We start from the raw sequence: 72,089 nt of genomic DNA on the forward strand, positions 1-72,089 counted from the left end.
TCCCACCACCCCCACCCCCCAGCCACCATGGGCAGCCCCCACCAGGCCCCCACTCATGTCTCCCACCCACCCCCACCCCCCAGCAGTGCAGGGGCAGCCCCCACCAGGCTCCCACCCATGTCTACCACCCCCCCACCCCCCAGCCACCAGGGCAGCCCCCGCCAGGCCCCACTCATGTCTCCCACCACCCCCACCCCCCCAGCAGTGTGGGGCACCCTCCACCAGGACCCCACCCATGTCTCCCACCCACCCCCACCCCCCTGCAGTGCAGCGGCACCCTCCACCAGGCTCCCACCCGTGTCTACCACAGCCCCACCCCCAGCCACCATGGGCAGCCCCAACCAGGCCCCCACTCATGTCCCCCACCACCCCCACCCCCCCAGCAGTGTGGGGCACCCTCCACCAGGCCCCCACCCATGTCTCCCACCACCGCCACCCCCCACCCACCATGGGCAGCCTCCGTCAGGCCCCCACTCATGTCTCCCACCACCCCCACCCCCCCAGCAGTGTGGGGCACCCTCCACCAGGCCCCCACCCATGTCTCCCACCACCCCCACCCCCCAGCCACCATGGGCAGCCTCCACCAGGCCCCCACTCATGTCTCCCACCCACCCCCACCCCCCAGCAGTGTGGGGGCACCTTCCACCAGGCCCCACTCATGTCTCCCACCCCCCCCACCCCCCCAGCATCAAGGGGCACCCTCCAACAGGCCCCCACTCATGTCCCCCTGCACCCCCACCCCCCAGCAGTGCAGGGGCACCCTCCACCAGGCCCCGACCCATGTCTCCCACCACCCCCACCCCCCACCCACCATGGGCAGCCTCCACCAGGCCCCCACTCATGTCTCCCACCACCCCCACCCCCCCAGCAGTGTGGGGCACCCTCCACCAGGCCCCCACCCATGTCTCCCACCACCCCCACCCCCCAGCCACCATGGGCAGCCTCCGCCAGGCCCCCACTCATGTCTCCCACCCACCCCCACCCCCCCAGCAGTGTGGGGCACCCTCCACCAGGCCCCCACTCATGTCTCCCACCTCCCCCACCCCCAGCATCCAGGGGCACCCTCCACCAGGCTCCCACTCATGTCTCCCACCACCCCCACCCCCCAGCATCCAGGGGCACCCTCCACCAGGCCCCCACTCATGTCCCCCTGCACCCCCACCCCCCAGCAGTGCAGGGGCCCCCTCCACCAGGCCCCCACCCATGTCTCCCACCACCCCCACCCACCATGGGCAGCCTCCACCAGGCCCCCACTCATGTCTCTCACCACCCCCACCCCCCCAGCAGTGTGGGGCACCCTCCACCAGGCCCCCACCCATGTCTCCCACCAACCCCACCCCCCAGCCACCATGGGCAGCCTCTGCCAGGCCCCCACTCATGTCTCCCACCACCCCCTCCCCCCAGCATCCAGGGGCACCCTCCACCAGGCCCCCACTCATGTCTACCACCACCCCCACCCCCCAGCCACCATGGGCAGCCCCCACCAGGCCCCACTCATGTCTCCCACCCACCCCCACCCCCCAGCAGTGCAGGGGCAGCCTCCACCAGGCCCCCACTCATGTCTCCCACCACCCCCACCCCCCAGCATCCAGGGGCACCCTCCACCAGGCCCCCACTCATGTCTCCCACCACCCCCACACCCCCCAGCAGTGTGGGGCACCCTCCACCAGGCCCCCACTCATGTCTCCCACCACCCCCACCCCCCAGCATCCAGGGGCACCCTCCACCAGGCCCCCACTCATGTCTCCCACCACCCCCACCCCCCAGCATCCAGGGGCACCCTCCACCACGCCCCCTCTCATGTCTCCCACCACCCCCACCCCCCAGCAGTGCAGGGGCAGCCTCAACCAAGCCCCCACTCATGTCTCCCACCACCCCCACCCCCCAGCATCCAGGGGCACCCTCCACCAGGCCCCCACTCATGTCTCCCACCACCCCCACCCCCCAGCCACCATGGGCAGCCCCCACCAGGCCCCCACTCATGTCTCCCACCCACCCCCACCCCCCAGCAGTGCACGGGCACCCTCCACCAGGCTCCCACCTGTGTCTACCACCCCCCACCCCCCATCCACCATGGGCAGCCCCCACCAGGCCCCCACTCATGTCTCCCACCACCCCCACCCCCCCAGCAGTGTGTGGCACCCTCCACCAGGCCCCCGCCCATGTCTCCCACCACCCCCACCCCCCACCCACCATGGGCAGCCTCCGCCAGGCCCCCGCTCATGTCCCCCTGCCCACAGGCCCTGACAATCCTCAAGCATGTGCCTCATGGCCAGCCACCACAGCCCAAAGACACAACCAAGTATTACATGTGCCCATGATACTACTCCAATGGAAACAATGTAAATCAACACATGTGTCTCACACACACACAATGGTTGCAAGTGAACCTGAAAACCCATATCATGACATGCATGAAAACAATGAGATGAAACCACACATCGAAGAATGAAAAAATCCAAATAATGTATTAAAAACAACAGCAATAGCAATCATAATTAACCAAAATACACAAGTAAAATAATAACAAAATTAAGCTGGCTGTCCCTTTTCAAATTAAAATCAATAAATGATAATCCAAAAAAATATCTTCCAAAGTTCAAGTCCATGAAAAGGAAATGAAGGGAAAAAAGAAATAGAAAACCATTGCTCCATGGGAAAAAATATTCATAGTAAAAAAAATATCCAAATGCAAAGTCCAACTATGTACAAAGTATTCAGGGTCCATCATCCCAAGAGAAGAAATGAAACCTACCAAAAAACCTATCTAAAATGGAACTATATACAAAAGGTGGAGCAGTGTCCGTCGACTCCAAATAAAAATAAACTATAAAGGAAACCTATCACTAAATAACTATATACAATGGCGGCGGGCCAGTCCAGCGGCTCACTTAGTGGTGTTCCGGGCCAGGGCATCATCGAACTCCTCGTCTATGTCCCAGAGGCGGTCCTGTTCCATGGCCCCGAGGGTCCGCAGGGACGCCGACATGTTCACCTCCAACTCCCTGCGGATTGCCTCGAGGCACTCGGCCCGCCTCAGGGCCCTCCGCATGGAGTTCTCCGCCCTGACCATCGTGAGCCACGCCTCCTCCGCCCGCCGCCGCTCCGCATCTATGGCGTGGCCCAACCGCTGCCACACGGAAGACACTTCCCGTCCAGGGTCCTCCTGCCCTCTGGCCGATGCCTGCCCCTCCGATGTTGAAGGCCCCGAGCTATCGTGGCTCCCACCTACAGCCTCCTGCTGCTGCAGCTGCTGCTGTCCATGTGCCCTGTCCGATGGTGCCTGCACATCCTCCTCCAGCTGGGGTGCAGTCGTTGACGTGGCCACCCCTGCTGGACGTCCGACTCCCGACTGTGGCAGGGATCTGTTGTCCACCAGCCTGGCCGCACGGTCGGAGGCAGCTCCACAGGGCACCCAGGTGACACATGAGTGGGAAGATGGCATGGAGGACGACTGGGGCATAGGGGGTTCTGTGGAGAAGGGGGTCGGAACAAGGTCCAGGAAACGGAGGAATCCAGCCCTGGTGAGCTGTCCCAGTGGGTCAACGCGGTCAACGAGCCATGCGAGAAGATGTGCAGACTCATCATGAAAAGACTGCAGGTCAGCTCGCATGGCCCGTTGACGCAACGCCACCCCACCCTGGACAGGCTCAACCTGGTGCAGGATAGCCACATCCGCAGGGAGAGGAAGGCCAGGTGTTGTACGCCAATCCTCTCCCTGAGAACGGGTCTGGAGGTAGGCATCCCCGCTGGTGCAAGATGATGCAGTGACAGGAGCAGGGACAGGATTGCACACAGGCACCTCCGCGGCGGCCTGTGCTGCCTCCTGTCCCTGATCCTGCACTGCACCGCTAGCACCAGTGGAATCCCCACCTCCAGACCCCGCCACTGTCTCTTGCACGGCCTCCTCCACCAAACCCCCCACCAACCTGGATGACTCCGTGCCATCTTCCCCCGTTGGGCCCTGTGGGGTCCCAGCTGCCCCTTCTGCTGCCAAGGAGTCCAACTCCAACCTCCGCCTCTTGGACCTCCCCTCGGCAGCTGCGGCCTGGGACGCGGCACCGGACTCCTCACTCCCCGACGAGATCACAACCTGGGAGATGATCCGGGCCTTGCGTCTCCGGCTGGTGGTGCGACCCCTGCCGCTGTGCTCCACAGCACCTTCTCCGCCCTCTTCATCAGTTGACGCTGCAGACAGGGAGAAAGAAAACACAGGCATCAGGGCACTGTAAAATGGACTCATACACACATGACAGTTATACATGAGTGGCATTGGTAAACCTCAGACATGGCATCACAATCCCCAACACACATGTCATTTCAACTTGCACACATGAGCCATACCACAGCCATAATGCAACAGCCAGCACCATCCATTCACATAAAACAGCATGAGCAGCCAAAGGTCATCCTCTCCCTGGCTGATCAACCAGTATCTGGCACTCCTTGCCCACCGCATCGCCACTCTCTGCCCCAACTTTCAGTGCTATGCGGATGATACCCAGCTCATTTTCAGGCTACCCTCGGCCTCCTCCTCTCCTTCCCTCATCTCCGACTGTCTGTCTGCTATCCAGGAATGGTGTGCCGCCAATGACCTCTGCCTTAATGCCAGTAAGACTGAGATTCTACTCATCGGCACACCCACTTCCTCCTTCCCTGCAGCGCTCTGGCCAGCCTCTCTTGGCCCGCTTCCTGCTCCTACTTGCAAGGCAAAAAACCTTGGGGTCATCTTCGACTCCACACTCTCCTTCTCTCATCATATTACTGACGTCTCTAAGAAGTCTCACTACCAGCTGCACCTCCTCAGAAGTATTCTTCCCTTCCTCTCCTTCCCCCAGAAGCTCACGGTCTCCAGAGCCCTGGTTCTCTCGAAGCTGGACTACTGTAACAGCCTCTATCTTAATCTGCCTGCCTCTACTCTCCGCCCTCTGCAACTCATCCAGAACAGGACTGCGAGACTTGTCCTTGGCCTCAAGCCCAGGGACCGTATCTCTCCAGGACTGAAATCTCTACACTGGCTCCCTGTGGCTGCGAGGATTAAGTTCAAAACCCTCTGCATTGTCCACAAGGCCTTCTGGGGCCTGGGGCCTAAATACCTTCAACTCTCTCTTCCTAAATATCTTCCTTCCCGAGCCCTTCGCTCATCTGTCTCCAACTCCCTCAGGGTCAGCCGCTTCTCGAAGCAACGAGCTGGGGGTAGATCTCTCGCTGCGGCAGGGGCCTCCCTCTGGAACAGCCTTCCTGCCTCCCTGAAACTTGAGGAGAACCATCTTCGGTTCCGGAAGCACCTCAAAACCTTCCTCTTTGCTTCTGCTTTCTCTCTCCCTCTCCCCTGCTAATTCTTCACTGAAACTGCACTGAACCTGCACCTGGGCCACTCTCACCGACCTCGGTCCTTGGCCCAGCCACTCTCCACTTGCACTGCCTCCCTGGCAACCCCAGCACTGTGGGACTGTCTCTGCATCCCTTACAGCCCCCCCACCAGCACTTGTCTGCACTTACCTTGCACTTGCCACCAGCTGGCCCTATTTATTATTTATTTTTTATTCTACTTACCCTGTTCAGCACTTCCCCCTCTCCCCTTCCCCTTGCACTTTTTTCCCTTCCCCCTACTCCTGCACTTGCGCGATCTGAATGACACCTGGCCTAGTAGGATTTTTGTCTGTCTTTCCCCCCTGTTCCCCCCTCCCTGCCTCGTCGCGCCTTGAAACACTTGTGTATAGGCGCGTTACAAATGCCATATCATATCATATCATATCCACACATCACATGCAACATAGGGAGTACACTACACATGCACACACAACACCAAACTTGCATGCATGTGTACACCTCCGCCAACTGTCGCAGTGTTTTGATCGACATCCATGTCACACTTGACAATCATTCCTCCACATCCTGTGCCATGCAAGCCCACACACACAAGCACCATCCATGTGTCACACATGAGACCCCTCGCATGTGTCACCCTCACGGCCCTGTACATCCCCCCTACTTGGCCACATAAAAATACATGTTCAACCTGCACACTCCTGGCACACCATCACACGCACAGCTTACAATCAGTATGCATGTACACTTACCGCTCGACTCCAGACGGGTCTGCTTCTCAAGGACCTGGATGTGGAGCACTGGGGATATGCGTTCCAGGACCCTCATCTGATCTTCCGACAAGTGGCCCCGGCGCCCCTTAGCATCCGCTGCCTTCAGGAGGCGCCGGGCCTTGTTGAGGGTCCTGGACCTGAAGTCCTCCCAGCGCTTCCTGACACGTTTGTAGTCGCGGACTGCCACCTCCTCCGTGTTGATGGCAGTCACGATGTCCATCCAGATCCGAGTCCGTCCTTCCTTGTCGGCGCGCAACCTTCCGTAGAGGGCATCATACTGCCCCAGGACATGCTCCACCAGGACACCAACTTCGGTGGCAGTGAAGCTGGTGCCCCTCTGCCTCCTTGGCCGGGGGTTGCCACTGGTGCCAGATGTTGCAGTGCCCGACATGGCAACCCCAGAGGCAGGAGTGGGTGGGCAACTGGGTCCTGGGGCTGGGCTGTGGGGCGATGGAAAAGCAGTCGGGAGTCTTCGGTTCCAGCAGGGGTGGTCACAGCAACAGCACCCCTGGTTGATGTGCAGGCAGCAAATGGCAGGGCACGTGGGCAGCAGGCAGTCAGGCAGCAGCAGATGGCAGGTGGGAGCGTGCGCAGGGCTCTGGGGGGCAGTAATTTGGCCTTCTGGGCAGGAGTGTGGTCTTCCGTGTGTGAACGCGTGGCCAGCTTGATATGGAGTGATTTGGCACGTGAAAATCCAACACGTCTGCGTGTAATTCGAGGAAAGGCCCTTAACGCGTAAACGCGTCACCAGCATATGCGCGTCTATGAAGTCACATACACGTTGAATTGGGCACACGTAGGAAAATGTTGCGTGTGAAAAAAATAAAAGACACGTCCGAGTGTCAAAGCGTGTAATTGGTGAAAATGGCCCTACATGCAGAAGTGATAAAGCTTGTAATTGGTGGAAATGGCCCTACACGCAGAAGTGACTGTTAGGCAGAAACCTGTGCAGTTCCCTTAGGGAACACTGCAAAAGATTTAAGACTACAGGTATAGCAGTAAACCCCTTTGGTAGCAGTCTGCACCACCCAGATTTACCTGGTAGCTGTGGCTGAGCAGTCAGACTTCTCTCAAGAAGAGTTAGGCAGTATGCAAAGTATACACAATAGGTACCAAAACACAATAGCACAAGCAAACACTGACCAGAGCTTGGTTTCAAAAGTATATAGTTATTTATTTAAAATACACATAAGTTAAAAACACTCTAGCAAAGAATATGGTAAAACACTTCAAACATAGTTATAATGAAAGTAGATTCAATCCTTTCTCCTATCTAGACAACTCTAGGTTAACACCACTTAATTAAAACAGAGGTGAGTGCTTAACGTTAGATGACACTCTAGTAGTTTCCAAGAAAGGGAGAGAAAAAGCAGAAATAGGTTAAACACACCACTCTAAGGTCCAGAACACTTGCAATAGGCTTAAAGAAGAACAAAGTCACAGGTGAGCAAAAGTCACTAGGCAGGGCCCACTCTTAGAGCAGCCGGAGCGAAAATGTGCCCAAGATCACACTGTTAGTTAGGGATTCAAAGTCTTGCAAAGAGTCAAAAAGAGTTTAGAGTGGCTCAGAAAGTTTAGCCAAAGTGTCCCAGGCACTCCCAGGTTCGAAAGCCGGGGACTAAATCTACCCCGTACAGTCGGTGGCAAGGGAAGCCAGGCGGAACACGGTACCTTAAGCGGAAAGGATCCTCCGGCGGTGGCAGTTGTTCCAGGCAGTGACAGCAAGGCTCGACGTCGGTAAGGGGAGAAGAATATCTCGCTGAAGAGCAGAAGAGAAAGGTCGTAGCACTGCCCGGGAAGAAACCAGCCGCGGAGTCCTCCGGTTAAAGGGTTGTACCGACTTTCACGGTTTGGGGGTAAAGTGTGGTATTCCGGTTGCCGGGGTGCTTGGCACAGGCAAGGCGGCCACGAGATACCTCGAAGAACGGAAAGAAGGCGAAAACTGGTTGTCCCCACCAGTCAAGGGAAGGAGCCACTCCGTTAAGAGTTCTCCTCGGTCGTTGGGAAAAGTGGTGAGACGGTTCAGCAGGGCTCCACCGGTTGGTGTCGTCGAAGCAGGTCGGCTCAGCTCTTCCCTCGTCGGATTCTTGGTCCTGTGGCGACTTCTAAAGTTCCAGTCCCCAAAGCCCTGCTTTTATGCAGCAAACCCCCATTCACCCAGCCTAGCTGTCACTCAAACATGCTAAGTGGTGAGCCGGGCGGCTCACCACTTGGGCCAATCAGGACGGAGTGCGACTTGAGTTACCACGGTAACTCAGTCCAGGGTGCCTAAATTCCCCTCCACCCCTCCTAAGTACCCCAGACAGAGTGGCACCACTTTGGAGGGCTTCTGTGGAGAAGCCCGCCAAAAGTGGAACAAAGGGCTCCACTTTGGGTCAGAATTACAGAGGTGAATACCAACGCCATTTTAGGATCAAGTTTTGGCAAAATAACCCGACCGGAGTTATAATAATAAATATATAAACCGGCGGTATGTTTAAGGCTACCGTAAATAAATAATTAAATGTGTTAGCCTAAAACAATGGGAAATCCCATAGGGAAATATTCGCGGTCGAATATAAAAAGTAGTTTCCACTGCCACCAGCCAAAACTCGATCAGGGGGGACGGAGACGTGCCCCCTCGACTAACAGACCCTGGGGCAATCGAATTGCCCCAGCCAGTACGTCCACAATATGATGGTTTGTACTGGTTCTGTTCAGGATTCAAGACTAATAAAGTCTTTGGTGACTTTACCTGCCCTGGGAGACAGTAGTCAGTCCCAGGGTATGGAGTCTATGTTGGGGAGTCCCTAGGACACCCCTGGGTTACTGCACAGAGGGTGCTGTGTAACCCACATCACAAAAATACATGAGGCCCTATGGAGTAAAAGACCCCATAGCCCATTCAACACAAGGTTTGTCCAAGATAACACAGTTCAACATGTCCAAGAGTGAGGGTAAAAGAGTCTCACTCTTGGCAGGAGAAAAAAATAAACCCCAGAAATCCAGCAAAGCTGCTGGGGGACTCACTAGGTAGGGAAATTCAGCCTAAACAGAGAATTCTCCCTAACAGTGACAAAGCGTGTAATTGGTGGGAATGGGCCTAGCGTGTACACGCGGCAGTGACAAAGCGTGTAATTGGTGAAAATGGACCTACACGCAGAAGTGACAAAGCGTGTAATTGGTGAAAATGGCCCTACACGCAGAAGTGACAAAGCGTGTAATTGGTGGAAATGGCCCTACACGCAGAAGTGACAAAGCGTGTAATTGGTGGAAATGGCCATAGCGCATACACGCCGCGTAAGTGACGCTGGACGTGTGGGCCTGCATAAAAGGTACGTGTAGAACACCATTTCCTTGTACGTGCTTTTTGTGGAGAGCGAGTGGGTGAATTCTGTACTTCTTGTCATTTCACACGCGATTTACTTCACGGCGTTTCAAGTTCGTACTCCCTGTTACCTCTGACAGCTTTTTCTCTTTTTTCTCTTTTACTGGTTTACCTGGGCCTGTTCCCTCAAACAGTGTTCCCTTCTACTGTTGTCCTGTATCCTCAGACAGCGTACAAATCTTCTTTTGGCAGGGGTGTTGCCAACCAAACGCGCTCCTTTTTCACGCTCTTTTACCTGGCAGACGGTGAGTCACGCACGTATCTAACATCTGTGCTTGCCCCGTGTGTAGCCTGCCCCTTCAGAGGTCATTCTAGGCTGCATGTGACACGCATACGTTCATTCTTGTGTTACTGGGTGCCACAGCGTAGTGCAGGTTTTTCTTTCTGCACACGTGGTCTAGGAGGGGTTGCGTGCACGTCATCTCCCTTTTTTGGGCCTCCTGTGCGTTGCGTGACCCATCATCTTTCCCCAGGGGTTACATTCAGCCTTGCTAGAGCACTAGGGTACAATTACCATCTGGTACCCAACCCCTTTGACCCCCAATTGCCCAGGACAATAGTTTACAGCCACTCCCATACGCACATTAACATCAGTGCCATGGCTGGGAGGCGAGGATTCCGTAAGGGTGGCAAAGGTGGAAGAGCCACAAGTGGTGGCCGTGGTGGATCCGGTAGGGGACGTGGTCGTTACTTGCAGGGTGAGCCTGTCCCCCCATGTGTGGAGGACCAGTCAAGGGCACCCATAACCCCCCCCCTGTTGAGGCTGATGTGGCTGACACCATCCATGCTCAGCCCTTGTTGGACCAGCCCATTGTGGCACCAGACCTGGCTGACTCCATGGCTCACTTCCAGGTCAGCAGGCCTATGACACGTGCGCTGGTGCACGTTGATGTCATCATGCCACGTGGATCTGGGGCAGCAAGGTCATCTGCTGCCCCAAGTAGGCAGGGCGGAGAGGCTGCAGGGGCAGCTGCGGCTCCATCCAACCCAGCTCTCACACACCCAGCCAGGACAGTGTCGGTCCTAGTCCATCCTGCTGACATTCCCCCTGACACCATTACACTTGAGCCAATGCCTGCACCAACTCCCATGCTGAGTGTGCAATCCCACACTCCTGATACAGAGTCCACCAGGGCTCCTGCCCCTAGTGTCCAGAGCGGCGCAGGCCACTCAGGATCACCACCACCTTCCAAGCGGAAGAGGAAGAGTGCTCGTCCGGCACAGGCTGATGCCCCAGACACGGCTACACAGTCCGGCCCGTCGAGGAAGCCCAGCTTCACGGATGACGAACTGAATGCACTTGTCGAGTATGTGTCCGGACATGATAATGAGATGGTCATTGTTGCAGGATCCAAGACCACACCTGCACAACGCCAGGCACACTGGCAGACCGTTGCGGACATCGTAAGTGCCCTTGGAATCGTGAGGCGCACAGCCAATGATTGCTATAAGCACTGGAATGACCTAAAGCGCAGGGCAAAGAATAAGCTGGCCTCAAGTCATGCCGCAACTCTAGTGACTGGAGGTGGGTCTCCAGTAGTAGACATGGAACTCACTCCACATGAGTCAGTCGCTGGGACCTACGTCACGGAGGAACAGATCCAAGGCGTGGGAGATCTGCCTGATTACGAGGTATTGTCCGGTGAGTGCACATGCATGTGTGTGTCATCCATGTGCATGGTGTGTGTGTGAGGGCTTCTGTTTCTGTGCCAGGTGAGAGTGTGTGCGCCTGAGTCGTATGGGTCAGCCATGTGCTTCATGCAATACATCCTGCGCAGCTGCATTTGGCCATAGCAGTATCCCTTCTGCCAACAGTAGACATCTAGCCCAACAGCACGCCAGTTGCCCTTGAAGTGTCACCTTGCCACAACATTGTTGCTTATTTTTCTCTGTTCATTCAGGCAGACTGTTTGCATTCCACCACTTTTACTAGGCATTTCTCAGTCCTCTAGTCACATGTCTGACATGGTTATGGTAAAGTGGAGTGACTTTGTTACCTGGATATCATTTGTTCACACATGTCCCTGTGCAATTGGACCATTTTGGACTGGCAGCTCCAGGTGAAAAATCTGACCTGTTTGAATTAGAAAAGCTATTACATGCGGGAACTGGACTGAATGAATAAGTGCTGCCCTCCTCTCCATCTTCACTCAATAGCAATGGTACATGCCATCTGTGTGATGGCATGTGTGTTTCACCTGGCAATCACAGGCCAATGTGTGATGCCACTGCCAGGCAGCATGCAGAAAATGTGTTCATCTTCCATCTTGGTGTCATCAGTGTGTGCCATTTGCCTGCCCTTCATACGCAGTGAGGGTGCATGCATGGGAGGGTTTTAGTCATGTGGGACATGTGTCAATCAAGTACTGGTTCTCTTGCTTCTCAGCCCTCATTGTGTGCCATGGTGCTAATGCCTGTTTCCATTTCTTTGTTCTTATGTCTTTGCAGGGGAAGACGCACCTGATACTGCTGGGGTTGTGGAGATGGTGCAGACCCAGGAGGGGTCCGAGGGCCGACCAACCACCAGTGAGGGACGTGGTGTGGTGGTGGGTGAGAACCCACAAGTGCTGCAGGTCGTGCTCTCAAGGGGTGTCTCTGGCTGCACCTCCCCCGAGCTGTACTCAGGTGTTGATTCGGATGATGAGACCTACGTGCCGTCGCAGGTGAGTGTTCCAGGGAGGGATTCTGTTCTGTCCCACCCACCTGCACCAGGGTCAGAACCCTCAATGGGGATGTCAGTGTTGGCAGCTACGCCTTTGGTGGTTACGGATGCAGGGTCACACTCCGCGACATCTGATCCTGTTCCTGGGCCAGCAGATCAGAGGGGGAATGCAGTCCTGCAGCCTCAGGCAGTGCCGGCACAGCAAGGCGCAGTTCGCCTTGCCCCAGACAGGTGTGGTGCCCACCGACGTGGTGGCCGTACGCCACCTGGCAATACCGCATGGGAGCAATCCATTTACGGTATGGCAACCCAACAGGCAGCATCATCCGAGATGATGGCCCAGGCCATGGATAGGGTGGCCACTTCCATTGTCCCCCCTGAAAGGCTGATGGAGCGACAACAGCAGGCAACTGACTCCATCTGCCAGTCACACAGGGAGGACATGTTGGCGTCCAACAGGGACAGGCGGGCGGCACTGGCGACTCTGCAGGAGGCCATCTCCATAGAGTCCCAGGGCCACAGGGAAGCCCTGAGGCAGGAGCTCCTTCACCTCAGGACGACTCTTGTTGAGCTTGAGGCTTCAACACACCAAAGGACAGAACAGCAGCTGGAGCGTCTCACCCGTACGCTCTCAGCTGAGATGCAGGCAACGAGGGCGGAGGTCCGGGCATCCTGTGAGTTGTTGCATGGGGACCTCCGCACACTCATCCTCCAGAACGAGACCTACCACACCCGCATGCTTGCAGCCATGGAGGAGCAGACTAGGGCCTTGCGTGGGCTGCCTCCCATAGTGCAACCACCTCCGGATGCAGCTGCACAGGGTGATAATAGCGACAGCAGTGATACTCCCACAATAGGGTAGCCATGTGGGCCATGAGCCCATGGAGGTGTTTTTTTTTTTCCCAGGATCCACACAGGTGGGTTTTGGTGTGCACCCTGTCCTCGGACCTCCTGGGTGGCCTCCCCACCCCCCCCGGGCCCATCAATGGCCATTTTTATTTTTTTTTATTTTTTTTTTTTATTTTTATTTTTCCCAATTTTTTTGGGACAATTTGTTGCCTTCCGTGGTTCCTGTGGGCATACGCTGCATTGTGGCTGGGCACATGCAGGCTTGTCATGTATTTGGTTCAGATGCTTGGGTTTGAGTCACACACACCCCTCCTGCTTCCCGTTTCCATGGGCTTGCAAAGGGTGTGCCCAAGTGACATTGACGTACATGGTGACATTGGACTCCCACTACATGTGTGGGTAGTCTAGTCAATACTGTGTATACATTCCTAGTGCATATTGCTGTTGTGTTGTACACTGCATGTTGCATTGATGTGTAATTCATCATCTGTGTCTACCTCCCAATTTGCAGGTCCCTTCCTCGTGTCTACACAAGGCCCTCTAGTTTGGAGATGGGGTCCATGTTGGCAGCAGTGCACCTACAACTCTACATGGCGCCAACACTGTACAGTTGGAAGTGGTGGGAGTGCAGGCATTTACAGGTGGTGAGACTACTAATTTATTACATTTGTGATGTCATGTTAATGGTAGTACCTGCTCAAGTTTGTTGTTGGTCCTGCATTACTGTGAGCATTTCAGGTGTTGCAAGTTTCAATTAGGGACACTGTACATTGTGACACTTGTGTCATGTTGTGGGGATTACTTTGTTTACCTGCAAATAGCATGACATGGCACGGTGTGTCGTGTGGCGGTGCTGGGGATGGGTTGGGTGACATGGCACTGTCCTCTTGTTGCATTTTGTGGGTATTCATTTTAGCTGCTTGAATGTGTTTCTTCACAAAACTGCATTGGTGGTGTCTGTGTGGGTAGGGATGCACACATTGTGACACTTCCAGGTGAACAATCTCAGGCTGATATGGTTTTCACGGTTGATTCTCCAGACATTCAGGATCAGTGTCAGGTTGAGTCATCATTGATTGTCAGATGGAATGTGCCAGGGCAGTGTGCACTCCACAGGGGTGTGATTTCTATGTGAAGTAATTAGCCACTAGCTGTGTACGGGCTGCCTCCCCCTGTGCCCTTCCCCTCTCATGCGCAGCGGCTGTGCATGTGGTTGGGGATGTGGGGCCACCACCATGTCCACGGCCAGGCCCCGGCGTGTTGCAACGTTGTGCAGGACACATGCTGCCACTATGATCCTGCACACTACTGGGGGAGCGTATAACAGCTGCCCGCCAGAACGGTCAGGTGGCGTGGTGGGGTTCCGAATTGGCGTCATCATGTGGGGGCTGAGAGGGTAGGCACTGTCCCCTGTGGAGGTGGTGATTGGTATCATTGGTGGGGTTGTGACCTTGCTCAGTATCTGACATGCATGCATGTGCAGTGGCATTCATACTCACCAAGCAGCCATGTATCGCCATGCCGCCCAGCTTCTAGGTCCCGACTTAGGGTGGACATTCGGTAAATGAAGCTGTCGTGGGTGGACCCGGGATAGTTGGCATATACTGAGGTGATGATTCCCTTGGCATTACATACTACCTGCACGTTGATGGAATGCCAGTGCATGCGGTTCCTATAGATGTGCTCTGATGCCCTGGGGGGACGTAGAGCCGCATGGGTGCAGTCGATGGCACCTAGCACTTTGGGGAATCGTGCCACACCGTAAAAATCCAGGGTGGCAGCATGCCTTTCTGCAGGTGTTCTGGGCAGGTATATGTGCCTGCGGACTGATGGGCGTGCAGTGATGATGTTCAAGACCTGGTGTAGGCAGCGTGACTGGGTGGCCTGTGATACCCCACCCACTATGGCACTTGTCTTCTGAAATGATCCAGTGGCTAAGAAGTGCAGTACATTGAGGACCTTCTCCAGGGGGCTGAGTGCTTGGGAGCACAGGGTGGGTGATGTGAGGTCATCCTCCCACTCAGTCACCAGGTCCAGTATTATGTGTGGTGGAAACCTGTACCTCCCATACACCTGGTCATCAGGCATCCCAAAAAGGCTGGTTCTGGGTGTGAATATTCTGGCCCTGACTATCCTCCTCCTCCTCCTTTGGTAGCCCACGGCCACTGCTGCTAGGAACGGTATGTTCATCCTGGGTCTGAGCTTGTTATTTTGTTAGCGCGCAAATTTATGCGTTGCGCGTGTTGTAGGCGAGCGTGTGACCCGCGCACCCCTGAAATCCAGTACCCAGTCCAATAGCGTGTGGAAATTCCCGCGCACCCCGGGATACAGGTGCGCTGACGTACTTGTGTGTGTAAGTGCCCGCGCACCCCTGAAATACACGTACATAGGCCAATCGCGTGTACGCGCACTTTTGTCCAATTACACGCGATGACACTCTGACGTGCAGTCTTTCCACGTGTGCTCTGTCATCACGTGCTGTGTGGGAAACACCCGTGCGGGTCACGTCACAGACGCGCTTACGCGCTGAGGGCCTTTGGTCCAATAGAATCGCGTATGCGTGCTGACGCGCTTACGCGCTAAGGGCCTTTCCTCGAATTTCACGCTGACGTGCAGGATTTTCACGTGCCAAATCACTCCATATCATGCTGGCCACGCGAAAACACACGGAAGACCACGCTCCTGCCCAGAAGGCCGAATTACTGCCCCCCAGTGCCCCAAGCAGCCTCCCACGTGCCATCTGCTGCTGCCTGCCTGCCTGCTGCCACCGTGCCCTGCCATTTGGTGCCTGCACATCAGCCATCTGCAGGGGTCCAGTTGCTGTGTCCACCCCTGCTGGAACTGAAGACTCACGACTGGGATTACATCGCTCCACAGCCCAGCCCCAGGACCCAGTTGCCCACCCACACCTGCCTCTGGGGTTGCCATGTCTGGCACTTCCACATCTGGCACCAGTGGCAACCCCAGGCCAGAGGGGCAGAGGGGCACCAGCTTCACTGCCACCGAAGTTGGTGTCCTGGTGGAGCATGTCCTGGGGCAGTATGATGCCCTCTTTGGATCGTCCCGCGCCAGCAAGGAAGGACGGGAGAGGATCTGGGCCGACTGTGTGATTGCCATCACCGCGGAGGGGGTGGCAACCCGCGACGTCCAGAAGATCAAGAAGCGCTGGGAGGACTTGAGGTCCAGGACCCTCGTGAAGGGGGGCCGGGGCCGCATGAGTTCCATCCAGATGATCGTCCTGGAACGCGTACGCCCAGCGCTCCACGCCCAGATCCTTGAGAGGGAGACCCGTCTGGAGTTGAGCGGTAAGTGTCCAAGCATTGCTGTGTGAGACAGGGCATGTTGCGGTGTGCTGGTTCTCTGATACTTGCCTGTATGTGTGACATAGGCCATGTATGCATGTATGTGTGCAGGGACATCATGGTAATGCATGTGCGACCAGTGATGTGTGAACCACATGGTTGTTGCATGTGTTTAAATGCCACATGGGGAGCCCTATGCAGATTTTAAACATGAGAGCATGCCAGTCTCTGTTCCTGGACATGGGTGGGGGTGAGGGATGGGTGCTGATGCCAGGTACATATTGTCATGATGCCTACCTCCAAGGAGCCAGGCCGGGCCCAGCAACCCCAGAGGCAGACATCATTTTCCCCAGGGAAGTCTCAGCGGGCCCAAGTCGGGGCCCTTTGGACTCAGTCCTGGCGCCTTAGGCGCCAGGCTCATAGCGGACCCCAGTTCTGGCGCCTTAGGCGCCAGGCTCATAGAAGAGGATATGTGTTTAAGTGCTTGGGTGCACACTTACCTGATGCAGACCTTGCTGCTTCATCCAGGCCCTCTTGAGGCCTGAATGGGACTACTTTACCTGAAGGACTACTACACCACCCGGGTGTGGTCGGGGAAGGATACATACCTGATTGGTGGAAGGATACATACCAGGAACTTCTTCCAAGGCTATTTAAACCCCACCCGAACAGCCACACGTGCTTCGCGTTGTTCTGCACCTAGCAGCTGGACGCTCACCGTGTCAGCTCCTGCATCCTGACTTCAGCCACGCCTGCCAGCACCCTGGAACACCTGCAAGGGGAGAAAGGAAGAGAATAGGAGAAGAAAAGCCCTTACCTGCTAAATCTGCATCCCGGAGTCATTTCTCCAACGGCCCTGAAAAGGAAGACATCATTTTAAAGGCATTTTGTTTCGATCGCTGCAGCGCTGCATTTTACTCACCTTTGCAAGGCTCTTCCATCTTCAGCAGCGATCTTCCGGATTCAGCTACGCCCCGGCGCCTAGAGGAAAAAAGTCAAGAACAAAGGTGAGAGGGAGAAAAGGAATAAGGAAGCTCAGTTTCCTTTTAAGTCTTACCTGTTGGATTATTCCCACTGCATTTCGGGTCCTGCCGCTTCCTGGCATCTCCGGACCCCGGCCCCTATGGGGAAAAAAGACAAAGACATTGAATGAGCGAATGCAAAGACATTACCTGAGCGCTCATCCAGAACTGTTTCACTTCGGGTCGGCGCCATATCTCCGGCACTCCGAACCCCGGCCCCTAAGGGAAAAAAGACATAAGCATTAGCGCTTGCTGCAATTAGACAACAAACATTATTATTAAGCTTGAACTTTTGAACAGAACTTTTACAGCGCCTTACCTGAACAGTCAAGCTTACCTGAACTCCCATCAATCCTCAATCCAGTGAAGTAACTGGGTTTCAACGCGCCCCTGCATCAGAAACAGGATGGAGAGCTCATCCTTCCAAACCCTAAGGTGAGGCTTCACGGGGAATCGTGGAGGAGGTATCGTGGAGGGTTGGAAGGGAGTGGGAGGCTTGAGCATTGTTCCACAGTTGGTAATACTCCCTTTTCACGCACAGGAGGGTATCCAACGAGCCAGGGAAGCCAGAATAGAGGGGCCCTTCCTGTCCATCTTCAGAGTTCTGCGCCTTCGACGCCGCGCCTCCGTGGGAACCAGGTGAGCGTTACACATATATGGTAGCCATGTCTGTGTGCCTGACCTGCGTGTCTGTGACTTGTGCATGCCATGGATGCATGACACATGTGTGTGACAATGCACAGATTCACTGATGCAGCCTAGTTATCCTTGTATCCGCTGTGTTTGGGGTGTATGGGGCCAGATGGATGTGACTGAGGTGAAGTGTGTGCATGTGATAGGCATGACCCATGATGCATGTGAGTTCCATATCATTGTATGTTTCAAGAGTCCATTGGACATGTATGGAAATGTCCATGGCATGCACCATGCCTGTTACTGTGTGTGTTTTGCCTGGACTGACCCATGTGTTGTGGAGGGACATGATGGAAGTGTACTTTGACAGTGGTACTCATCTGCTATTGCTTCCTGTCTAGGGGACCATTGTACAGTACCCTGATGCTTGTGTTCTTTGTCTCCCTCTACGCAGCGGCTAGTGAAGAAGAGGGCGGAGACGGCGCTGTGGAGCAAGGCGGCGGGGATGCCCCCACAGCTGCAGCGGAAGGGGTGGGTGAGCCCCCACAGGGGCCTGTTACAGTGGAAGAGGGTGAGGAGCCATCCAGGTTGGTGGTTTCCACAGAGGAGGAGGAGGCCGCCACTGGGGCACACATGGGGCCTGGTGGGGGCATCCCTGCTGGTGCAAGTGGTGCAGTCCAGGGCCAGGGGCAGGAATCAGCACAGGTCACCGTGGAGGGGCCTGTGCATGTCGCTGTCCCTGACCCTGTGAGTGCACCACCATGCACCAGCAGGGATGCCCCATCCCAGTCCCGTCCACAGGTAGAGGGGATGTCCATGTCACCTGACTCCCCTCCACCTGCGGACGAGGGGACCCGTGTCCGTATGGAGAAGGTCCTGATTGGGGTTGCGATGCACGCGGGTAAAATTTGTGATGACGTGCGTGCTTCCCGGGAGGAGCACGCACATCATCACGAAGAGCACCGTGCCGACGTGGCCCAATTGGGATCTTCCATGTTCGGGGGTTTCCTGCATGTGTCGGCCAATCTGGCGGCCCTCTCCTCCTCTGTGGAGGCTATACGCCGGTCGTTCTCCTTGCCGTCTTCCGGCCCAGATGCCACCAGGGCCCCCTGTGGACCTGCCCTGACCTATGCAGCCAGCTCGGTGGGGATCCCATCCCTGCCACAGTCAGGAGTCGGAGGTCAAGCAGGGGTGGACACCACAGCAACTGTACCCCAGCAGATGGAGGATGTGCTGGCATCATCAGGCAGGGCACGTGCACGACGGCGTCGGTGGATTCCATCAGCCTGGATGCCGTCGTGCTGGCAGAGGCAGCTGCCTCGGAGGCAGCAGCAGAGTCAACGTGGGAGGCATCATGGCTCGGGGCCATCAACATCGGAGGGGCAGGCATCGGCCGGAGGGCAGGAGGACCCAGGACAGGAAGTGTCTTCCGTGTGGCTGCGGTTGGGCCAGCAGATAGGTGCGGAGCAGCGGCGGGCGGAAGAGGCGCGGCTCACGATGGTCAGGGTGGAGAACTCCATGCAGAGGGCCCTGAGGCGGGCCGAGTGCCTCGAGGCAATCCACAGGGGGTTGGAGGAGCAGATGGCGTCGTCCCTGCGGACCCTCGGGGCCATGGAACAGGACCGCCTCCGGGACATAGACGAGGAGTTTGATGATGCCCTGGCCCGGAACACTACGGAGTGAGCCGCCGGACTTGCCCGCTGCCTTTGTATATAGTTCTTTAGTTTTAGGTTTCATTTGTTTATTCTTATGATTTGGAGTTGACGGACACAGCTCCACTTTTTGTATATAGTTGCATTTTTGTTAGGGTTTTTTGTAGGTTTCCTTTGTTCAGTTGGGCTCATGGACCCTTGGATATTTTGTACATAGTTCTTCATTGGATTTTTTTATTTTTTATTTCTTCTCCATGGAGCAATGGTGTTTGGATTATTTTTTTTTCTGTCGGATTTATTTCATTTTTAATGTGACTTTGAAGTACATTTTTTTTGGATTTGGTGTTTTTAATTTTTTTGGACGGACATGCACCTTTTCTTTTTTTCATTGGCATTGTAGTTTGTTTCATTTCATTTGCATTCATATTTTTTTAATACAATTTTGTTTTCATACTTCACTGTGTGGTATCATCTCATTGGTTTCATGCATGTCATGTTGGGTGTTTTCCAATTCATTTGCAACCATTGTGTGTGACAGACATGGGTTCATTTGCTTTATGTACGTTGGGGGTGTAACATGTAATTTCCATTTCCATGTGGGTGAATGGGTTACTTGGTAGGGCCTTTTGGCTGTGGAGGCTGACCATTACGCACATGGTTGGTGATTGTGAGGACCTGGGTGCAGGGGGACATGGGTGGGGGCCTGGTGGAGGGTGCCCCTGGATGCTGGGGGGTGGGGGTGGTGGGAGACATGACTGAGGGCCTGGTGGAGGGTGCCCCTGGATGCTGGGGGGTGGGGGTGGTGGGAGACATGGGTGGGGGCCTGGTGGAGGGTGCCCCTGCACTGCTGGGGGGTGGGGGTGATAGGGGACATGAGTGGGGCCTGGTGGAGGCTGCCCCTGCACTGCTGGGGGGTGGGGGTGGTGGGAGACATGGGTGGGGGCCTGGTGGAGGGTGCCCCTGCACTGCTGGGGGGTGGGGGTGGTGGGAGACATGGGTGGGGGCCTGGTAGAGGGTGCCCCTGGTGGCTGGGGGGTGGGGGTGGTGTTTGACATGGGTGGGGGCCTGGTGGAGGGTGCCCCTGCACTGCTGGGGGGTGGAGGTGATAGGGGACATGAGTGGGGGCCTGGTGGAGGCTGCCCCTGCACTGCTGGGGGGTGGGGGTGGTGGGAGACATGGGTGGGGGCCTGGTGGAGGGTGCCCCTGCACTGCTGGGGGGTGGGGGTGGAGGGAGACATGGGTGGGGGCCTGGTGGAGGCTGCCCCTGCACTGCTGGGGGGTGGGGGTGGTGGGAGACATGAGTGGGGGCCTGGTGGAGGCTGCCCCTGGTGGCTGGGGAGTGGGGGCGGTGGGAGACATGGGTGGGGGCCTGGTGGAGGGTGCCCCTGGATGCTGGGGGGTGGGGGTGGTGGGAGACATGAGTGGGGGCCTGGTGGAGGCTGCCCCTGGTGGCTGGGGGGTGGGGGTGGTGGTAGACATGAGTGGGGGCCTGGTGGAGGCTGCCCCTGCACTGCTGGGGGGTGGGGGTGGTGGGAGACATGAGTGGGGGCCTGGTGGAGGGTGCCCCTGGTGGCTGGGGGGTGGGGGTGGTTGGAGACATGAGTGGGGGCCTGGTGGAGGGTGCCCCTGGATGCTGGGGGGTGGGGGTGGTGGGAGATATGAGTGGGGGCCTGGTGGAGGGTGCCCCTGCACTGCTGGGGGGTGGGGGTGGTGGGAGACATGAGTGGGGGCCTGGTAGAGGGTGCCCCTGCACTGCTGGGGGGTGGGGGTGGTGGGAGACATGAGTGGGGGCCTGGTGGAGGGTGCCCCTGGATGCTGGGGGGTGGGGGTGGTGGGAGACATGAGTGGGGGCCTGGTGGAGGGTGCCCCTGCACTGCTGGGGGGTGGGGGTGGTGGGAGGCATGCGTGGGGGCCTGGTGGAGGCTGCCCCTGGTGGCTGGGGGGTGGGGGTGGTGGGAGACATGGGTGGGGGCCTGGTGGAGGGTGCCCCTGCACTGCTGGGGGGTGGGGGTGATAGGGGACATGAGTGGGGGCCTGGTGGAGGCTGCCACTGCACTGCTGGGGGGTGGGGGTGGTGGGAGACATGGGTGGGGGCCTGGTGGAGGGTGCCCCTGGATGCTGGGGGGTGGGGGTGGTGGGAGACATGGGTGGGGGCCTGGTGGAGGCTGCCCCTGCACTGCTGGGGGGTGGGGGTGGTGGGAGACATGAGTGGGGGCCTGGTGGAAGCTGCCCCTGGTGGCTGGGGGGTGGGGGTGGTGGGAGACATGGGTGGGGGCCTGGTGGAGGGTGCCCCTGCACTGCTGGGGGGTGGGGGTGATAGGGGACATGAGTGGGGGCCTGGTGGAGGCTGCCACTGCACTGCTGGGGGGTGGGGGTGGTGGGAGACATGGGTGGGGGCCTGGTGGAGGGTGCCCATGGATGCTGGGGGGTGGGGGTGGTGGGAGACATGAGTGGGGGCCTGGTGGAGGCTGCCCCTGGTGGCTGGGGGGTGGGGGTGGTGGTAGACATGAGTGGGGGCCTGGTGGAGGCTGCCCCTGCACTGCTGGGGGGTGGGGGTGGTGGGAGACATGAGTGGGGGCCTGGTGGAGGGTGCCCCTGGTGGCTGGGGGTGGGGGTGGTGAGAGACATGAGTGGGGGCCTGGTGGACGGTGCCCCTGGATGTTGAGGGGTGGGGGTGGTGGGAGACATGAGTGGGGGCCTGGTGGAGGGTGCCCCTGCACTGCTGGGGGGTGGGGGTGGTGGGAGACATGAGTGGGGGCCTGGTGGAGGGTGCCCCTGCACTGCTGGGGGGTGGGGGTGGTGGAAGACATGAGTGGGGGCCTGGTGGAGGGTGCCCCTGCACTGCTGGGGAGTGGGGGTGGTGGGAGACATGGGTGGGGGCCTGGTGGAGGGTGCCCCTGGTGGCTGGGGGGTGGGAGACATGAGTGGGGGCCTGGTGGAGGCTGCCCTTGGTGGCTGGGGGGTGTGGGTGGTGGGAGACATGGGTGGGGGACTGGTGGAGGGTGCCCCTGCACTGCTGGGGGGTGGGGGTGGTGGGAGACATGAGTGGGGGCCTGGTGGAGGGTGCCCCTGCACTGCTGGGGGGTGGGGGCGGTGGGAGATATGGGTGGGGGCCTGGTGGAGGGTGCCCCTGCACTGCTGGGGGGTGGGGGTGGTGGGAGACATGGGTGGGGGCCTGGTGGAGGGTACCCCTGGATGCTGGGGGGTGGGGGTGGTGGGAGACATGGGTGGGGGCCTGGTGGAGGCTGCCCCTGCACTGCTGGGTGGTGGGGGTGGTGGGAGACATGAGTGGGGGCCTGGTGGAGGCTGCCCCTGGTGGCTGGGGGCTGGGGGTGGTGGGAGACATGGGTGGGGGCCTGGTGGAGGGTGCCCCTGCACTGCTGGGGGGTGGGGGTGATAGGGGACATGAGTGGGGGCCTGGTGGAGGCTGCCCCTGCACTGCTGGGGTGTGGGGGTGGTGGGAGACATGAGTGGGGGCCTGGTGGAGGGTGCCCCTGGTGGCTGGGGGGTGGGGGTGGTGGGAGACATGAGTGGGGGCCTGGTGGAGGGTGCCCCTGGATTTTGGGGGGTGGTGGGAGACATGAGTGGGGGCCTGGTGGAGGGTGCCCCTACACTGCTGGGGGGTGGGGGTGGTGGGAGACATGAGTGGGGGCCTGGTGGAGGGTGCCCCTGCACTGCTGGGGGGTGGGGGTGGTGGGAGATATGAGTGGGGGCCTGGTGGAGGGTGCCCCTGGATGCTGGGGGGTGGGGGTGGTGGGAGACATGAGTGGGGGCCTGGTGGAGGGTGCCCCTGCACTGCTGGGGGGTGGGGGTGGTGGGAGACATGGGTGGGGGCCTGGTGGAGGGTGCCCCTGCACTGCTGGGGGGTGGGGGTGGTGGTTCGACATGGGTGGGGGCCTGGTGGAGGGTGCCCCTGCACTGCTGGGGGGTGGGCGTGGTGGGAGACATGAGTGGGGGCCTGGTGGAGGGTGCCCCTGCACTGCTGGGGGGTGGGGGTGGTGGGAGACATGAGTGGGGGCCTGGTGGAGGGTGCCCCTGCACTGCTGGGGGGTGGGGGTGGTGGGAGACATGAGTGGGGGCCTGGTGGAGGGTGCCCCTGGATGCTGGGGGGTGGGGGTGGTGGGAGACATGAGTGGGGGCCTGGTGGAGGGTGCCCCTGCACTGCTGGGGGGTGGGGGTGGTGGGAGACATGAGTGGGGGCCTGGTGGAGGGTGCCCCTGGATGCTGGGGGGTGGGGGTGGTGGGAGACATGGGTGGGGGCCTGGTGGAGGGTGCCCCTGGTGGCTGGAGGGTGGGGGTGGTGGGAGACATGAGTGGGGGCCTGGTGGAGGCTGTCCCTGGTGGCTGGGGAGTGGGGGTGGTGGGAGACATGGGTGGGGGCCTGGTGGAGGGTGCCCCTGCACTGCTGGGGGGTGGGGGTGATAGGGGACATGAGTGGGGGCCTGGTGGAGGCTGCCCCTGCACTGCTGGGGGGTGGGGGTGGTGGGAGACATGGGTGGGGGCCTGGTGGAGGGTGCCCCTGCACTGCTGGGGGGTGGGGGTGGTGGGAGACATGGGTGGGGGCCTGGTGGAGGGTGCCCCTGGTGGCTGGAGGGTGGGGGTGGTGGGAGACATGAGTGGGGGCCTGGTGGAGGCTGCCCCTGGTGGCTGGGGAGTGGGGGTGGTGGGAGACATGGGTGGGGGCCTGGTGGAGGGTGCCCCTGCACTGCTGGGGGGTGGGGGTGATAGGGGACATGAGTGGGGGCCTGGTGGAGGCTGCCCCTGCACTGCTGGGGGGTGGGGGTGGTGGGAGACATGGGTGGGGGCCTGGTGGAGGGTGCCCCTGGATGCTGGGGGGTGGGGGTGGTGGTAGACATGAGTGGGGGCCTGGTGGAGGCTGCCACTGGTGCCTGGGGGGTGGGGGTGGTGGTAGACATGAGTGGGGGCCTGGTGGAGGCTGCCCCTGCACTGCTGGGGGGTGGGGGTGGTGGGAGACATGAGTGGGGGCCTGGTGGAGGGTGCCCCTGCACTGCTGGGGGGTGGGGGTGGTGGGAGACATGGGTGGGGGCCTGGTGGAGGGTGCCCCTGGTGGCTGGGGGGTGGGGGTGGTGGGAGACATGGTTGGGGGCCTGGTGGAGGGTGCCCCTGCACTGCTGGGGGGTGGAGGTGATAGGGGACATGAGTGGGGGCCTGGTGGAGGCTGCCCCTGCACTGCTGGGGGCTGGGGGTGGTGGGAGACATGGGTGGGGGCCTGGTGGAGGGTGCCCCTGCACTGCTGGGGGTGGTGGGAGACATGGGTGGGGGCCTGGTGGAGGCTGCCCCTGGTGGCTGGGGGGTGGGGGCGGTGGGAGACATGGGTGGGGGCCTGGTGGAGGGTGCCCCTGGATGCTGGGGGGTGGGGGTGGTGGGAGACATGAGTGGGGGCCTGGTGGAGGCTGCCCCTGGTGGCTGGGGGGTGGGGGTGGTGGTAGACATGAGTGGGGGCCTGGTGAAGGCTGCCCCTGCACTGCTGGGGGGTGGGGGTGGTGGGAGACATGAGTGGGGGCCTGGTGGAGGGTGCCCCTGGTGGCTGGGGGGTGGGGGTGGTTGGAGACATGGGTGGGGGCCTGGTGGAGGGTGCCCCTGGATGCTGGGGGGTGGGGGTGGTTGGAGACATGAGTGGGGGCCTGGTGGAGGGTGCCCCTGCACTGCTGGGGGGTGGGGGTGGTGGGAGACATGAGTGGGGGCCTGGTGGAGGCTGCCCCTGCACTGCTGGGGGGTGGGGGTGGTGGGAGACATGAGTGGGGGCCTGGTGGAGGGTGCCCCTGCACTGCTGGGGGGTGGGGGTGGTGGGAGACATGGGTGGGGGCCTGGTGGAGGGTGCCCCTGGTGGCTGGGGGGTGGGGGTGGTGGGAGACATGGGTGGGGGCCTGGTGGAGGGTGCCCCTGCACTGCTGGGGGGTGGAGGTGATAGGGGACATGAGTGGGGGCCTGGTGGAGGCTGCCCCTGCACTGCTGGGGGCTGGGGGTGGTGGGAGACATGGGTGGGGGCCTGGTGGAGGGTGCCCCTGCACTGCTGGGGGTGGTGGGAGACATGGGTGGGGGCCTGGTGGAGGCTGCCCCTGGTGGCTGGGGGGTGGGGGCGGTGGGAGACATGGGTGGGGGCCTGGTGGAGGGTGCCCCTGGATGCTGGGGGGTGGGGGTGGTGGGAGACATGAGTGGGGGCCTGGTGGAGGCTGCCCCTGGTGGCTGGGGGGTGGGGGTGGTGGTAGACATGAGTGGGGGCCTGGTGAAGGCTGCCCCTGCACTGCTGGGGGGTGGGGGTGGTGGGAGACATGAGTGGGGGCCTGGTGGAGGGTGCCCCTGGTGGCTGGGGGGTGGGGATGGTTGGAGACATGAGTGGGGGCCTGGTGGAGGGTGCCCCTGGATGCTGGGGGGTGGGGGTGGTTGGAGACATGAGTGGGGGCCTGGTGGAGGGTGCCCCTGCACTGCTGGGGGGTGGGGGTGGTGGGAGACATGAGTGGGGGCCTGGTGGAGGGTGCCCCTGGATGCTGGGGGATGGGGGTGGTGGGAGACATGAGTGGGGGCCTGGTGGAGGGTGCCCCTGCACTGCTGGGGGGTGGGGGTGGTGGGAGACATGGGTGGGGGCCTGGTGGAGGCTGCCCCTGGTGGCTGGGGGGTGGGGGTGGTGGGAGACATGGGTGGGGGCCTGGTGGAGGGTGCCCCTGCACTGCGGGGGGGTGGGGGTGATAGGGGACATGAGTGGGGGCCTGGTGGAGGCTGCCACTGCACTGCTGGGGGGTGGGTGTGGTGGGAGACATGGGTGGGGGCCTGGTGGAGGGTGCCCCTGGATGCTGGGGGGTGGGGGTGGTGGGAGACATGGGTGGGGGCCTGGTGGAGGCTGCCCCTGCACTGCTGGGGGGTGGGGGTGGTGGGAGACATGAGCAGGTGTGCAGGGTAGTCCCCTGTGGTGTGTGCTGCCTGCAGGGGCCGTGGAGGGTGTACAGGGAATACCTGGGAGCACACAGCCAAATCGCGTGTGGAATTTCCCGCGTACCCCTGTCATACACGTGCCCAGCCAAATCGCGTGTGGAACTTCCTGCGCACCCCTGAAATCCACGTACCGTGACAAATCGCGTGTGGAACTTCCCGCGCACCCCTGAAATCCACGTACCCGGCCAAATCGCGTGTGGAACTTCCCGCGCACCCCTGAAATCCACGTACACGGCCAAATCGCGTGTGGAACTTCCCGCGCACCCCTGAAATCCACGTACCCTGACAAATCGCGTGTGGAACTTCCCGCGCACCCCTGAAATCCACGTACCCGGCCAAATCGTGTGTGGAACTTCCTGCGCACCCCTGAAATCCACGTACACGGCCAAATCGCGTGTGGAACTTCCCGCGCACCCCTGAAATCCACGTACACGGCCAAATCGCGTGTGGAACTTCCCGCGCACCCCTGAAATCCACGTACCCTGACAAATCACGTGTGGAACTTCCCGCGCACCCCTGAAATCCACGTACCCGGCCAAATCAAGTGTGGAACTTCCCGCGCACCCCTGAAATCCATGTACACGGCCAAATCGCGTGTGGAAATTCCCGCGCACCCCTGAAATCCACGTACACGGCCAAATCGCGTGTGGAACTTCCCGCGCACCCCTGCAATCCACGTACCTGACAAATCGCGTGTGGTACTTCCCGCGCACCCCTGTCATACACGTGCCCAGCCAAATTGCGTGTGGAACTTCCCACGCACCCCTGAAATCCACGTACCCTGACAAATCGCGTGTGGAACTTCCCGCGCACCCCTGCAATCCACGTACCCTGACAAATCGTGTGTGGTACTTCCCGCGCACCCCTGAAATCCACGTACCCGGCCAAATCGCGTGTGGAACTTCCCACGCACCCCTGAAATCCACGTACCCTGACAAATCGCTTGTGGAACTTCCCGCGCACCCCTGCAATCCACGTACCCTGACAAATCATGTGTGGTACTTCCCGCGCACCCCTGAAATCCACATACCCGGCCAAATCACGTGTGGAACTTCCCGCGCACCCCTGAAATCCACGTACCCTGACAAATCACGTGTGGAACTTCCCGCGCACCCCTGCAATCCACGTACCCTGACAAATCGCGTGTGGAACTTCCCGCAAACCCCTGAAATTCACATGCCCTGCCAATTCGCGTGTGAGACTTCCTGCGCACCCCGGTATACACGCACACGTTTTTTTTCTGTCAGCGGGTGTCCGTGTTTGTGGGTACCCCTTTGCACGTCATTTGTCCTGGAGGGCCACAGTATAGGACATTCATCATGGCTGTATATAGGTGCTATTTGTTGGCGCACCTTTTGGCGCACATTTCTTACAGGCGCAGAGACGCTACCGCCTGCTTTCTTGTGGCGGTCGTGTTTGTGCCTGTGCGCTGGTTTGAGCGTGCGCTTTTTTGCCCTATTCTATTCCATGAATACGTGTTGTAGGCGAGCGTGTGGGCGTTCCGCGCACTTGTACCCTGTACTTCCCCCGTGACGCCCACATTTTGGCAAGTTGTTCCCCATTCCGAGTGTTACACCCCGTGTTCCGCCTACTTTTGTTGCGTGCGCCGCGCTATGTGCGATTTTCGCTGTGGCCTGTGTGATTTTCGCTGTGACCTGGCGCACGCCGTTAGATGGCCTGTGCGCCAACGTGCGCCGCACACTTTTTTATCGCACATCCGATGGTTTTCTCGCGCACGGCCTTCCATGAATCGATGTGCGCTGCTTTTCGTGCGATTTTCGCACTTGCACTGCGATTTTCGCTATTCCACTGCGATTCGCACGTTTTTGGCCACTTGCGCCGCGCTAATTATTCCATGAATTGGCCTGAAAATATCTTCCAGGAGTGAAGAATTCAGTAGCAGACTGGAACTCCCGGTATTTGATAGAGCGACTGGAGATTGTACAGGACAAGTTACAGCAGAAGTGGGGTCCTTTGCATATAGATCTCTTTGCCTCAAGGCTGAATACCCATCTGCCGAGATATCTCAGCTGGAGACTGGACCCAGGAGCAGTGGGGACGGATGCATTTCTGCACAGCTGGAAGGGTCACATCCATTATGGCTTACCCCCTTTGCGATGCGAGCAAGGGCATTAGTGAAGGTCTGCAGAGACAAGGTGGAGCTGGTCATGGTGACACCCGAATGGAAATGGCAAGCTTGGTTTCCGGTTCTGATGGAACTTTCCTCGGATTTTCCCCAGAGGATTTCCCACAGACCGGGTCTCCTGTCCGATCGAGCAGGGCATGCACGACTGGGAGCTGTGGTGTAGGAGGAGGAGTATTTCTCCCACTTCAGCTCCTATAGTTCACGTCATACATTTTCTAGCATCCCTAACTGCTAGTGAGAAAGCTTTTAGGACGATGTGAGCATACACAGATCGGCCAACTCTGCCAGACACAAGCTAGTAGACGGGGCCCCGGTAGCAGAGCACCCTGCAGTAGCTAGGCTCCTTAAAGGAGTTAAAGTGAGCAAGCCTACAATCCCTAGGTACTCGTTCCTTTGGGATGTTAACAAGATCCTGCAGTTGTTCGAGCAATGGCCTAGAAATTATCTTTTGTCAGGGAGACAACTGTCTGGAAAGTTAGCTACACTGCTCTGCTTAGTATCATGTACAAGAGTGTCGGATTTTAAGGCCCTAGAAATTGAAAGGAAAATCTTGTATCCAGAGGGCAAAGCGTTTCATAATGCACAGCATACTAAGGTCAATTCTAAGGTTATTACATACCATTATTTCCCTGGTAACAGCAAACTCTGCGTAGCTCATTGCATAAAATGCCATGAGGCCGTAACAGCAGCGATAAGATGACAGAATGTGACTCAGCTATTAATAGCGCACAGAAAGCCGTATAAGTCAGTAGTTCCAGCCACTATAGCGAGATGGGTGAAAAGAGTTGGAGCTAGCAGGAATAGACATGTCTGTCTTTGGAGCCCACTCGACCAGAGGAGCAATGGCTTCCGGAGCTTTTGCAGCAGAAGTTACGCTGCAGGAGATCATGAAAGCAGCAGACTGGTCCAGTGACTCAATTTTCAGAACCTTCTATTTCAAGCCAGTCTCCAAAATTACATCAGCTGTAGTGCAAAGCTTTGAACAAGCATAATGCTCGCCTCCGATCTTGTCATAGAATGAAGATTGCCCAAGCGCACAGCTATTAAAGACACAGAGGTAAGCATTATCCCTCCCACTGGGAATTCTACTATTGGAACAAGATGCAATGTATGCATTATGTGTTTACTTGGATTAGAACGAATTCCCCTCCCTAACAATCTCAGTCTTTCTTTTCACATGTGGACGAGCAAAAGAGTATTCGAGAGTTATTATCTATGAAACAAACAGAGAGAGTACAAGAACGCACAGGATAGCAAAGTCAGAGAGAGTTTTCAAAGACTGTTACTTAGACTGTTGCAGGAGTTAAAGCAGCTCGAGAAAAAGAAGAGGAAGGCACCAAGAGCAACCGGGTCTTATACCAACAGAGTAGCCCTCATTAGTTACCAGGACTGAGGCTAGGGACTCCTAACCTACTGGGACTCATAGGAGATGCTCACTGCCCTTGTGAACACATGTTTTTGGTTGTAGAGTTTTTTCTTTTTTTATGCCAGTTAGGCACTTTCAACAGTAAACATTTTTTTTAAAAAGAGATGAAAGTGAAGATTTAAAAAGCTGTGGTTAAGCAGTAATAAAGGCAATAAAGCATAATGCTCACCTCTGTGTCTATAATAGAATCAAGACTTCTGGCGCTATGCGCTTGGGCAATCTTCATTCCTCCTTCTTTTGTAAATTAAAATGATTCCTTTCCTATGGGAATGACGGGTAGGCCCCTTTTCCATATTGCTCTGCAATTTTACTTGAAAAAGAAACACAGGGCAATCTGTTTTTGGTTCAGTGTTTAAAATGTAGCTGTTCATGTGAAATGGACTTCTGTTTGGGGCCTTTGAATGCACAACACAAACAGATACACTTTATAACTTCTGAATAAACTAATGGGATCAAATAGAATGTGGGCTTAAAACGAATGTACACTAGGATCAACAACTAGCCGTGTAGCTTGTTAGGAGAGATCTTACAAGAGCTCACTGGATAATTGATAAATACCTGGATACATTCAATTCTTTGGAGTGCTAAGGGTTTTTGCCGTTCATGTACCTGGGGACCAGACATGGACCTCTGACTGACATTTTGATCATCCCAGATCAGGATAACAAGATTGCTTTCAGGAACAGGGAGCAAATACATATCTTTTGACATGGTGTGTTATTGAAATTGTTCTGGCCAGTGTTATGAGAGGATCATAACAGCAGAGAACTGTATCAGCCTTTTATTCTGAACTCCTTATTCAATGGTGCAGATTCCTTAATGGATAGCAACACATTCAATGCAAACCTCAGGCAAGGTTTCACAGAAAAACTCACCTTCATTGATAACTTAATGAGAAGCCTGACATGAAATGGAAGGGACCCGAGAGGAAAAAGGAGATTGTGAACCCAAAGGAAAAAAACAAATATGACAGCCGAAAGCAAAGTAGCCCTTATTCAGTGGCCAGGTTAAGTTGTTGAACTTTGTAATTGTATATTACTGTATTATTGGTTTATGTTGTTATTGCCATAGAAAGAGATTGAAAATGGATCAGGGACTATGAGGCCTGTTACTGTCTGATTCCTATTGCAGCTCTTCTCATTGCCAATGTTCATTCAATCTCTAGTGGCATCAAACTGATATGATGCTGTATGGGGCTACATATCTGTCTGTTGTTTTCTATCCATAACCACTCAATATAGTAATTCCCTATTATGAAGTCTCATACAATCTATGATAAAAACAAGAGTGCTGGGCTTAGAGTAACAGCTGGTCTGTTGGGCGACTTGTTCAACATTAACTTGAAGCAAAAGATGGTTGTGACCAAATCCAAACTGGGGACAGGTATCACCCCTCTGTTCCTCACATCCATTGATCTGTCACAAGTCACTGGACCGGCGGTGAGCCACAGAGAAACCCGTCAAAAATAGTAAAATAGGTATGCAAAGGCATGCAAAAAGATCCAGGACATTGCGCCTTTTTAAAGGTGATTGCAAACGTATTTTATTTTCATCTGTACTGTGAAAAAATGCCCTTCTAATTACACGTGTTTCGGCCCCTATCAGCCTTTTTCAAATTAGGGCTGGTGTAATCAAACTAATACAAAATTAGATATACAGAACAATGTATTATATCATACATATTAAAGGCCAAAGCAAAAAAAATAAATGCATTTGAAAATAACATAATATAAGACCATCAATATGATTTGCATCAATAACAAACCAAAATGTTAATTTATAATTTGTAAGAAAATTGATGAGCGGGAGGAGGTAGAGAGGGGAGACATACAAACAAAACAAGAGACAAGAGACAAATATTGCATTAGTCATGGTCATTCCGTAATTAAGGTGTGCAGTAAAAAACCACAGCTACTTCAAGTCAAAACTTACCCACACCGGGGGTCATTGACTTCCCATTCAGGAAAAATGTATTGGGTCAAATCCCATTGTTATCTAATCAGTTACCAAGAGAGAGATATAAAATTGTCTTTCAGTTCAGAGTCAATAAGTGTAAAAAGCTGCACTCGATACACAGTATAATACTGCACCCGTGTTAGTTTCCATGTTAAATGCTGCGCTCAAAGTTAACATTTCATTACGCGTGTCATATTGCAAGCACAATACAAACGTAGTATGACTCCTCCATTTTATGATGTTTCTATTAGATTAAATTGAAATAGTGCATATAATCTAAAGTCATAATCTATCATGTACCATTTCCATGTCCATACATCATCAATCACACTAATGTGAATCGTTAATATGCTACGGCAACGAATGCCACTTACTTCAAAAGGAGAGTAGTCACTCGAGCCGGCTTCACTGATCCACACGAGCGCCATCTTGGAACTATTTTAACTGTTCCCATGGCTACCTGACGCCGAAGGTGTCGCTTCGCCCTGTTGCTTAGCAACGTGCGCGCGGATTCTCTAAGCTAAATGAACTGATTGTCATTACCTGGATTCACTCTTTTTACACTTTAATTAACAGTTCCCATGAGTCCCTGACGACGAATGTGCCGCTTCTCCCTCTTGCTTAGAAACCAGCGCGTGGATCCATAAACTAACTGAACTGATTGTCATTGTCTGTATTTGCTCATTCGACCAACTAATAAATTAAAGTACCAAATATATCATTAAATGATTATGTTACCCAAACTATTTATGAAAGTATTGGAACAAATGCTGTTGCATTGTTGTTTTATAGGTACCTTAAAGGCATATAGTCTCTGGATTATGCATGCTAAGGCAAACTGAATACTTCCTGTTAATTTAAGAACAAAGGAGTATTTTTCAGAGAGTAAATGTATTAATGCTTGCTATAGGTGTACTCATTATTGACTTTCAATTCATGAGCAATAAAAAATATATGTGTCAGAAAAAAGAAAGAAAAAACCCATATTAATGAATACATCTGGTAATGTGTACTGTCACAGTAGTTGGTACAGTAATGCCCTTACAACTGTAAAAAAATATACACTAATACCTGTACCATAACAGATCATTATCAGCATGTCCAACTAGTTAAAACCACATAGGTGAAGTTAAATACATTTAAGTAACTATAAAAATGATGCCATTTCAGTATCGAGATTTAAACCCAGTACAGTTGTATTGAAGAAACAAATAGTTTTAGCTTCTGCTTGTCGTAATGCTCGTACTCAATCCCCTCCCCTCTTAGTCATAGTAACGTGCTTTAAACCAATAAATTGTATATCAGCCTTATTGTCCAACTGGTGATTCTGTTGCCAATGCACTGCCAGGGGTAGGGTGGGGTCTTGACTCCCAATTTTTGACAGGTGTTCACTAATTCTGATTCTGAGCTCTCTTTTGGTGCTACCTATATGCAATTTTTTGCAAGTGCATCTGATAGCATAAACAACATACTTTGGGCCTCATCACACGGATGGCGGTAAGGGTTAACGGTCACTGTTAATGGTACCGGTGACCGTTAACCCTTACCGCCTTACTACGAGGTCCCTTTGCGGGTTGGAGACTTTAACGCCTGCTTTTTGCAGGCGTTAAAAACCAACCCGCAAAGGGACCAGGGAGCTAATTACGGTACCGCAATTTGCGGTGCCATAATTAGCACCTTCCCCTTTCCCATTATGCCCTATGGGGCAAAAATGGGAATGGGGAAGGGCAATGGGGGAAGGGGGAAATTACCGCCCCACCAACCTTGGAATAGGGCGGCAATTCCCCTTTCCTCCAAGGCAGTGCCAGTATTTTATGTTGTATAGATGTATACAATGCTTTAACATCAAGTGTCGCCAGTAAATAAGATTTCTGCCAAACAAATGTTTGAAGTATCTGTATAAAATTAGAAGAATCCCAAAAGTAAGATTTGACTTGACTCGCTCGTGGTTTCAAAATGTCATCCAAATATTCTGATAAGTTTTCTGAGACCCACCCGATACTGCTAAGTATCGGGCGGCCTTCTGGTCTACCTAGGTAATTTTTATGAATCTTAGGTAAAAAATACAGTGTTGGCGTTACAGGATTATGTGTGATGAAGTAGGAGTGCTCTTCATCAGTTATAAGACCCTTTCTATGCCAGCTTGTTATTGATTCTTCAATTTGTTTGAGAATTATTTGTCGGTCTGTTCCATTGAATTCTCTGTAACATCCAGGTGATGATAGATGGTCATGGCCATACGTAGGTAATCTTCTCTATCCATAATCGCAATGTTTCCACCCTTATCGGCCTCTTTAATGACTATTGGTGTATCTTCGGATAGAGATTTGAGGGCTAATCTTTCTCCCTTAGTGAGGTCATCAATCTCATGTTGTTTGAGACTGTAGTCCTTATGCGCGGATAGTTCATAAAAATCCTGTGTGACCACTTTTTAGAAAGTATCAATCACACTATCCAATGACAATTGTGGATTAAATTTCGATTTTGTTCTCAATTCCTTAATACTCAAAAGATCTGGTTTAATTTTTAATTCATAGAGTAAGTTATGCATCTCAAAGCTTTTGTCTTCCGTTAGTGATCTTAGAATGAAGGTATCCTCTATGTCTTCTATCGTGAACTGACTCGTGGGTGTCTTAATTTCCCCAGGTCCATAATTTCCTGGTGCTTTTGTCGCAAAAAAAAATGTTAATCTCAGTTTGCGTATAAACTTAAACAAGTCAATATGTATGCCGATATCATTAAACTTCTGTGTCGGTGCGAAAGACAATCCTTTATTGAGTAACCTCCTCTCATCTCCTGAAATTGGTCTTGTAGAAAGATTAAGTTCCAAGTCTTTACTTATTTGGTTTTGTTGAATTCTTTCGAGGTTGCCCTCGTTAGTCTTTTGTTTTCCGCTGTGTTCTCTTGTCCTCAGCCGCTTGCATCCCCCCTCCTTCCTCTCCTCCTTGCGGTAAAATTGGGGTGTTCACCATTGGGGATAATTGAAAACGGATCGTTTTTTGTGGTTGGTATCTGCCAGTTCAGAGGTAGATTCAAAACCGGACACAGCAGATACTGAAGCACCACAACAAAAACAGGATAAATATTATATGAATCAAATCAAAAGATATAAAAAGGGTAACAGAACCCAACCACAAAAAACGGTCAGTTTTCAATTATCCCCAACTACACTACAAGAATTCACAGAAAGACTGGATCACAATCAATTTGAGATTGAATTTACAGGAGAATCTAATGCTGAATCCATTAATTTTTTAGATCTTACTATCTATGTTAAGGAAGATCACCTGGAAACAAGGACATTTCGTAAGCCCATGGAAGTAAATTCGTTGTTACATGCACATAGCTGTCACCAACGCACCTCAATCCATAACATCCCCTTTGGTGAATATATCCGTGCAAGACGTAATTGCAAAGATGATCAAAGGTTTAAACAAGAATGTAAACTTCTGAGGAGTTGATTCAAACAAAGAGGTTACCCTAACAAGTGTCTACAAAAGGCTTTTGAAAAAAACAAAGAATTAGCAACAAGAGGATACATTGATCCCTAAGAAACTTTCATGGGATAAACAAATGAAACTCATGTTTGTAACTCAATACAATAAAGATCATCAATTAATCAGAAAAACTTTTAAAAAAACATTGGTACTTAAGACGAACATTTGACCAAATTTATTGATGATAGTCCGAACATTATTTTCAAGAAAGCTAACACTCTCAAATATATCATTTGCCCATCCATGTTACCAGATACACCAAAAAATAATGAAACTACTTGGCTTACTGAAATTGAGCCAGGCTTCAGGAAATGTGGCTTCTGCAAAATGTGCAAATTTGCAGGAGATAAAATCAGAAATCTGGAGGGTCACAATGGAAAAGTATTTTTGATTAAGCATTCAATTAACTGCAGAAAAAGTATGTTGTTTATGATATCAGATGCACTTGCAAAAAATTGTATATAGGTAGCACTAAAAGAGAGCTCAGAATCAGAATTCGTGAACACCTGTTAAAAATTGGGAGTCAAGACCCCACCCTACCCCTGGCAGTGGATTGGCAACAGAATCACCAGTTGGAGAATAAGGCTGATATACAATTTATTGGTTTAAAGCACCTTACTAGGAATAAGAGGGGAGGGGATCGAGTACGAGCATTACGCCAAGCAGAAGCTAAAACTATTTGTTTCTTCAATACAACTGTACTGGGTTTAAATCTCGATACTGAAATGGCATCATTTTTATAGTTACTTAAATGTATTTAACTTCACGTATGTGGTTATAACTAGTTGGACATGCGGATAATTATCTGTTATGGTACAGGTATTAGTGGATTTTTTTTACAGTTGTAAGGGCATTACTGTCCCAACTACTGTGACAGTACATATTACCAAATGTATTCATTAATATGGGTTTATTCTTTCTTTTTTCTGACACATATATTTTTTATTGCTCTTGAATTGAAAGTCAAAAATGAGTACACCTATAGCAAGCATTAATAGATTTACTCTCTGACAAATACTCCTTTGTTCTTAAATTAACAGGAAATATTCAGTTTGCCTTAGCATGCATAATCCAGAGAGTATATATAAAACAACAATGCAGCAGCATTTGTTCAAATACTTTCATAAATAGTTTGGGTAATTTAATTTATTAGTTGGTTGAATGAGCAAATACAGACAATGACAATCAGTTCAGTTAGTTTATGGATCTGAGCGCTGGTTTCTAAGCAACAGGGAGAAGCGGGACATTCGGTATCAGGGAGCCATGGGAACAGTTAATTAAATGGTAAAACGAGTGAATCCAGGTAATGACAATCAGTCCATTTAGCTTAGAGGATCCGCGCGCATGTTGCTATGCAACAGGGCGAAGCGACACCTTCTGCGACAGGTAGGCATGGGAACAGTTAAAATAGTTCCAAGATGGAAGTGACTACTCTCCTTTTGAAGTAAGTGGCGTTCGTTGCCGTAGCATATTAGCGATTCACATTAGTGTGATTGATGATCTATGGACATGGGAACGGTATATGATAGATTATGACTTGTAGATTATATGCACTATTTCAATTTAATCTAATAGAAACATCATAAAATGGAGGAGTCATACCGCGTTTGTATTGTGCTTGCAATATGACACGCGTAATGAAATGTTAACTTTGAGCGCAGCATTTAACAGGGAAACTAACACGAGTGCAGTATTATACTGAGTATCGAGTGCAGCTTTTTACACTTAATGACTCGGAACTGAAAGACAATTTTATATCTCTGTCTTGGTAACTGATTAGATAACAATGGGATTTGACCCAAAACATTTTTCCTGAATGAGAAGTCAATGACCCCCGGTGTGGGTAAGTTTTTAAATGAAGTAGCCGTGGTTTTTTACTGCACACCTTAATTACGGAATAACCGTGACTAATGCAATATTTGTCTCTTGTCTCTTGTTTTGTTTGCATGTCTCCCCTCTCTACCTCCTCCCGCTCATCAATTTTCTTACAATTTATAAATGAACATTTTGGTTTGTTATTGATGCAATCATATTGATGGTTTTATATTATGTTATTTTCAAATGCATTTTTTTTTTTTGCTTTGGCCTTGAATATGTATGATATAATACATTGTTCTGTATATCTAATTTTGTATCAGTTTGATTACACCAGCCCTAATTTGAAAAAGGCCGATAGGGGCCGAAACACGTGTAATTAGAAAGGCATTTTTTCACAATACAGATGAAAATAAAATACACTTGCAATCATCTTTAAAAAGGCGCAATGTCCTGGATCTTTTTGCATGCCTTTGCATACCTATTTTACTCATACAATCTCTGTTGGCATTGGAGGTGTTTGATACTCTACTGTTCTATTCTTCCCATTTTGTAGACCCCATGACATTAAAACAATGGATGTTTTATTTTAGCACCCGCACCTTTGGAAGTGCTGGGTGTCATCTTGCATGACCCAGGACCCTGAATGACGCCATCAAGCGTGAGAAAGGGTAGGTGCCTGACCAAGGTGCCTTCAATAAAATCACACAATTGTGAAAGAAGCCGGGTTCAGTACTTGATCTCATGTAAAGGTGGATGTGTAAAGGAGTGGATCATGAAGATGCATCTGATCCGATTTGGGAAACTGGATAAAAGCGTGTCACCCCTCTGCTAGCATACCATGCACTCCTGAATGCAGGTCAGTTTCAATGAACTGTGTACTCAGAAACAACATTTTATTTGTGTCTTTTATCGAACAATGTGCACCTGCTAAGGAGGATGGTATTAACGTAGCATTTGGAGACAGTGGACTTACAATATTTAGCAGACAGACAGCTGAGTCAGTGTTGAAGTCCCTGGCATTTCATGACTTCCATCAGAGGATATTTAAATAACTATGCATCAATACCCCCTTTCCAACATTGGACCCTTCCTTGTAGTTTCACTTTTGGTTATGTTATGTTTGCACTTATCCAATCCCAAACACAAAACAGTCATCATTAAAATAGGAAACATCAACAATCTTCACCGACTACATTAATCCAAGTCCTTATGTTTGTTCTATATATGATTAGAACAAATCACACTTTGCTATATCTCAAAAATGTGTATAGCCTTCCCATTTATTAGGTAAAATTCAAAATAGTTGAATAAAAATAGACATATACAAATTGTTGCAAACATAAAGTTATGCTGGAGGCATGTGTCAAAAGAAACATAGAAAAACATCAAAGTTTAAACATTGTACAAAGATGCATAGAAAAAGTTGTCAACACATCCTGTAAAACTGAAACCGTTATCAACCGTCAAAAGTTCCAGAGAGTACTCAGCCTGTTGCCCATGTAGCTGAAACATAGCATTGCTAAGGTGTTATTCTGTAGGCACTATGGATTAGACAACAAGTAGGAATATGTGTGTTGAATACTGCTGGTTCTATAGTTCAGGGGCCTATGAAGTGCACCAATATGAGTCACATGCAGCACAGGCCACTTGTGTGTGTCAATCAAGGCACAGAGGCATTACGTTTCAGCGGTCAAATCGATGTGGTCGCCTTCTTCAGGACCAAAGAACTTAACTTGTGTGCTGATCCCTGATGAAAAGTAATAAAAGAAGAAAGGGAAATACCTGCTATTAGCTAGTGCAGGGACCTCCAGTAGAATTCACATGCAGGTCAGTGAAAATAGAAATGCCTGTGGAGGAGCATGGTAACACATGTACTTGGAGTGAAGCAGGTAAGTGCTCTAAAATGCCCTATAACCGTGCACAGTGGGGTGTGCATATGGGTTGGGGTAGGGCAAAGGCATTTGGGTAAGTGAAGGGGTTGCAGAGAGAGGCATGTGTCACATGCATTGAATAGATCAGAGTGTGAGGAATCACCTGGGCCTAAACATCTGGCATGTCCCACACTCAATGCGGCTGGTCAATCCTGGCGTGGGAGACCGGGTGGTACCGTGGGGAAGTCTGGGGTTAATAGTCCCTTGAGGTACATTGTAAACATGCATTAGAAAAAAGAGAGTTAGAAAAATGAGTGAGTTTTGGACATAGGGGGAGTGCTGTTGGCGAGCGTACTCTAATGGTTATACCTCAGAACTGGCCGCAGAGGTCCTTATGGGTTATGGCTTGCTCTTCAGGAAAAATAAGGGCACTTCTTTAATCAATGAGGTGTCGTGTGGAGGCCTTGGTGTCCCTCGATCTTATCAGATGTGGTCGCCTGCACGGGACAAAATCCACAGTGCAAGCGTGAAAATGAAGCAGCCATAACGCAGCGAAGAAGAGAATATAGCTACTGTATGCAAGATAGCGGCATGTTACCTTATGGCACCATTTCACCGAGAATGGGTCATCTTATCGTGACGTGCACGTCTCAGCGGTCAAGGGCATCGCCTGGGAACTGAAGTTACCCTTGGTGTTGACAGGCACGATCGCCTAGACATGAATGAACAGAGAGCCAGAGCTGGCATTGGTAAACAGCATTTATGTGAAGTGACATAATTGAGTGCAATAAGTGTTTAAAACTGTGGCATCATACTGTGTGGAGGGCTGTGCCGCAGCATGTTTTCTGCAGGCTGCTGCTGCTTTTGTGGTGTGTCTAGCAAGTTGTTGTTATGTTGCTCACCCACCTAAGAGCTTGCACCCGACCTCCATGTACCACTCTACCGATCTCAACACTTCACAGAAATACCCAACTCCAAGTGTGCATGCCATGAGCACCCACATACTTAGCCGCTCCTGGGAAACTCAATCTCAGCCAGTCACCAGGATTGAAATTGCAACGTGTTTGAACTGGTCTCACAGGGCAGACCAGCCTACCCAAAATCATAAAAGTGTACTAAGCAGCGTACCCAGCCTCATGGCTTCAAATATGCACCAATTTCTTGAAACTAGTCAGCAGAACTTTCCCTTGTACAACACATGGTACAACTCCACTGGCTACCAGTCCTTTAATGTTGATTGCAGCATCACAATGAACATGCTCACTACCCCATGTCATAACAGCACCTTCAACTATGCATGCCATCATCGTCATGTAAGCCTGTCCTCCACTTGCACCCACAGCCTCCCACCCCACCACACATAGTGCTCATGGATGCCGTACGCTCTCCTACTTTGCCACTAGTTGCCAGCCACCTAGCACTTCCTCACTGTGCCCTGGTACCAGCCTTGCACATAAGACGCCCATCTGCCTACAAACCCGCCTTGCCTCTCACACCAGCCTAAACACATCTCTTCAGCAATGCACCTTGGAGAGTAATGCTAGCCCAATCCAAAAGCCAAGCAACTTGGAGAGGGGCGGCAGCTTAATACACACCCACAGCAACCCAGTTATTTGCAGCCTGCCAAACTTACCTGCTGCTCCATTGAATTGATTGCACTGGAGACCACCAAACTCCTTGCTCTTAAAAACCTGCCATGCTATCCCACCACTTCTCTGCCCTGCGCACCGACAGTATCACCCTGCCACCTAACCACTAGCATGACCAATAGCCCCCCACCCAAGCCACCTGCCCGACCACTCAGTTCTGCCTTAGTCAATGTCAGATCTGGACCTCCTAGCCATCTCAGATTTGTGGCTACATGATACCTCCGGCCCAGCCCTCGGTATAGCAATCCCACCAAGATTTACTATCCAACATAGTGGTAGACTCAACTCTAGAGCAGGGGGTGTAGCACTGATCATGAAATATAGGCTCCTTGTCTGACAGAGTAGCATGACCCAGATACCCAATTGCAACATATTCTCACTCAAATTACCCCTTTCCTACACCTCCACCATTAGGTGCTTAATGTATATCATGTATTTCCCCCCTGCACACTTCTATCCTTCGAAGAGGATCTCCAGCATATGCTCAACTCCAACATCAAGCCTCCTCAAAAATGATCCTATTTGGCAATCTTAACATAGGTCTCAATGACAAGGAAGACACTACTACTGCACCCGTAGCTAACTCCTTCAACGCCTTGGAATTTATACAGCATATAATGACACCCACCCACACCAAAGGGCACACTTTAGACTGGCTTGCATACCTCAACTGTCAGGTCTCAATCCTTTCCAACTTGCCCTGCCCTTGGACAGATCACCAGGTCATATCCTTCACTGTCCCCTACCTGCAGCCTGCATACACGCACAAGCCTACCATTACACCTACCATTGGCAGAAGCTCACGCAACCTAACGAAAGAACGCATTCTGCCCCTGCCAGGTAATCTACAATTGGCACAACCATCGAGACCTATTCCAGTCACCCTAGCCGATCTATACTCTGAAACAATCACCGATGTAGTTGACACCATTGCCCCACTAGCACCACGCAAGACTAAACCCACCACTCACTGAAACTCATGGTTCACACCAGAACTCCAAGTGCAATGTATCAAAAAATTAGAGGCTGAAGCCAAATGGAGGAGAACACCATTGGACATCATAACATCCCACTTCTCCTCCATTGCCAAAGAGTACAAACAGGCTATCCTACTAGCTAAAACTTCAACGTACAACACAAGAATCATTAACACCAAGTCAACACCTGCAAGCTCTTTACCTTCCTCAGAGTGCTGGAAGCCCCCTCAAATCCCCATCTCAACCTCACCAAAGACGAGGCATGGTCTACTGATACCCAGAACCCCTGCCTTGACAAAATGTCCACTCTCCACAAAATAATCTGACATGCCACCATCAGCACCAACACAAAGCCCCCCTCCATCAACCTGCTGCATACTGCCCTACAGGACCATCCACCATTTTGCTTCAACTCTGTCTCTGAAATTGAAGTCACCTCCATTTTGAAACTGTCTAGATGCAAAGGTGATGCCTGCCTAGCTACAATCACCAAGGACTGCTCGGAAGCCCTGACACAGTTTATAACAACATTCATCAGTGCTTCCTTTTCCTCATGCCCGATTCTCACTAGCCTTAAGGAAACTTTGGTTCTTCCACTGATCAAAAAACATCCGTGAACCCCACTGTACCTACCAACTGCCAGTTTATTACTACAGTCCCCTTCCTCTTAAAGATGCTGGATTGAGCAGTCTACCTCCAAATCCAGCAATACCTGGAGGCCAACCGCTTCCTAGGAAATCGACAATCAAGCTTCCGTCCAGTTCATGGTACGGAATCAGCTTCACTGAACCTAAAGTACGAGCTCAATGAGTTCAAAGACTCAAGAAAGCCTGCACTCCTACTACTGCTAGACCTTTTGGCAGTGTTCGATATGAGAGACTACAAGATCGTCTGTTGGCACCTCACCTCAGCGGCAGATTTCTCACCTGAAGCAACTAGCTGGATTACTTCCTTCATCGCCGACAGAACCATCAGAGTCTTTGGAAATAATGCAAGTGCCCCACCTTTGCCAATCTGCTGTGGTGTGCCTCAAGCTTCTTGTGTCCCCTCCCACCCTCTACAACATTTTCACTAAACCAATTTCCTACCTCTTAGATGCTTGGATCATCTCTTAAACAAACAATGCGGATGACACTCAAATCCTCCGCCCACTTTCAGTTGTCCATGCAGATGATTCCTCCACATTAGTCACTGTCTACCAAACCATCCAGGCATGGATAGCCTCCCGCTCACTTTGTCTTGAAGGCAAAACAAAATAAATTCTTCTCCTATGATCACCAACCGTGCTAAAAAACCTCAACAAACAATATTGCTCCTTCACCATTGACCGAATCTCAATCCCTGTCTCCCCAACAGCAAAGACAATGGTATTTCACCTTGATGCTTACATCTCCCTAACTCACCATGTCAATGCCATATCGTCCTCAGCTGCCCACACCACCAACATTTTCAATGCCTGCAGTTGCCTCACCATTGCCTGAGCCATCATTGGCTCCAGACTAGACTATTGCAATGCCCTTTTTGCAAGTACATCAATGTGGAATATTCGTAAATCAGCGAGAACTATGCACTCAACTTCACCGTAAACATTCTGAGGTGAGAACACATCTCTGCTGTTTCAAAACGCTATCCATCACACACAAGTGCTTCTCAAACTCCGCCCCACTATACCTGGAACAGAAATTCGCAAAAGCCCAGTCAATGAGACCAACCAGATCTGCATATGCTCACTGTATCATCAATCCAAGATTCTGATGGGACATGGCCGGTGGCTCTAGCTTCCCGGTCATAGCAGCAAATCTTTGGAATGCACTACCGCCAGCCCTGAGAAATGAGCAGCCATTCTGGGCCTTTCTTAAACTTTTGAAAACCTGGTTCTTTACCTAGGGAACTCAATGAAAGTGGCCACCCCTTGTTCGATCTCTGAGCCTCATTACGAGGTGGGCGGTAAGGGGTTAACGGCGCCGCTAATGGTGCCGGCGCTGTTAACCCCTTACCGCCCTATTACGAGGTCTCATCGCGGGACCAGGGAGCTAACAACGGGCCTGTTAATAGCGTGTTAGCTCAGTCCCCATTCCCATTGAGCTCTATGCAGGCTCAAATGGGAATGGGGATGGGTAAATTGAATGAGGAATTACCGGGTCCTCCAAGGTTGGAATGGCCCGGAAAGTCCTCATTTGAGGAACCAGGACCCGGTATGCGGTAAGGAGGTAACCAATGCCGCAAATTGCAACATGGTTACCTCCAACCTCGTAATGAGGCCATCTGTCTTTTTGTATCTATATGTCTGCCTCACTGTAACTTGTATTACAACCAGCGCCTTGGTTTAGAGTGCTTTACAAATGTAAAACATAAATAAATAAATAACGTTTTGGAATGCATAATCATTTAAACCTTACACAAGACACCTCCAAACACACAACCAAACTTAAAAAAAATAACTACCTCACTACATTTACTGTTAGTACTATCTTCATACCACCTGTACCACTTTTCTCATGAAACAACAGCTGATATTCACATCTGAAATACAACGAAAATTCACACACAACCACAACATACAAACAAAACACTAGCGTATATGCATATATGAACACAAACTAATAAATCAACAACAATCAAACAATGCGACACAAAGGATTAGTTTTTAGAAATCTTAGTGTATTTCATGTTATTCTTAACGCTTAATAACAGTATCATGTGTAGCATTGACATTTCTCAAAGGTTGTAGACTTTAAATGTGTAAAGCAAGGTTCTTAATTTCCCCACGGATATGGATACCTGAATACATGTATGCTTGCATGTTGATGATTGGGTGCCCATGTTTTCCATGTTTTGTCTGGTGGGCTGGGAGGAATTCAGTTGTCCACTTTGCCATGTATCCTGAACAAGGCAGCGACACATGGCCCCACTAAAAATGCAGAACGCTGCAAGCCTCAAGCCAGGCATCTTTATAAGGAACATGCCTTTTAGGACTAAGTGATATTTTGTGGCTAAGTGATATATATTTAAGCACATTTAGATTGTTGTTTTGCTAGGAATAAATCAAAGTAGGCGTCTGAAATGGAAAGGGTGAATAGCGCGCTGGGGCCAGTACCTAAGCAAATGTAATGTACACAGTTCCAGTGAGCTCTTACAGAATTGTTACGGTCCGGCAACGTTACAAGGACCGCGTCCCCTTTAAGAGGGCAAGCCCGTACCACGTGGGAGCACGTCACGGGAGGCAGGGACGTTATAAAGGGGGAAGGGACATTACGCAGGGGCATTCTATGCATGTAAGTGAATAAAGAAAGAGTATACATTCCACTCGGTGTGTCTGTCCTCCTTTCACAGGCCCAGTCCGGGCCTAACATCTGGCGACGAGGCGACCTACCAGACCACCGACCCCTCCTCCGTGAGCTCGTTGTTCCTGCTCCAATCCTACGCTGCGGGCACCGTCCGGCCCAGCGCACGTGCCTGATCCCAGCCCCGACTCCTCCTTTACACATCCAACCGCACTTCCGCGACGTGATTTCCAGCGACCTACGAGGCCTACGCCTTCCAGCACGTGCCTGATCCCAGGCCCGATTCCTCCTCTACTCATCGACCGCGCTTCCGCGACTCGATCTCCTGCGAGGCACGAGACCTACGCCTTCCAGCACATTCCACATCACGAGCGACTACGAGACGACGCCAAACATCATCCAGAGCCCGTGCGCAGCACGTGAAAGTACACTCCTCCAGACCACGGTAGTCACACAGGCTTATCCACAGAGGCCAGCAGGAACAATAGAGGTGGGTCTGCCCGTTACGCACCCGCACCGTGCAGAGCGCGCCCTACACCCACGAAATGAGTTCACCGCAAGCCCAGCAGCCTCAGGCCCAACAGCCGCCAAACGCCCCTGCAAGCAGCACTGCGACGACGGCATGGCGCATGCCGCCCCCATTTTCGATGATGCCACAGGCGGATAAAGGCCCACGGTGGGTCGAGTGGCTAGAGGACTTTAACACGTTCATTGACGCAGCAGGGGAGGACAAGTCCCCTCGGTTACGGAGCATGTTCCTAAATCTAGCGGGCAACGACATAAAAGTCCTCACCAAGACCATTCCTCCTGCGGAACAGGCTGACTTTCCGACATTAATTGCCGCCATAAACAGGAGGCTAGTGATTGAACCGAACAGGGACTATGAACGCTACGTATTCAACCTGTGTACGCAGAGAGTTGATGAAACCGTCGACGAATTCATAACCCGCCTACGCATAAAAGGGGCCTACTGCCAATTTGAAGCCTTCTCCCTTGACGAAGCCATCCGGTTGAGAGTCATCGAAGGATGCCTGTCTCAAACCTTGAAAAAGCAATTGCTGAAAAAGCCTATTTCCATAGAAGAAGTGAGCCAGATGGCCAGAATTTTAGAGAGAGTGGAGAAGCAAGCAACCCAAATCTCGAACACAGCGTCGACGAGACAGGAGAGAGCAGAAAGCGTCGCAGCAATACTCACCAAGCAAGGAGACAAGAGCGCCAACCCTAACTACGCCATGACGCCGAGGACCCAACGCCAATGCTACCGCTGCGGCATGGCTTTCCCACATGCAGGAGCCTGCCCCGCCATATCACAGAGATGTGGCAACTGTGGCAGGGAAGGACACTTCCAGTCAGTCTGTAGGGAAGGCAAACCATTTCCGACGCAAAAGTTCCCCATCGCCGCTCAATTCAAAGCGCCCGTCAGGAACCCCCCACTCCAGGTGCACCAATCGCGCACATACCCCCAGAACCCACGGAGATACGTTAGAGTGGTCCAACAGGGATACCCCATGGATGACGGGCAAGAGCACGAGGGCGAAGAGCAAGTATCCCACATCAGAGACGAGTACGACGGACCTCCGGATCACTTCGCACAATATGAAGGGGACTCACAAGGGAATCCACATGAACTAGATCAATTTCACCTGACTGAGCACGATGAATATGTGAACCTCATCATGGACGAAAGCGAGGCACGTGAAGCTCCCAAAATTCCCGTCGACATTGCAGGTCAGCAGTTCTGTTTCCTTGTAGACTCGGGAGCCACCGTCAACATAATGGGCGAAAAAGAGTTCAACCAGATCACCAACCGACCGCCCCTGACACCCTCAGCCTCCAAGATCTACCAGTGGGGTGCTGCAACCCCCCTGCAGTCGATTGGATTTTTCAGCCGCCGACTCATCCGTGACAACCAGTCCACTACTACAGACATACATGTCATTCGCAGCCCCACCAAAGGCAGATGCCTACTTAGCTACAGGACGGCGTCATGCCTCGGACTCATAGACATACATGTCGGCGAAAGGGACAGAATACGCTCGACCGACCCAGCATCCAATCCGAGAGAATCAGTACTATTTCTGTCCTCGACACTTACCAACCCTGGTATGATGTCGAGTGCCGACATCCTAAAAGAATTTCCTCTCATCTGCAAGGGTCTGGGTCAACTGAAAGGTCCGCCGGTGAAACTCCACATTGACCCCACGATTCGACCGGTACCCCAACACCCGAGAAGAGTTGGTTTCCATCTGCAGGAGGCTGTGTCAGCCGAACTCAACCAACTTCTGGCCGATGGCATAATCGAACCAGCCACGGGCCCGACCCCATGGGTGTCCCCACTGGTCATAGTACCTAAAGAAGGTGGGCGCCTGAGACTCTGCGTGGACATGCGCGTGGCCAATACAGCAATCCAGCGCGAACGGCATCCAGGGCCACGCATCGAAGATATGATAGTGCAACTGAATAAATCCACCCTCTTCTCGAAACTGGACTTGAACCAAGGGTACCACCAGATGGTACTCCACCCAGAATCCAGAGGAATCACCACGTTTGCCACCCATGATGGCCTGTTCAGGTACAAACGTCTAAACTTCGGCATTTCGTCGGCGGCGGAAATTTTTCACGAAGCCATCAGACAGATCATTCGCCCAATCAAGGGCACGCTGAACTACAGCGATGACATTCTGGTGTTTGGCCGCACCCGAGAGGAACACGACACCGCCCTCCGAGCCACGTGCAAGGCCATTCAGGAGGCAGGACTCACGTTGAATGTGGAGAAATGCAGGTTCAGCAAAAACAAGTTAAAGTTCTTCGGTCACATCTTCTCGGCCGACGGAATGACACCCGACCCTGACAAAGTGTCCACCATTTTCAATCTGCAAGCTCCGCAACAGATTGCTGACGTCCGCTCGTTCCTGGGCATGGCCGGATACTGCGCCCGTTATATCCCCCACTATGCCACCATCACGGAACCCCTCCGAAAATTGCTCCAGAAAGACATGATCTTCGCCTGGACCGCCGAGTGCCAGGAAGCATTTGATTCCATAAAACTGTCGTTGGCCGAGGCACGGAAACTGGCCTATTTCGACCCAGAATGGCACACAGAAATCGTGGTCGACGCGAGCCCAGTAGGCCTCGGAGCCATTCTCGCCCAGACCAATGGCAAAGACGCTCACCCGCGACACATCGTGGCGTATGCCAGCAGAGCACTCGCGCCCCCTGAGGCAGCATATTCCCAGGCGGAAAAGGAAAGTCTGGCCGCAGTGTGGGCATGTGAACACTTCCACAACTTCGTCATCGGGAAACGGTTCACCCTCATCACAGATCACCAGGCCCTCCTGTCGCTGTTCGGAAACCCAAGGACCAAAATGCCACCCAGGATAGAACGATGGGGCATCCGACTACAAGAGTATGATTACCACATCATTCACCGACCGGGGGGTGAGCATAATCCAGCCGACTACCTGTCGAGACACCCCTCCGGGACGTCAACGCCAAGACAAGGTGACGTAGAATACATAAACTACGTCACTACCAACGCGCTACCTCCGGCGATGTCACTCGAGACGGTAGCACTCGCAACAGCAGCAGACCCATCCATGGCACTGGCGATTGAGCTCACCGAACACAACAAGTGGAAAGACTACAAGAGAGCACTATCGTCCCACCCAGGAGCAAATCAAGACGAAGTAGAAAGGATTGCAAGGATCCACTCAGAGCTCGCCGTGCATGACGGTGCCATACTTCTCAGAGGGTGCAGAATAATAGTCCCATCGGCCCTGAGATCCGAAATCATCAGGACGGCACATGAAGGCCACAGGGGCGCAGACAACACCAAGCGCCAACTGCGACGGCACGTATGGTTTCCATACCTCGACGCCTTAGTCGACCGATGGGTGAGAAATTGCATGGCCTGCCAATGCACAGCCAGGGAAGAGACACCCGCACCCCTACAAATAACACACATCCCGGAGCGCCCTTGGGAAAAGGTCGCAGTAGATTTCTACGGGCCCCTCGAAACAGGAGAATATCTACTTCTATTCATCGATGAACACTCACGATTCCCCATCGTCAAAAGATCGCCATCCACGGCATTTGCACACGTTGCGGCAATCTTCGATGAAGTAGTAAGTGAGTGGGGCATACCAGACATCATCAAATCTGACAATGGACCCCCCTTCTGTAGTCATGACTTCTCGAAGTTGGCGAAACACTTGGGGTTCAAGCACCAGAAAATAACACCCCTCTGGCCCCAAGCAAACGGGATGGCAGAGCGGTTCATGTCGTCTATCAAAAAGACAATACAAAGAGCAAAGCTGGAATACGTAGATCTCCACCAAGCTCTGTGCAGAATGCTCCGAGACTACAGGAACACGCCGCACGAAGCGACAAACAAGACCCCAGCGGAACTGATGGTAAAATACCAGGTTCGCACGAGGATCATTCAGCACCCAATGAACAGACCAGATCCCGACATACAACTAATAGAGAGAGACACACAGAGGAAAGAACGAGCTCGCATCCAAACCGATGAGAGGCGGCGAGCTCAGCAGAAGGACTTTCAAGTAGGAGATGAAGTCGTAGTCCAACAGCCAATGGCGAGAAAGACTGACTCACGATTCTCCCCGCAAACGCTCCACGTCACTGCTGTAAAAGGAACAATGGTGACCGCTGGAAATGAAGAAAGGGAGACAACAAGGAACTGTTCAAAGTTCAAACTGGCAACGACGACCAGCCTTGAAGAACCTCAAGCCCCAGATCCTGAGATGATGCAGGTTGACGTGAGAGACACGTTGTGGACGCCTCCACGGCTCTCCCCGAGGCCGGGGACTAAGAGAACGGAGAGACCCGAAGAAGATCCTCGAGAAGGTAACAGCGCTCGACCTCAGCGGATCATAAAGAAGCCAGCGCGCCTGGTTGAGGAATGTTGATCTGGACGTAAGGACATTTCGTCCGGGGGTGGTGTTACGGTCCGGCAACGTTACAAGGACCGCGTCCCCTTTAAGAGGGCAAGCCCGTACCACGTGGGAGCACGTCACGGGAGGCAGGGACGTTATAAAGGGGGAAGGGACATTACGCAGGGGCATTCTATGCATGTAAGTGAATAAAGAAAGAGTATACATTCCACTCGGTGTGTCTGTCCTCCTTTCACAGGCCCAGTCCGGGCCTAACAAGAATGACCTTAATATCCCATTACCGAATAAAACGAAGGATGCTCCACTTCACCAAATTGGGAGGAGGCTGCGCTTGGAATTGTTTCATCTTGTTCTGTCTCAATTGCTCGCAATAGTCTCGCGAGATGTGGAGGTGAGAGGCAGGGCAGCCACTCGGCAGAACAGACTGAAGGTTATGAGAATCGGGAGGAATCTGCTTCCTTGCCACTGGGGCGCATGTGCGCATTTAATAGATTGTGCAGCATCATTACAGGAGTGCTCTTCAAGGGCATTGAGATGGAGCCGGGGACAGCCAGCTAGAAAAGATTGAGGGTGGGGGTGTTGACTGCAGGGCAAGGGCATCTGTGAACGTAAGGGAAGCCTAGTCCCGGAATGATATTGAATGCATTGCTGATAGCAGGGAGGGTTAGAGGGTAATTGAGAAGAAACCTCAGTCATGTATAACTTTATATGAGAAATGAAAGACCTGCCAGAGCACTGTAACTCTCAAACATTCTGCTGACGGGCTGCACCAGCGATTGCTCCAGTCGCTGCAAAATCCAAGCCTTCATCAAAAAAATGATGGGAAGCTATTTTCTCACAGGAGAATGCACGCACACACACACACACAAATTCAGCCTTAAACATCTCATCCTACTAATCTCATCACACTATGCATGGAGCTTAATTCAGTAATGCAAGCTGGGAAGTACAATTCTGGACCTCAAAGACAGCTGTAAGTGGCTGCCCTGAACCCCAGGAATACCAAAATCACCCAACAATATTTAGCTGACGTTATACGGATGAATAAACCATGTGCCTCGGATGTGCCCTCTGGACTAAGTTAGATGAATGCGAGTGTTCATTTCGCGCAGAATCTATGGTGTCTGCAAATTATTCTTTTTGAGACAATTCTGCTGACGGTCCCTCTTTTTGTTAGTCACAGATCACAATATGCTTAGCTCCGGATTTCAAATCTCGAGAACTCGTTCCTGTGATTAGCAAAATCAATGTCTGTGCTGCGTGACATGGTGGGTGCTTCAGGTGCAGCACACAATGGTTTTTTCTAGATGTTGACCTATTGCTAATGTAACATCATTTTATAAATCGACTTAGTGTCTGCGATAGTATTGTTTTTTAAAAAGTATTATTATTATTATTATTATTATTTATTATTATTATTACTATTATTATTATTATTATTATTGTATTTTTTGGACTTAAACCTAGTATCAGGAAGCAACAGAATGCTTAAAGTAGAAGTACACCATGTGGGAAGCTAACTACAAGTGATCAATACAAGGGAGTCAGGAACTAACAACAGGGAACGAGAGAGTGGGAAATGTGGCATCAAAAGGTCTACAACCAACCAGGGGAGGAAACATGGGGGAAGAGATTGCCTAGTCTCAGGTTAGGTGGGGAGTGGAGCTGTTCATTAAACTTTAGGGTCTTGAGTTCCATCCAGAAATGCAGAAGCAAGAGCATGACTCTGGTGCTGACGGGAGGAGGTTCTAGATTCTGGGAGCATAGACAGAGAAGGCCTGTTTTATGGTTATGTCCTTCCTGCACTGTTGAAGTTCATGGCTGCACATTTAAATGGTTCTGGTGGATTGTAGGCCTCCAGCCATTCATGCTTAGCATCTAGCTGAGGTAGTTTGGATACTTGAGAGTGAATGCCTTGTACGCAATGAAGCACAATTTGAAAATGATATGTTCTTGAAGCAGGAGCCAATGCAGATCAATAAGAGTCATGGTGATGTGGTGACATTTTCGTGATATTTGATGAGTTGTGCTGCAGCAGGTAGGCCACATCCTGGGGGTGCCAGTGTGGTTGCTCGAAGGCCTTTCAATAGGGCATTGCCACCATCCACTTGTTTACTGGGGTGAGTGATGTGATGTGTGTTGTGCTGTCAATTGTGATGTTGGTGTCTTTGTGCTAGCGGATTATGCTGATTTTGTTGATGAACAAAAGTGTTAATGTTGGTGCACTTTTCATGCGCGGTACAGGAGGGTCATCGGACAAAGTTGATGCTACACTTGATTGTTTTGAAGAGGGTTCTGCTTTTGTTGTTGGCTTTGGCTATTGTAGTATGGGTGTAGTTGTCCTTGACCTGTGTGATCAGTCTTCTGTGTGTCTTCTGTGTGTAGCATAGAGTTCCTTGTACAGAGCAAGGTTGGATGCAATGGAAGATTTTCACCAAATTCTTTCTTGTTTTTTGATGGTTCCTTTATTGGGTTTGAGATCCTGAGTGTGCCAGGATGCTGTAGGTTTAGGGATGAAGGAGCTTTGTTTCATAGGTGCATGGCTGTTGATGATAGTTGCCAGAATAATGTTATGTTTCTGGAGATACAAGGCATGGATGTGGTTCATCAGAGGTAGATAACCCCATGTGAGGTAGAGGTGAGGTAGAGGTTTGTGAGGTCTTCTTTAGACCTTCCTTTGGAAAGTTCTTGAATGATCTGAAGGCTTCTTTTCTGGGTTTCTGATAAGCATGCTTGACTAGTGTGGTTTGAGTGATGTCAAAAAGGGTTGCCATATGGTCCGACCATTTAAGTGGGATTGAAGAGCTGTGGAAGAGGGTGAGCAGAAAAGTGATGATGCAGTCAAGGATATTACCTTTCCTAGGCATATGATATTTTGTGTGGTGTGATGTTTAGAGTGTCAAGAAAGCAGTGGAAATTGGTTGCTGGTTTGCCTGGGATGTTGAACTCACAGAAGAAGATGTTTTTTGGCATGTGTCAGAGACATAGTGGGGACCAAGTACTTGACGTTTCAGATGAAGAAGATGTTTAGCTTGGGTGGTCTTCAGATGAGGTGGAAGAGGAGAGTGGGGAGAGTGGGAAGTGGCAGCAGATGTTTTTCAAATAAGACAATTGTGGCTCCATCCAGTTAGGTGAATGGCCATGATGCCTTGTGAATGATGGCGAGGCCTCCTACCATCTTGCTTAGATCATCTGTTAGTAGAATGCTGTAGCCGTTGGTGGTGAGAATTTTAGGATGTGGTTCGATTTGATTAGGTCACATCAATGAAGATGGCATTGATGTTATGTGTGGTGATGAGGTAGGTGATGTCTGCTAAATGCTTCATTGCTTAGTGGATGCTGGTGAGCAATCGTTTTTATCTAGTGGTGGAAGGTGGAGTGTTGATGGGGTCTAGGCTCTAGCAGATGAGTTTCTGTGATAAAGAGTCCACAGTGTTGCTGGTGAGAGGATTAGTTGGCGATGTGTAGTGATGATGGTATGGGTTGATGGAAGAGAAGGATAAAACACATATCATATTCAAGCTAACTTGCCTAATGTTTGATTACCAGAGGTTTTGGTCCTCGACCCTCTCAGTTTGAACAGGTGCAAACAAGGATTGGCTTTTTCTTCATCTCCCCTTCACTTTTTATGCCCAGGTGAGAGGCACCTGGTAATCTAATCATTTAGAAAGGGGAGGAAGGGGCAGGACTAAGTAGGTGGGTGGGGTAGAAGTCACAAAGCCTGCATTTCCTTATTGAAGCTGACCAGCTGCAAATGAAAAGAGGGGGGAATTCTGCTGAAGGAGGGAAAAAGGGGCAGCCAGTCAAGAATGTACCAACAGATTAGCAGTGATTGACATGTGGGTGTGTCAGAGGTCACATGGCCTGAAGCCACTTTCACCAGCTAACCAAATGTGAAAACAAAGAGGCTGCATGTCTGTTTATGTATGAATAATGTTGGTACGAAAGAAACACAATAAGACATTGTCAATAAACAGAATCTGAATAAATTCATATATATTATGCTAAGTTATGTTTATATGCTTTTATACTGCACCGAATCACCACCGGTAGTTTTATAGTGCACAGGCTTGTCTATGGAGTTCAGTACTGGACCTTAGTCTTCTGGAGAAACGAAAATGAGCAATGGTTTAGTCAGATAATGGGGAAGCTGGAAATAGATGCCAGAAACACTGTGAAAAAGAATGCAGTAGGGGAATAATGTTTTGTGATAACATGGATGCATGCCAGTCCTGTTGGTGGACCTGAGGTCTGCAAAAGGAGAAGGAAAGTATGCCCTTCTGGTGCTGTGATAGTTAAGTTGTCTTTCCAGAGCAGATTTGGAGAATTGTAAGTTAGTACACAATCTAATGCCAGATACATGATGTTCTCAAAAGCATTTTTGGGCAATATTGAAAGTGTGAGGGCTTATTTGTCCAGGATCCACTATTCGTTGTACCCTAAGTCAAACTCCAGAATGTGTTACTTTAGGTAAAGCCAAACTGGAACCAAGAGTTACCTTGTCAAGTATATAAAATGTATACAAGTGAATCGTGTTAGTAACAGAAGGTAAGGAAATGGCGTGATCAAACTAGTACAGTAAAACTGAACATTCCTGGCACATTGATGTCAAAAGGGTATTATTTCGAACATGGTCCTTTCAATGTTATGCACGTCTTCCATTTCATTGAGTCAGGGTGATGCGTTGTTTGGAAGTAGACTATAAGAGTATGATAATACATAGCCATTCGTAGTGGGACAATCTAGCCTGAGCTCCCAACGCAGGATGTATTCCTTGGACTGTGTGAAATGAGTATTATGGTTGTGTAACAAACAGGGTAGGACGTGAGAGAATGGGCCGATGGCTATACTTCTTTATGTAGTGGCAGCCTATTGTGTGATGCTACTATGCTTTGAATGTTACCATAAGGCCCGGACATGCTTGTCTGAGTATACAGTGGTTTATTCCGCAGTAATACTAATTCAAAAGACTGAGGCATAAGTAGGGAATCTTTTGGTGGCAAAAATATGAACACAAGGGTGCCCAAAAATCACACCGGGGACTTCATGATTACTCCAAGGCAGGACGGATGGTGATTTGTGCAATTGCTACACCTGGAAACCCCTTTAACAACAACATTTGGAATGGGTTTTATGTCAGAATGAGAATTTGCAATGTTTGCAACTCCCAAAAAATCATGTTATGTTACAACGGATTCACACAATGTCAAATCACAACCATACCATTCTCAGTAGACCTAGACTTGTCCTTTCATGCAATATATATAAGCACATGAGCACGATCATTGGCTCAGCAGCGATCAGGCCGTTACGACTTCCACAGTGTCAGTGGGTCATTGTGAGCATGAGCCTGTTAAAAACCATGCCCATTAAAACAGGGTCGCAAATACCTTCTACTAACTAGCCTAGGCCACACACAGCCACCAATAATCAGGTTCTATAGACAAGGAAAACTGGAAGGGGTTATGTACACTTTTAAACAAGGGTTTTGACATCTGGTTCTGGGAGCAAAGCCCTGGAGGGCTTGCACATGTATAGGTATGGTTATAGTGATGTGTGAATCAGTAGCCCTCTTAGGCTGGGGCTGGTCTCTTTGAAGAGTTAGGGCCTCATTACACGCTAGGTGGTAAGGGTTTACCGGTACCAGTATTTTACCGGTACCGGTAAACCCTTACCTCCTTACTACGAGGTCCCTTTGTGGGTTGGAGAATGTAATGCCTGCTTTTTGCAGACGTTAAAAACAAACCCGCAAAGGGACCAGGGAGCTAATAACGGTACTGCAATTTGCGGTGCCGTAATTAGCACCTTCCCCATTCCCATTATGCCCTATGGGGCAAAAATGGGAATGGGGAAGGGCAATGGGCGAAGGGGGAATTACCGCCCCACCAACCTTGGAATAGGGCGGTAATTCCCCTTTCCACCAAGACGGTGCCGGTATTTTACCGGCATGGACCAAGGTGCTAATAGCACCTTGGTCCACCGCAGTCTGTGTAATGAGGCCCTTAGTCTACATAATTCAGCATTGTATATCCTCCACTGCCTGGGCTGCAGTTACCTTGTCTTGTTAATTGAAAGCAGCACATGAATCCTAATGCAAAACAAAAGAGCAATGTAGCGTATGTTTACCACATCAAATGTGCAGGACTTCCTCAGGACTGATAGTCAAAATGAAGTTTTACATACATTCAAATCAGGTCCTAAGTAGAATACCACACATTAACTTGAGAGAACTTTCGCACACCTTGGCATATGCAGAAACATCACTGCGTTAGTGACCAGGTGTCAAATACAAAACTGCTGTATTTAGACACAAACTAAATAAAAACTGTGGGTACGATTCATGGAATAATTAGCGCAGCGCAAGTGGCCAAAAACGTGCGAATCGCAGTGGAATAGCGAAAATCGCAGTGGAATAGCGAAAATCGCAGTGGAATAGCGAAAATCGCACGAAAAGCAGCGCACATCGATTCATGGAAGGCCGTGCGCGAGAAAACCATCGGACGTGCGATAAGAAAGTGCGCGGCGCACGTTGGCGCACAGGCCATCTAACGGCGTGCGCCAGGTCACAGCGAAAATCGCACAGTCCACAGCGAAAATCGCACATAGCGCGGTGCACGCAACAAAAGTAGGCGGAACACGGGGCGTAACACTCGGAATGGGGAACAACTTGCCAAACTGTGGGCGTCACGGGGGAAGCACAGGGTAAAAGTGCGCAGAACGCCCACACGCTCGCCTACAACACGTATTCATGGAATAGAATAGGGCAAAAAAGCGCACGCTCAAAGCAGCGCACAGGCACAAACACGACCGCCACAAGAAAGCAGGCGGTAGCGTCTCTGCACCTGGAAGAAATGTGCGCTAAAAGGTGCGCCAACAAATAGCACCTATATACAGCCATGATGAATGTCCAATACTGTGGCCCTCCAGGACAAATGACGTACAAAGTGGTACCCACAAACACAGACACGCGCTGAGAGAAAAAATAAACGTGTGCGTGTATACCGGGGTGCGCGGGAAGTTGCACACGCGATATGGCCGGGTACGTGGATTTCAGGGGTGCGCGGGAAGTTCCACAAGCGATATGGCCGGGTACGTGGATTTCAGGGGAGCGCGGGAAGTACCACACGTGATTAGTCAGGGTACGTGGATTGCAGGGGTGAGCGGGAAGTCCCACACGCGATTAGGCAGGGTACGTGGATTTCAGGGGTGCGCGGGAAGTCCCACACGCGATTAGGCAGGGTACGTGGATTTCAGTGGTGCGCGGGAAGTTCCACACGCGATATGGCGGGGTACGTGGATTGCAGGGGTGCGCGGGAAGTTCCACACGCAATATGGCCGGGTACGTGGATTTCAGGTGTGCGCGGGAAGTTCCACACGCGATATGGCCGTGTACGTGGATTTCAGGGGTGCGCGGGAAGTTCCACATGCGATATGGCCAGGTACGTGGATTGCAGGGGTGCGCGGGAAGTTCCACACGCGATATGGCCGGGTACGTGGATTTCAGGGGTGCGCGGGAAGTTCCACACGCGATTAGTCAGGGTACGTGGATTGCAGGGGTGCGCGGGAAGTTCCACACGCGATATGGCCAGGTACGTGGATTGCAGGGGTGCGCGGGAAGTTCCACACGCGATATGGCCGGGTACGTGGATTTCAGGGGTGCGCGGGAAGTTCCACACGCGATTAGTCAGGGTACGTGGATTGCAGGGGTGCGCGGGAAGTTCCACACGCAATTTGGCCGGGTACGTGGATTTCAGGGGTGCGCGGGAAGTTCCACACGCGATATGGCCGGGTACGTGGATTGCAGGGGTGCGCGGGAAGTTCCACACGCGATATGGCCGGGTACGTGGATTTCAGTGGTGCGCGGGAAGTTCCACACGCGATATGGCCGTGTACGTGGATTTCAGGGGTGCGCAGGAAGTTCCACACGCGATATGGCCGGGTACGTGGATTTCAGGGGTGCGCGGGAAGTTCCACACGCGATATGGCCGGGTACGTGGATTGCAGGGGTGCGCGGGAAGTTCCACACGCGATATGGCCGGGTACGTGGATTTCAGGGGTGCGCGGGAAGTTCCACACGCGATATGGCCGGGTACGTGGATTGCAGGGGTGCGCGGGAAGTTCCACACGCGATATGGCCGGGTACGTGGATTTCAGTGGTGCGCGGGAAGTTCCACACGCGATATGGCCGGGTACGTGGATATCAGGGGTGCGCGGGAAGTTCCACACGCGATTAGTCAGGGTACCTGGATTGCAGGGGTGCCCAGGAAGTTCCACACGCGATATGGCCGGGTACGTGGATTTCAGGGGTGCGCGGGAAGTTCCACACGCGATATGGCCGGGTACGTGGATATCAGGGGTGCGCGGGAAGTTCCACACGCGATTAGTCAGGGTACGTGGATTGCAGGGGTGCGCGGGAAGTTCCACACGCGATATGGCCGGGTACGTGGATTTCAGGGGTGCGCGGGAAGTTCAACACGCGATATGGCCGGGTACGTGGATTGCAGGGGTGCGCGGGAAGTCCCACACGCGATATGGCCGGGTACGTGGATTTCAGGGGTGCGCGGGAAGTTCCACACGCGATATGGCCGGGTACGTGGATATCAGGGGTGCGCGGGAAGTTCCACACGCGATTAGTCAGGGTACGTGGATTTCAGGGGTGCGTGGGAAGTTCCACTCGCGATTTGGCCGGGTACGTGGATTTCAGGGGTGCACGGGAAGTTCCACACGCGATTTGGCTCTGTGCTCCCAGGCATTACCTGTACACCCTCCACGGCCCCTGCAGGCAGCACACACCACAGGGGACTACCCTGCACACCTGCTCATGTCTCCCACCACCCCCACCCCCCAGCACTGTGGGGAACCTGCCAGCAGGCCCCCACCCATGTCCAACCCATGTCTCCCACCACCCCCACCCCCCAGCACTGTGGGGAACCTGCCAGCAGGCCCCCACCCATGTCCAACCCATGTCTCCCACCACCCCCACCCCCCAGCACTGTGGGGAACCTGCCAGCAGGCCCCCACCCATGTCCAACCCATGTCTCCCACCACCCCCACCCCCCAGCAGTGCAGGGGCACCCTCCACCAGGCCCACACCCATGTCTCCCACCACCCCCACCCCCCAGCAGTGCAGGGGCACCTGCCAGCAGGCCCCCACCCATGTCTGCCACCACCCCCACCCCCCAGCAGTGCAGGGGCACCCTCCACCAGGCCCCCACCCATGTCTCCCACCACCCCCACCCCCCAGCAGTGCAGGGGCACCCTCCACCAGGCCCACACCCATGTCTCCCACCACCCCCACCCCCCAGCAGAGCAGGGGCACCTGCCAGCAGGCCCCCACACATGTCTGCCACCACCCCCACCCCCCAGCAGTGCAGGGGCACCCTCCACCAGGCCCCCACCCATGTCTCCCACCACCCCCACCCCCCAGCACTGTGGGGAACCTGCCAGCAGGCCCCCACCGATGTCCAACCCATGTCTCCCACCACCCCCACCCCCCAGCACTGTGGGGAACCTGCCAGCAGGCCCCCACCCATGTCCAACCCATGTCTCCCACCACCCCCACCCCCCAGCAGTGCAGGGGCACCCTCCACCAGGCCCCCACCCATGTCTCCCACCACCCCCACCCCCCAGCAGTGCAGGGGCACCTGCCAGCAGGCCCCCACCCATGTCCAACCCATCTCTCCCACCACCCCCACCCCCCAGCACTGTGGGGAACCTGCCAGCAGGCCCCCACCCATGTCCAACCCATGTCTCCCACCACCCCCACCCCCCAGCACTGTGGGGAACCTGCCAGCAGGCCCCCACCCATGTCCAACCCATGTCTCCCACCACCCCCACCCCCCAGCAGTGCAGGGGCACCCTCCACCAGGCCCACACCCATGTCTCCCACCACCCCCACCCCCCAGCAGTGCAGGGGCACCTGCCAGCAGGCCCCCACCCATGTCTGCCACCACCCCCACCCCCCAGCAGTGCAGGGGCACCCTCCACCAGGCCCCCACCCATGTCTCCCACCACCCCCACCCCCCAGCAGTGCAGGGGCACCCTCCACCAGGCCCACACCCATGTCTCCCACCACCCCCACCCCCCAGCAGTGCAGGGGCACCTGCCAGCAGGCCCCCACCCATGTCTGCCACCACCCCCACCCCCCAGCAGTGCAGGGGCACCCTCCACCAGGCCCCCACCCATGTCTCCCACCACCCCCACCCCCCAGCACTGTGGGGAACCTGCCAGCAGGCCCCCACCCATGTCCAACCCATGTCTCCCACCACCCCCACCCCCCAGCACTGTGGGGAACCTGCCAGCAGGCCCCCACCCATGTCCAACCCATGTCTCCCACCACCCCCACCCCCCAGCAGTGCAGGGGCACCCTCCACCAGGCCCCCACCCATGTCTCCCACCACCCCCACCCCCCAGCAGTGCAGGGGCACCCTCCACCAGGCCCCCACCCATGTCTCCCACCACCCCCACCCCCCCAGCACTGTGGGGAACCTGCCAGCAGGCCCCCACCCATGTCCAACCCATGTCTCCCACCACCCCCACCCCCCAGCACTGTGGGGAACCTGCCAGCAGGCCCCCACCCATGTCCAACCCATGTCTCCCACCACCCCCACCCCCCAGCAGTGCAGGGGCACCCTCCACCAGGCCCACACCCATGTCTCCCACCACCCCCACCCCCCAGCAGTGCAGGGGCACCCTCCACCAGGCCCCCACCCATGTCTGCCACCACCCCCACCCCCCAGCAGTGCAGGGGCACCCTCCACCAGGCCCCCACCCATGTCTCCCACCACCCCCAACCCCCAGCAGTGCAGGGGCACCCTCCACCAGGCCCCCACCCATGTCTCCCACCACCCCCACCCCCCAGCACTGTGGGGAACCTGCCAGCAGGCCCCCACCCATGTCCAACCCATGTCACCCACCACCCCCACCCCCCAGCACTGTGGGGAACCTGCCAGCAGGCCCCCACCCATGTCCAACCCATGTCTCCCACCACCCCCACCCCCCAGCACTGTGGGGAACCTGCCAGCAGGCCCCCACCCATGTCCAACCCATGTCTCCCACCACCCCCACCCCCCAGCAGTGCAGGGGCACCCTCCACCAGGCCCCCACCCATGTCTCCCACCACCACCACCCCCCAGCACTGTGGGGAACCTGCCAGCAGGCCCCCACCCATGTCCAACCCATGTCTCCCACCACCCCCACCCCCCAGCACTGTGGGGAACCTGCCAGCAGGCCCCCACCCATGTCCAACCCATGTCTCCCACCACCCCCACCCCCCAGCACTGTGGGGAACCTGCCAGCAGGCCCCCACCCATGTCCAACCCATGTCTCCCACCACCCCCACCCCCCAGCAGTGCAGGGGCACCCTCCACCAGGCCCCCACCCATGTCTCCCACCACCCCCACCCCCCAGCAGTGCAGGGGCACCCTCCACCAGGCCCCCACCCATGTCTCCCACCACCACCACCCCCCAGCACTGTGGGGAACCTGCCAGCAGGCCCCCACACATGTCCCCCTGGCCCCAGGTCCTGACGATACACAATCATGGCAGTAATGGCCAGCATACCCAGCACAAACACCCAGGCAAGGATTGCATCCACCCACATAGTGAATGCAATCACATGACACAACCCCAATGGCAAGTATGCAAAAGAACACATGTCCGTCACACACACATACACAATGGGTGCAAGTGAATGTCAAAACCCATATCATGACATGTAAGAAACCAATGAGAAAATAACACAAGTGTAAGAAAATATAAAAAATGTATTAAATACCAAAAATAAGTTAACTTTTCAAACATACAACTATGTGGCTAAGTAAATAAATGGTCCATGTCCGAGAACAAAAGTGATAAACAAAAAAACAAAGGAATAAAAAAAAAAAGAATTTGTCCAAAGCAATATCATGTAGTAGGAAATTAAAGAAAAACCATTACGTCATGGTGAAAACAATAATAAATTAAAAAAATGTATCTCCAAAAAAAAAAATATATACAGGAATGTTCCAGGGTCCATGAGCCCAACACCATAAATGAAACCTACTACTAACTAATGAAAAATATATGTACAAAAAAGTGGCCATTGTCCGAGCGGTCCAAAATAATAAAAATAAATAAAGGAAACCTAGCACTAACTAACTAAATAACTATATACAAAGGCAGCGGGCAAGTCCTGCGGCTCACTTGGTGATGTTGCTGGCCAGGGCATCATCGAACTCCATGTAGATGTCCTGGAGGCGGGACTCTGTCCTGGCCCCGAGGTCTCGCAGGGACAACCCCATGTCCACCTCAAACTCCCTGCGAGCTTCCTCGAGGCACTCAGCCCGCCTCAATGCCCGACGCATGGAGAACTCCGCCCTGACCATGGCGAGCCGCTCCTCTTCCGCCCGCTGCCGCTCCGCACCTATCCGCTGGCCAAACTCCTCCCACACGGAACACACCACCATGCCAGGGTTGCCCTGCCCTCCGGCCGATGCCTGCCCCTCTGATCTTGATGGCCCCGAGCCATGATGCCTCCCACGTCGAGCCCGCTGCTGCCTCCGACACCACTGCCTCTGCCAGCACGACGGCATCCAGGCTGATGGAAAACACTGACGCCGTCGTGCACGTGCCCTGCCCGATGATGCCGTCACATCTTCCATCTGCTGGGGTCCACTTGCTGTGTTGTCCACCCCTGCTGGACCTCCGACTCCCAACTGTGGCAGGGATGGGATCCCCACCGAGCTGGCTGCATTGGTCGGGGCAGGTCCACAGGGGGCCCTGGTGGCATCTGGGCAGGAAGACGGCAAGGAGAACGAACGGTGCATAGCCTGCACAGAGGATGAGAGGGCCGTCAGATTGGCCAACACATGCAGGAAACCCCCGAACATGGCCGATCCCAATTGGGCCACGTCGGCACGGTGCACTTCGTGATGACGTGCGTGCTCCTCCCGGGAAGCACGCACGGCATCACGAATCACAGCCGTGCGCATCGCGACCCCAATCAGGACCTTCTCCACGCGGCCAGGGGTTCCCACGTCCGCAGGTGGAGGGGAGTCAGGTGACATGGACATCCCCTCTACCTGCGGACGGGCCTGGGATGGGGCATCCCTGCTGGTGCATGGTGGTGCACTCACAGGGTCAGGGACAGTGACATGCACAGGCCCCTCCACGGTGACCTGTGCTGCCTCCTGCCCCTGGCCCTGGACTGCATCACTTGCACCAGCAGGGATGCTCCCACCAGGCCCCATGTGTGCACCAGTGTCGGCCTCCTCCTCCTCTGTGCAAACCACCAACCTGGATGGCTCCTCACCGTCTCCCGCCGTAGCAGGCCCCTGTGGGGGCTCACCCACCCCTTCCGCTGCAGCCGTGGGGGCATCCCCGCCGCCTTGCTCCACAGCGCCGTCTCCGCCCTCTTCTTCACTAGCCGCTGCGTAGAGGGAGACAAAGGACACAAGCATCAGGCTACTGTACAATGGTCCCCTAGACAGGAAGCAATAGCAGATGAGCACCACTGTCAAAGTACACTTCCATCATGTCCCTCCACAACACATGGGTCAGTCCAGGCAAAACACACACAGTAACAGGCATGGTGCATGCCATGGACATTTCCATGCATGTCCAATGGACTCTTGAAACATTCAATGATATGTAACTCACATGCATCATGGCTCATGCATATCACATGCACACACTTCACCTCAGTCACATCCATCTGGCCCCAAACACACCGAACACAGGCGAAACAAGGGTAAGTTGGGTGCGTCACTGAATCTGTGCATTGTCACACACATGTGTCATGCATCCATGGCATGCACAAGTCACAGACATGCAGGTCAGGCACACAGACATGGCTACCATATATGTACCTGGCATCAGCACCCATCCTTCACCCCCATCCATGTCCAGGTACAGAGACTGGCATGCTCTCATGTCCAAAATCTGCATAGGGCTCCCCATGCCGCATTTCAACACATGCAACAACCATGTGGGTCACACATCACTGGTCGCACATGCATTACCATGATGTCCCTGCACACATACATGCATACATGGCCCATGGCACACATACAGGCAAGTATCATAGAACCAGCACACCGCAACATGCCCTGTCTCACACAGTAATGCTTGGACACTTACCGCTCAACTCCAGACGGGCCTCCCTCTCAAGGACCTGGGCGTGGAGCGCTGGGCGTACGCGTTCCAGGACCCTCTTCTGGATGGAACTCATGCGGCCCCGGCCCCCCTCCACGAGGCGGTGGGCCTTCACAAGGGTCCTGGACCTCAAGTCCTCCCAGCGCTTCTTGATCTTCTGGACGTTGCGGGTTGCCACCCCCTCCGCGTTGATGGCAACCACACAGTCGGCCCAGATCCTCTCCCGTCCTTCCTTGCTGGCGCGGGACGATCCAAAGAGGGCATCATACTGCCCCAGGACATGCTCCACCAGGACACCAACTTCGGTGGCAGTGAAGCTGGTGCCCCTCTGCCCCTCTGGCCTGGGGTTGCCACTGGTGCCAGATGTGGAAGTGCCCGACATGGCAACCCCAGAGGCAGGTGTGGGTGGGCAACTGGGTCCTGGGGCTGGGCTGTGGAGCGATGTAATCCCAGTTGGGAGTCTTCAGTTCCAGCAGGGGTGGACACAGCAACTGGACCCCTGCAGATGGCTGATGTGCAGGCACCAAATGGCAGGGCACGGTGGCAGCAGGCAGGCAGGCAGGCAGCAGCAGATAGCACGTGGGAGGCTGCTCGGGGCACTGGGGGGCAGTAACTCGGCCTTCTGGGCAGGAGCGTGGTCTTCCGTGTGTTTTCGGGTGGCCAGCTTGATACGGAGTGATTTGGCACGTGAAAATCCTGCACGTCAGCGTGAAATCCGAGGAAAGGCCCTTAGCGCGTAAGCGCGTCAGCACGCATACGCGATTCTATTGGACCAGAGTCCCTCAGCGCGTAAGCGCGTCTGACGTGGAGCACACGTGGAAATACTGCACGTCAGAGTGTCATCGCGTGTAATTGGTGAAAAGTGCACGTACACGCGATTGGCCTATGTACGTGTATTTCTGGGGTGCGTCATCACGTGTAATTGGACAAAAGTGCGCGTACACGCGATTGGCCTATGTACATGTATTTCTGGGGTGCGTCATCGCGTGTAATTGGACAAAAGTGCGCGTACACGCGATTGGCCTATGTACGTGTATTTCTGGGGTGCGTCATCACGTGTAATTGGACAAAAGTGCGCGTACACGCGATTGGCCTATGTACGTGTATTTCAGGGGTGCGTCATCGCGTGTAATTGGACAAAAGTGCGCGTACACGCGATTGGCCTATGCACGTGTATTTCAGGGGTGCGCGGGCACTTACACACGCAAGTACGTCAGCGCACCTGTATCCCGTGCTGCGTGGGAATTTCCACACGCTATTGGAGTGGGAACTAGATTCCAGGGGTGCGCGGGTCACACGCTCGCCTAGAACACGTGGAAAGCATTAATTTGCGCACTTTTCAAATAACAAGCCAGATGCCAGGATGAACATACCGTTCCTAGCAGCAGTGGCAGTGGGCTACCAAAGGAGGAGGAGGAGAGTCAGGGCCAGAATATTCACACCCAGAACCAGCCTTTTCGGGATGCCTGATGACCAGGTGTATGGAAGGTACAGGTTTCCACCACACATAATACTGGACCTGGTGAGTGAGTGGGAGGATGACCTCACATCACCCACCCTGTGCTCTCAAGCACTCAGCCCCCTGGAGAAGGTCCTCAATGTACTGCACTTCTTAGCCACTGGATCATTTCAGCGGACAAGTGCCATAGTGGGTGGGGTGTCACAGGCCACCCAGTCACGCTGCCTACACCAGGTCTTGGACATCATCACTGCACGCCCATCAGTCCGCAGGCACATATACCTGCCCAGAACACCTGCTGAAAGGCATGCTGCCGCCCTGGATTTTTACGGTGTGGCACGATTCCCCAAAGTGCTAGGTGCCATCGACTGCACCCATGTGGCTCTACGTCCCCCCAGGGCATCTGAGCACATCTATAGGAACCGCAAGCACTGGCATTCCATCAACGTGCAGGTAGTATGTAATGCCAAGGGAATCATCACCTCAGTATATGCCAACTATCCCGGGTCCACCCACGACAGCTTCATTTACTGAATGTCCACCCTATGCCGGGACATAGATGCTGGGCGGCATGGCGATACATGGCTTCTTGGTGAGTATGTATGCCACTGCACATGCATGCATGTTGGATACTGAGCAAGGTCACAACCCCACCAATGATACCAATCACCACCTCCACAGGGGACAGTGCCTACCCTCTCAGCTCCCACATGATGACGCCAATTCGGAACCCCACCACGCCACCCGAGGTAAGATATAACACAGCCCACATTACCACCCGGGGCATAGTGGAGCGCACATTCGGAGTGCTAAAGTCACGCTTTCGCTCCCTTGACCGTTCTGGCGGGCAGCTGTTATACGCTCCCCCAGTAGTGTGCAGGATCATAGTGGCAGCATGTGTCCTGCACAACGTTGCAACACGCCGGGGCCTGCCCGTGGACATGGTGGTGGCCCCACATCCCCAACCACATGCACAGCCGCTGCGCATGGGAGGGGAAAGGGCACGAGGGGAGGCAGCCCGTACACAGCTAGTGGCTAATTACTTCACATAGTATTCACTCCCCTGTGGAGTGCACACTGGCCTGGCACATTCCATCTGACAATCAATGATGACTCAACCTGACACTGATCCTGAATGTCTGGAGATTCAACCGTGAAAAGCATATCAGCCTGAGATTGTTCACCTGGAAGTGTTACAATGTGTGCATCCCTACCCACACACAACACCAATGCAGTTTTGTGAAGGAACACATTCAAGCAGCCAAAATGAATACCCACTTGCTAAATGCAACAAGAGGACAGTGCCATGTCACCCAACCCATCCCCAGCACCGCCACACAACACACCGTGCCATGTCATGCTATGTGCAGGTAAACAAAGTAATCCCCACAACATGACAAGTGTTGCGATGTACTGTGTCCCCAATTGAAACTTCCTACACCTGAAATGCTCACTGTAATGCAGGACAAACAACAAACTTGAGCAGGTACTACCATAAAGATGACTTCAGTAATGTAATAAATCAGTTGTCTCACCACCTGGATATGCCTGCACTCCCACCACTTCCAACTGAACAGTGTTGGTGCCATGTAGAGTTGTAGGTGCACTGCTGCCAACAAGGACCCCATCTCCAGACTAGAGGGCCTTGTGTAGACATGAGGAAGGGACCTGCAAATTGGGAGGCAGGCACAGATGATGAGTTACACATCAATGCAACATGCAGTGTACAACACAACAGCAATATGCACTAGGAATGTATACACAGTATTGACTAGACTACCCACACATGTAGTGGGAGTCCAATGTCACCATGTACTTCAATGTCACTTGGGCACACCCTTTGCAAGCCCATGGAAACGGGAAGCAGGAGGGGTGTGTGTGACTCAAACCCAGGCATCTGAACCTAATACATGACAAGCCTGCATGTGCCCAGCCACAATGCAGCGTATGCCCACAGGAACCACGGAAGCCAACAAATTGTCCCAAAAAAATTGGGAAAAATATAAAAAATAAAAATAAAAAAAAAAATAATCAAAAAAGGCCATTAAAGGGCCCGGGGGGGTTGGGGAGGCCACCCAGGAGGTCCGAGGTCAGGGTGCACACCAGAAACCACCTGTGTGGATCCTGGGAAAAAAAAACACCTCCATGGGTTCATGGCCCACACGGCTACCCTATTGTGGGAGTATCAGTGCTGTCGCTATTATCACCCTGTGCAGGTGCATCCGGAGGTGGTTGCACTATGGGAGGCAGCCCACGCAAGGCCCTACTCTGTTCCTCCATGGCTGCAAGCATGCGGGTGTGGTAGGTCTCGTTCTGGAGGATGAGGGTGCGGAGGTCCCCATGCAACAACTCACGGGATGCCCGGACCTCCGCCCTCATTGCTTGCATCTCAGCTGAGAGCGTACGGGTGAGACGCTCCAGCTGCTGTTCTGTCCTTTGGTGTGTTGAAGCCTCTAGCTCAACAAGAGTCGTCCTGAGTTGATGTAGCTCCTGCCTCAGGGCTTCCCTGTGGCCCTGGGACTCTATGGAGATGACCTCCTGCAGAGTCGCCAGTGCCGCCCGCCTGTCCCTGTTGGACGCCAACATGTCCTCCCTGTGTGACTGGCAGATGGAGTCGGTTGCCTGCTCTAGTCGCTCCATCAGTCTTTCAGGGGGGACAATGGAAGTGGCCACCCTATCCATGGCCTGAGCCATCATCTCGGATGATGCTGCCTGTTGGGTAGCCATACCGTAAATAGATTGCTCCCATGCGGTATTGCCAGGTGTCGTACGGCCACCACGTCGGCGGGCACCACACCTGTCTGGGGCAAGGCGGACTGCGCCTTGCTGTGCCGGCACTGCCTGAGGCTGCAGGACTGCATTCCCCCTCTGATCTGCTGGCCCAGGAACAGGATCAGATGTCGCGGAGTGTGACCCTGCATCCGTAACCACCAAAGGCCTAGCTGCCAACACTGACATCCCCATTGAGGGTTCTGACCCTGGTGCAGGTGGGTGGGACAGAACAGATTCCCTCCCTGGAACACTCACCTGCGACGGCACGTAGGTCTCATCATCCGAGTCAACAGCTGAGTACAGCTCGGGGGAGGCGCAGCCAGAGACACCCCTTGAGAGCACAACCTGCAGCACTTGTGGGTTTTCACCCACCAGCACACCACGTCCCTCACTGGTGGTTGGTCGGCCCTCGGACCCCTCCTGGCTCTGCACCATCTCCACAACCCCAGCAGTATCAGGTGCGTCTTCCCCTGCAATGACATAATGACAAAGAAATGGAAACCCGCATTAGCACCATGGCACACAATGAGGGCTGAGAAGCAAGAGAACCAGTACTTGATTGACACATGTCCCACATGACTAAGACCCTCCCATGCATGCACCCTCACTGCGTATGAAGGGCAGGCAAATGGCACACACTCATTACACAAAGATGGAAGATGAACACATTTCATGCATGCTGCCTGGCAGTGGCATCACACATTGCCCTGTGATTGCCAGGTGACACACACATGCCATCACACAGATGGCATGTGACATTGCTATTGAGTGTAGATGGAGAGGAGGGCAGCACTTATTCATTCTGTCCAGTTCCCACATGCAATAGCTTTTCTAATTCAAACAGGTCTGCTTTATCACCTGGAGCTGCCAGTCCAATATGGTCCAATTGCACAGGGACATGTGTGAACATATGATATCCAGGTAACAAAGTCACTCCACTTTACCATGGCCATGCCATACATGTGACTAGAGGACCGAGGAATGCCTAGTATAAGTGGTGGAATGCATACAATCTGTCTGATTGAACATAGGAAAATAAGCAACAATGTTGTGGCAAGGTGACACTTCAAGGCCAACTGGGGTGCTGTTGGGCTAGATGTCTACTATTGGCAGAAGGGATACTGCAATGGCGAAATGCAGCTGCGCAGGATGTATTGCATGAAGCACATGGCTGACCCATTCGACTCAGGCGCACACACTCTCACCTGGCACACAAACAGATGCCCTCACACACACACCATGCACATGGATGACACACACATGCATGTGCACTCACCGGACAATGCCTCGTAATCAGGCAGATCTCCCACGCCTTGGATCTGTTCCTCCGTGACGTAGGTCCCAGCGACTGACTCATGTGGAGTGAGTTCCATGTCTTCTACTGGAGACCCACCTCCAGTCACTAGAGTTGCGGCATGACTTGAGGCCAGCTTCTTCTTTGCCCTGCGCTTTAGGTCATTCCAGCGCTTGTAGCAATCATTGGCTGTGCACCTCACGATTCCAAGGGCACTTACGATGTCCGCAACGGTCTGCCAGTGTGCCTGGCGTTGTGCAGGTGTGGTCTTGGATCCTGCAACAATGACCATCTCGTTATCATGTCCGGACACATACTGGACAAGTGCATTCAGTTCGTCATCCGTGAAGCTGGGCTTCCTCGACGGACCGGACTGTGTAGCCGTGTCTGGGGCATCAGCCTGTGCCGGACGAGCACTCTTCCTCTTCCGCTTGGAAGGTGGTGGTGATCCTGAGTGTCCTGCGCCGCTCTGGACACTAGGGGCAGGAGCCCTGGTGGGCTCTGTATCAGGTGTGTGGGATTGCACACTCAGCATGGGAGTTGGTGCAGGCATTGGCTCAAGTGTAATGGTGTCATGGGGAATCTCAGCAGAATGGACTAGGACGGACACTGTCCTGGCTGGGTGTGTGAGAGCTGGGGTGGATGGAGCCGCAGCTGCCCCTGCAGCCTCTCCGCCCTGCCTACTTGGGGCAGCAGATGACCTTGCTGCCCCAGATCCACGTGGCATGATAGCATCAACGTGCACCAGCGCACGTGTTGTAGCCCTGCAGACCTGGAAGTCAGCCATGGAGTCAGCCAGGTCTGGTGCCACAATGGGCTGGTCCAACAAGGGCTGAGCATGGATGGTGTCAGCCACATCAGCCTCAACGGGAGGGGGGAGGGGGGGATGGGGGGGGATGATGGGTGCCCTTGACTGGTCCTCCACACATGGGGGGACAGGCTCACCCTGCAAGTTACGACCATGTCCCCTACCGGATCCACCAAGGCCACCACTTGTGGCTCTTCCACCTTTGCCACCCTTACGGAATCCTCGTCTCCCAGCCATGGCACTGATATTAATGTGCGTATGGGAGTGGCTGTAGACAATTGTCCTGGGCAATTGGGGGTCAAAGGGGTTGGGTACCAGATGGTAATTGTACCCTAGTGCTCTAGCACGGCTGATTGTAACCCCTGGGGAAAGATGACGGGTCACGCAACGCACAGGAGGCCCAAAAAAGGGAGATGACGTGCACGCAACCCCTCCTAGACCACGTGTGCAGAAAGAAAAACCTGCACTACGCTGTGGCACCCAGTAACACAAGAATGAACGTATGCGTGTCACACGCAGCCTAGAATGACCTCTGAAGGGGTAGGCTACACACGGGGCAAGCACAGAAGTTAGATACGTGCGTGACTCACCGTCTGCCAGGTAAAAAAGCGTGAAAAATGAGCGCGTTTGGTTGGCAACACCCCCGCCAAAAGAAGATGTGTACGCTGTCTGAGGAGACAGGACAACAGTAGAAGGGGACACTGTTTGAGGGAACAGGCCCAGGTAAACCAGTACAAGAGAAAAATGAGAAAAAGCTGTCAGAGGTAACAGGGAGTACGAACTGGAAACGCCGTGAAGTAAATCGCGTGTGAAACGACAAGAAGTACAGAATTCACCCACTCGCTCTCCACGAAAAGCACGTACAAGGAAATGGTGTTCTACACGTACCTTATATACAGGCCCACACGTACAGCGTCACTTACGCGCACTTACGCAGCGTGTACGTGCTTGGCCCATGTTCACCAATCACACGCTTTGTCACTTCTGCGTGTAGATCCATTTTCACCAATCACACGCTTTGTCACTTCTGCATGTAGATCAATTTTCACCAATCACACGCTTTGTCACTCCTGCGTGTAGATCCATTTTCACCAATCACACGCTTTGTCACTCCTGCGTGTAGATCCATTTTCACCAATCACACGCTTTGACACTGGGACGTGTCACGCAACATTTTCCTGCACGTGCAGGTGACTATAGACGCACATATGCTGGTGACGGGTTTACGCGCGATTCACACGCTGACGTGTGGGATTTTCACTTGCAAAATCACTCCCTATCAGGCTGTCCACGCGTTCACACACGAAAGACCACGCTCCTGGCCAGGAGGCCAAATTACTGCCCCCCAGAGCCCTGAGCACGCTCCCACCTGCCATCTGCTGCTGCCTGACTGCCTGCTGGCCACGTGCCCCACAGTGCTGGTGGGTGGGGGTGTTGGGAGACATGGGTGGGGGACTGGTGGTGGGTGCCCCTGGTGGCTGGGGGGTGGGGGTGGTGGCAGACATGGGTGGGGGCCTGGTGGAGGATGCCCCTGGTGGCTGGGGT

This window comes from Ambystoma mexicanum, chromosome 9 (genome assembly GCF_040938575.1).
Source record: "Ambystoma mexicanum isolate Mex_15411 chromosome 9, UKY_AmexF1_1, whole genome shotgun sequence".
NCBI lineage: Eukaryota > Metazoa > Chordata > Amphibia > Caudata > Ambystomatidae > Ambystoma > Ambystoma mexicanum.